The 72,089-nt window shown below is 37.5% G+C and overlaps 3 protein-coding genes across 9 annotated transcripts; 1 reads left to right on the top strand and 2 right to left on the bottom strand.

Annotated features, from left to right (window-relative positions):
• Nucleotides 1-29,665: 29,665 nt before the first annotated feature.
• Nucleotides 29,666-34,393, top strand: LOC113330569 (bifunctional riboflavin biosynthesis protein RIBA 1, chloroplastic-like). 2 transcript variants are annotated; one of them, XR_003350335.1, is made up of 8 exons: nt 29,666-29,961; nt 30,566-30,872; nt 31,014-31,235; nt 31,580-31,902; nt 32,054-32,183; nt 32,898-33,194; nt 33,624-33,976; nt 34,229-34,393. XR_003350335.1 is itself a non-coding variant. In XM_026577368.1 (7 exons), exons 1-7 carry the CDS (start codon nt 29,909-29,911, stop codon nt 33,852-33,854), a joined length of 1,563 nt encoding a protein of 520 aa, XP_026433153.1. In that variant the 5' UTR covers nt 29,666-29,908; the 3' UTR covers nt 33,855-34,172. The 2 variants fall into 2 exon arrangements, 1 of the variants encoding a protein (XP_026433153.1); XM_026577368.1 differs by lacking the exon at nt 34,229-34,393 and having other exon boundaries at nt 33,624-34,172.
• An 839-nt stretch (nt 34,394-35,232) lies between these two features.
• Nucleotides 35,233-42,892, bottom strand: LOC113330574 (queuine tRNA-ribosyltransferase catalytic subunit 1-like). Of its 6 annotated transcripts, none has more exons than XM_026577382.1 (16): nt 42,590-42,892; nt 41,771-41,822; nt 41,353-41,446; nt 40,647-40,852; nt 40,214-40,264; nt 39,621-39,677; nt 39,114-39,234; nt 38,688-38,754; nt 38,510-38,551; nt 37,763-37,868; nt 37,517-37,627; nt 36,495-36,566; nt 36,311-36,412; nt 36,175-36,221; nt 36,052-36,079; nt 35,233-35,726 (listed from the first exon to the last, which is right to left on the bottom strand). In XM_026577382.1, the coding sequence occupies exons 2-16, from the start codon at nt 41,813-41,815 to the stop codon at nt 35,634-35,636; spliced, it is 1,242 nt and encodes a 413-aa protein (XP_026433167.1). In that variant the 5' UTR covers nt 41,816-41,822; nt 42,590-42,892; the 3' UTR covers nt 35,233-35,633. The 6 variants fall into 6 exon arrangements, with proteins under 6 accessions (XP_026433167.1, XP_026433165.1, XP_026433169.1 ...); XM_026577380.1 differs by lacking the exon at nt 42,590-42,892 and adding an exon at nt 42,174-42,555; XM_026577384.1 differs by lacking the exon at nt 42,590-42,892 and adding an exon at nt 42,174-42,555 and having other exon boundaries at nt 40,647-40,729.
• Nucleotides 42,893-43,150: 258 nt separating this feature from the next.
• LOC113330514 lies at nt 43,151-43,819 on the bottom strand. The gene is made up of 2 exons (XM_026577316.1): nt 43,378-43,819; nt 43,151-43,281 (listed from the first exon to the last, which is right to left on the bottom strand). Exons 1-2 carry the CDS (start codon nt 43,817-43,819, stop codon nt 43,151-43,153), a joined length of 573 nt encoding a protein of 190 aa, XP_026433101.1.
• Nucleotides 43,820-72,089: the final 28,270 nt, after the last annotated feature.

The following is a 72,089-nucleotide window of genomic DNA, read 5'->3' as shown; positions in this document are numbered from 1 at the left end:
CGGACAGAGAATTACCGGCCAACAGCTGTAATTGAGACCAAAGCATCCATTGGGGTTGAAGCCGTCAGTTGCTATACCAAGAGTAACATTCCGTGCTTCCTTAGAAAACTCTGGAAAAAAACTATCCGCACAACGCCAAGCTGAAGAATCAACGGGATGACGCATTACATTGATATCTTTCTGTGCTCTAAAATGCCAAAGCATCGCCTCTGCTATCCATGGTATACTATAAAATCTTTTCAACCTTGCAATTATTGGAAAGTGTCTCAACGTCTTCTGCGCAACTTGAGTAAGTTTTCTCTCATCATTGAAAACTCTTACATACCGCGGTTCTTGACATACAGGGCACTTCAGCAATGAACTCTTATCCTTCCAATAGAGTATACAATCATTCACGCAAGCATCGTAGGTTACATAATCCATCCCCAACTCTTGAATTATCTTCTTGACATCTGGAAACTTACTTGGCAGGGTGTTTTCTTCGGGAAGCAACTCTTTTATCAATTCTAACATTGCAGTCATACCATTATCTGAAATCGCATACTGAGTCTTTATGTTGTTCACCATTATCGCTACATACAACGCCGACTTTCCTTTAGGACACGAAGGATACAATGGTACTCTTTCTCGCTCGGCCGCTGATAACTTTTTCTTACAACACCCCTTGGTCCCAACATTCTCATCCACATCCACATTTGTTGTAACATTCTCATCCACATCCACACCTTCTGTAACATTCTCATCCACATCAACTCCTCCTGTGACATTCACATCCATATCCATAGCAGATGTAACATTCCCATCCACATCCACACCTACTGTAACATTCCCATCCATAACTGCTGTAGTGTTATCACTATGTGAATTATGCTAGAATCAGGGTGCCTAAATATCTAGACTAAGACTCCTAATAATTACATATTTGCACAAGAGTCAACATTTCAAGGTAAATGAGCTCCATTTTTATGATTTTTTAATTTTTTAATTTTTTATTTTGATTTTTCAAATTTTTTTTTTTTGGAATTTTTTTAATTTTTTCAAAAAGATGGAGTTTTGTTTTCAATTATAGCATATTATCATGGTATCTACTCTATACCCCCAAACCTAAACTAAACATTGTCCTCAATGTTTCAAAATATGGAAAGAATTATAAAACAATATATGAAGAGGAACATGCTGAGTAGAGTAAAAGGAGAGAGAATACCCGATTGTACGGCGAAAGCTCCGTTATTTCAAGGCAAAAATCCATCATATTAGGAGTCACAATGGATGAGCACAAAATATATACAAAAGGAAATTTAACTAACACATTATCTACAAGAAAATTTTGGTTTTTAATGGGATTGGACTTTTTGGGAAAAATTTGGTTTTGTTGGGAGACATTTGGTTTTGATGGGAAAATGACAAATTTTGGTTTTTAGGGAAACATTTGGAAAACTTTTTGGTTATTTAGGGAAAGAGTGGACCAGTTTAGTCCACGTAGACCGGGTCCTCCAGGTTGGTTGTTTCAATGTCGGGTGGGAATGGCTCAAGGAATGGTTTTAATCTCTGCCCGTTGACTTTGAAAACGTTCTTGTTGGAAACATCCTCCAGCTCTACAGCTCCATGAGGAAAAACTGTGCGTACTAGGTACGGACCCTTCCATCTGGAACGCAGTTTTCCTGGAAAAAGATGTAATCGGGAGTCATACAGCAAGACTTTCTGACCAGGAGTGAAAGACTTTCTTAGGATACGCTTGTCGTGAAACATCTTCATCTTCTGCTTATATAACTTGGCACTATCATAAGCCTCATTCCTTAATTCTTCTAACTCGTTGAGTTGAAGTTTCCTTTGAATTCCAGCTTCGTCCAGAGAAAAGTTCAGCTCTTTGATTGCCCAGTAGGCACGATGTTCTAATTCCACAGGTAGATGGCACGGCTTTCCATACACTAGACGATAGGGGGACATGCCAATTGGTGTCTTATAAGCTGTTCTATAGGCCCACAAATCATCATTCAATCTCAATGACCAATCTTTCCTGGACGGGTTAACCGTCTTTTCTAGAATGTGCTTGATTTCCCTATTAGACACTTCCACTTGTCCACTGGTCTGAGGGTGGTACGGAGTAGCAACCTTGTGAGTTATTCCATACTTGCATACTAAAAACTCGAAGTGCCTATTGCAGAAATGTGAGCCACCGTCACTGATGATAGCTCTCGGGGTACCAAAACGTGAAAATATGTTTTCCTTTAAAAAGGAAAGTACCACCTTGTGGTCATTTGTTCTGGTTGCGATGGCTTCTACCCACTTGGAGACGTAGTCAACGGCGACTAAGATGTACATGGACCCATGAAGTCTATCCCCCAAACATCAAAAATCTCCACAATCAAAATGGGGTTCAATGGCATCATGTTTCTCCTAGAAATGCTTCCTAGCTTTTGACAGCGTTCACAAGCAACACAATAATCATGGCAATCCTTGAACAATGATGGCCAATAGAATCCACACTGCAAGATCTTTGCAGCGGTTTTCTTGGCACTGAAATGGCCTCCACATGCTTGGTCATGACAGAAAGATATCACATCTTTCTGTTCGGTGTTGGGGACACATTTCCTAATGATTTGGTCTGGGCAGTACTTAAACAAATATGGGTCATCCCAAAGGAAATGTTTAACTTCAACCAGGAATTTAGAGCGGTCTTGTCTCGACCAACGTGAGGGCATTCTACCTGTAGCGAGGTAGTTAACAATATCAGCAAACCAAGGAAGGTCTGAGATAGACATCAGCTGTTCATCTGGGAATGATTCTCTAATCAGCTCAAATTCATCAATAGACTCTAAAGTTAATCTAGACAAATGATCAGCAACCACATTCTCACAACCTTTTTTATCACGGATTTCGAGATCGAATTCCTGTAATAATAGTATCCATCGAATAAGGCGAGCTTTAGCATCCTTCTTGGAAAGAAGATACTTCAAAGCCGCATGGTCTGTGTATATGATGATCTTAGACCCTATCAGATAAGATCTAAACTTGTCTAATGCGAAAACGACGGCAAGCAATTCCTTCTCGGTAGTTGAATAATTGAGTTGGGCATCATTAAGGGTTTTGCTAGCATAGTATATCACATATGGTAGTCTATCAACTCGCTGTCCTAAAACAGCACCAACAGCATAATCAGAGGCATCACACATAAGTTCGAACGGAAGCTTCCAATCGGGTGGTCGGACTATAGGAGCGGTGGTGAGAAGGGTTTTTAATTCCTCCCATGCCTTCACACAAGCAGCATCGAAATTGAAGGCAACATCTTTGGAGAGAAGACTGCACAGAGGTCTGGAGATTTTGCTGAAATCTTTGATGAATCGCCGGTAAAAACCAGCATGACCTAGAAATGATCTGATCTCCTTCACAGAGCAAGGTTGTGGTAGATGTTGAATGAGGTCAACTTTAGCTTTATCCACTTCAATTCCTTTTCTGAGATGATGTGTCCTAGAACTATTCCTGAATTCACCATAAAATGGCATTTTTCCCAATTTAGAACAAGGTTCTTTTCTTTACATCTGGATATCACGAGGGCAAGATGCTTCAAACATTCGTCAAACGAGGAACCAAAAACAGAGAAATCATCCATAAAGATCTCGAGAAAACTATCTATCATGTCAGAAAAAATGCTCATCATGCAACGCTGAAAAGTAGCAGGTGCATTACACAACCCGAAGGGCATACGTCTATAAGCAAACGTCCCAAATGGACACGTGAATGTAGTTTTTTCCTGATCTTCCGGAGCAATGTGAATTTGGTTATAACCGGAAAAGCCATCTAGAAAACAGTAGTGACTGTGTCCAGACACACGTTCTAGCATTTGGTCAATGAAAGGGAGCGGGAAGTGATCCTTCCTTGTTACTGTGTTCAACTTCCTGTAGTCGATGCATACTCGCCATCCTGTGGTTGTACGAGTAGGGACTAATTCATTCTTGTCGTTCTGAACTACAGTAATGCCTGACTTCTTAGGCACAACTTGAATGGGACTAACCCATTTGCTATCGGGAATTGGGTATATGATACCCGCATCAAGTAGTTTCAGGATCTCTCCTTTGACTACATCTCTCATGTTAGGATTAAGTCTCCTTTGCATTTCCCTAGATGGTTTGGCATTCTCTTCAAGGTTAATGTGGTGCATGCAAATGGTGGGACTAATTCCTTTGAGATCTGAGATGGTCCATCCTAAGGCCTCTTTGTGTTCCTTAAGTACTTCTAAAAGCTTACTTTCCTGTTCCGTGTCTAAACATGATGAAATAATGACAGGTAAAGTATCAGAAGAACCTAGGAATGCGTACTTCAACGTACTAGGCAATGTTTTCAATTCAAGCTTGGGTGGCTCAACAATGGATGGAATAGCTTGGAATCAGAGAGTAAGGGTGGTTCCACTTCATATTTCCTTTCAGTGATGTCCATTTGAGGTACAGATTCGAGCAGAGATAGGACGTCACTACAGTATGCATCATCATAGGAATCTGGGTTAAAGTTCTCCATACATGCTTGAAAGGGGTCGACGGATAGAATGTTAGTCAACGAATCTTGCATTAATCCTTCAATCATATTAACTTCATGCACATCATCATCATCAAGATTCACAGGTTGTTGACTAATATCGAACACATTCAATTCTACCGTCATGTTACCAAAAGACAGTTTCAACACTCCATTACGACAATTAATGATCGCGTTGGACGTAGCCAAGAAAGGACGTCCTAAGATGACAGGAATGTGACAGTCTGGGTTTTGTACAGGTTGAGTGTCTAAGACAATGAAGTCTACGGGAAAATAGAATTTGTCAACCTTGATCAAAACGTCTTCGACCACTCCACGAGGAATCTTGACAGATCGGTCTGCCAGTTGTAGAGTGATAGATGTTGGTTTCAACTCCCCAAGACCTAACTGCTCATAAACAGAATATGGCAGTAGGTTAACACTTGCACCTAGGTCTAATAACGCTTTATTGACCGTGTGTTCTCCTATAGTGCAAGAAATTGTTGGACATCCTGGATCCCTAAACTTGGGTGGAGTTTTGTTCAGAATGATGGAACTCACCTGCTCAGCTAAGAAAGCACGTTTTTGCACATTGAGCTTGCGCTTTTGAGTACACAAGTCTTTGAGGAATTTGGCATAAGCAGGGATTTGCTTGATTGCTTCAAGAAAAGGAATGTTGATGTTGACTCTCTTGAACAGATCTAACATCTCATTGTAATGGGTACTTTTCTGTTGATAGATCAATCTTTGAGGAAATGGGGCAACAGGAGAATGAGTTGGCAAAGGGACATTCACAGCAGTAGAATTGTCAGATTTTCCAACTTGCTCAGATTCTTTGGTTTTCTGGGGTTGTGGAGACAGCGTGGAATTTGTATCAGATTCATTAGGTTCGCCCACGTTGTTCTCGATGACTTTACCACTTCGGAGGGTGGTAATGGCATGGATTGATCGGTGAGGTTTCAGTGCAGGATGTTGTGCCTGTTTGAAATATCCTCTTTGGATTTTTTGGGGTTGGCTCGGAAGTTTACCCTTTTCTCTCTCACACATTTGATCCATCTTTTGATCTAGATTTTTCTGACTTTGCATCAAACTCTGGAACATTTCCTCTAGGGTGGATAATCTCTTGTCGGTATTGTGTTGAGGATATGATTGTTGTTGAGAGTTTGATTGTTGTTGAGGGTTTCTCGGGTGTTGATAACCTTGATTGTTCTGATATCCCTGATTGTTTTGATAGCTCTGATTGGGTTGAGATGGTCCTCCCTGAGTGGGTCCTTTGACCATGAAAAGTTAGGGTGGTTTCTCCATCCTGGATTGTAGGTCTGTGAATAAGGGTTATGCTCTGGTTTTTGAAACATGGCATGTGCCTGTTCAAGCCTAGATTCCTGGACTGCAAGCAAATCGGGACAATTTTGGAATAGATGGTTGGGATCGTTACAAGCGGCACATACAGACGAAGCGACATGTTCTCGGAGAGTAGTGGTGGAAGGTTTTGAATTTTTATGTAGTTCTAACTCTTCTAATCTCCTAACTATTGATGCCATGTTTGCTCTTCCCTCGAAATCGCTTCAATCCTAAAAGCCTTGCTTCGGATGTAGTCTTTCTGGGTTCACGGATGGATTCCCACTGTTGCGTCTTTTCAGCTACTTCAATCAAGAAGTCCCAAGACGCATCAGCAGTTTTGTCTACGAATAGACCATTACACATCGACTCAACCGTTGTTCGGGTGGACACATCTAGACCTTCATACAAAATTTGCACAAGTCTCCATTTTTCAAAACCATGATGGGGACATTGGAGCAATAATTCATTGAATCTCTCCAGTATCTAGCTAAGGTCTCACCTTCTAATTGCACAAAGCTATTCAGACTTTGACGAATTGTCGCAGTCTTGTGGTTCGGGAAAAACTTTTTGAAAAACTCCTTTATGAGGTCATCCCATGTCATGATGGATTGAGGCTGTAAAGCAAAGCCAGGCCTTTGCTTATCTTTCAGGGAGAAAGGAAAAAGCCTTAACTTTAGGGTTTCGTCGGACATTTGAGTGAAACGCAGAGTTCCACAAATTTCCTCGAATTCTCTCACGTGGTGGTACGGGTTTTCATTCTCAACACCTCTAAAAATAGGAAGCATCTGTATTGTGCTTGATTTCAGCTCATAATGGCCATTAGCCTCGGGTAGCACAATACAAGAAGGTTGACTGGCTCTAGTTGGGTACATATAATCCTTGAGGGTACGGGGTTCTCCCATTGTTTCTGGTTGATCTGGACTGTCTCCCTCAGAACTTAGAATTTCGATAGGTTCGTCTGGGTTAATTCTAACAAGTCTGTTTGTTTGGTCTCTGTAGGTCACAATCATGTCCTAGTAGGTACCTTAACTAACATGTTGGTCAGACAGAGCAATCGGAAACAATTTGGCCCACAAGGGTTATGAAGATTTGGTTTTGAATGGGTGTTGGACTAACAAGGGATTTTGGTTTTTGGTTTAAAGTTGGGCTTTGGAAAATTTTTGAACTAAACCTAGCATAAATTAGCACAACCATAAAAGAAAATAAAAACAATAATAATAATTACAAGCCCATAAAAGAAAATAAAAAAAAATAAAAGAAAAAATAAAAATAATTATTACAAGCCCAAATTAAAAATAAATTAATTATTACATACCCAAATTGAATATTTAATGGGGCCCAAGTGGGTTACTCATGGTTTAGGCTTACTTGGTTAAGGAGGGAAGCCCAGTTAGGCTTTTGTTCCCTTTAGTTGCACAGCCCAGTTGGGCTTTAGGATCGTCCTAAGCAGCTCACGCTCAAGCCCAGCAACAGCAGTTGGGTTTAGCAGCCCAGCAGAAGCAACAGCAACGAAGCCCACCTCAGTTGGACGAGCCCAGTAACACTTGGCAAGCCCAGTTCAGTTGAAGTTGGTGAAGCCCAGTTCAGAGAAGTACAAGCCCACCAGTAGAAGGCAGAGCCCAGCAGCAGCAGGTAGCAGCCCAGTTGCTTTGGCTTGGCAGCAGGCTTGGCAGCAGCACAGCAGCAGCAACTCAGTGGCACCTGCAAGTGAACAAGAGTGCAATGATATCAGGAGACAGCTTCAAGCACAGCAAGGTAAGATGCAATTTTCAGCAGAGTATGCAGTAGTAGATGAAAGACAGCAAAGGAAAAGAATCAACACACAGCACCACTCCCCGGCAGCGGCGCCAAAAACTTGGTGTGGAAATGGCACACAAACTTGCAAGTATACAAGGCCAAGTTTATAATATAGGGATAAGAAAGGTTAGTCCACAGGGAGAGCAAAAGAATTTTCCTAAGCTATCAATGGGTGCAAAGCACTATGGCAGTGAGCAGTGATGGATGAAGGCAGATACAAAGAACTAAAACAGTTAACACAAGATGGCAGCACAGCAAGGATTAGATGGCAGATGATATAAAATCAACACAGGAATGGCAGATGATATAAAATAACAACAGCAAGGAACCAAGGCTGTAAGCCAAGGGCAGGGGTGAGATTGTGCACTGACTTCAGTGCACACAGCTTCAAAATGCAAGAACTAAGCAAAACAGTAAAGGAAAGTAACTAAGCAGTGAATAAAAGCAGAGCTGGAATTGTAAGTGACTGAAGAAAGGAATTGTGGCTAAGCTAATGGCTTAGAATCCACCTTGGTGTCCTAGCCAAACAATGTAGTTCTAGGTTGAAATTAAGACCCTAAGCATACAATTGGAATGGAAAGAAAATCAGCTTGCTCAACTAATGTGCTCCTAGCATTGACTGTCTTTTGACAGTACAATCAATCACAAGCACACAGATGAGCACTAATCTCTCCCATTGCTCAAGAAAAACAAGCATTAAGGCTCTAACCTAGCAATTCATCATCCAACAATGCACTAAGGCTTCATCTGAGCCTTAGCTGCAGTAACTTAGTTCATGAAAAACATGTTAACAGCATCAACATTCATCACATATGCTAATTGAAACAACATTCTCAACATTGAAGATAAAAATCAAAACATCATATAACATTCACTATCAACTGTCATGCAATAACTGAAATTGAAATTGTGAAATAAAACAGAACAAAATGTTTTTCTGGCTAGTCCAGAGATCATCCCCCTCTACCCTCTACATCACCCCCTATTTATATCACCAAATACCCAATTTTTCCGAAACCCTAGAATTGAAATTAGGGTTTTCAATTTCCGAAATTTACTCACCAAAACTTTGAATTGACGTCGCCCCATGTCTTCTCTGCCTCTCTCGGTTCTTCTCCTGCTCCCAATCGCTACAATTGCTCCCTAATTTGAGGTGTTTTATCAACCCTCACCTAGGTCAGTTGGTGAGAGAGGTTAAAGCGCTTCGAATTAGGGGGATGGGTCGTGTCGGGTAATGATGGAGATGGTGGAGTTGGTGGTAGTTGGTGTAGGTAGTGGAATAGGTGGTGGTACGGCAGGGTATGGTGGTTCTGTTGCAGAGAGGGGGAGAGGAAGAAGAAGGTGGAGGTCGATATGGGTTAGGGTAGGGAGCTGTTTGGCTAGGTCATAGGGTTCGAGTATTAGTGTGTTAGGCGGGTGTATCAAGATGTGTGTACCACGAGCTTAAGCCGCTGGATATGGAGATGGTAGGTGGATCGGACGGCTAAGAAAGAAGCAGCTTGTAGCGACCGTAGGATGTAAAATACAACGAAGTCTACGGTGCGAGATTAGGTTAGGTGTTGTAGTGTTTAGCGGAATCATCGGGATTTGATGCACAGGCATAGGAGCGACCGTAGGATGCTGAAATGCTTCGATCTGACGGCTGAAATCCGAGACGGGCTTGGATATAGAAAATGGGTTTGGGTGAGGGTTTTGGGCCTTGGGTATGCCAGGCCCATGTCTTCTTTAAGAACAATTCTTCCTCTTCAAGCCCACTTCTAGCCTTTTGGTCTTGTGCACGACATTCTTCGCGGCTTCCTTGTGTAATTCCTCCCGTCTTTTCACTACTTTTCTTCTCTTTTCGCTCCGCAATTCATCCAAACTTTATTTATTACCTAAAAATGCAAAATTAAGTAAGAAAAATATTTATTCTTGAAAACAATGAAAATACAGAATATGGGATAAAATGTAGAATTACTACGCAAAAGATGAGTTAAATGCCAACAAAAAGGGATAAAATTATAAAATATTTGGCACTCATCAACGCCATGTTGTATACGTCAAACAAATACCATATTTGAGAAAATGCAATGATATCTCACTAAATGAAACTAAACCTTTACCATTCATACAATTTCGACAAAGACATGAAAATAAAACCCTCCCACCACCATTATTCTTGGCAAACTGTATAAATGACCTCACACCTTGTATGTATTCACCAGACTTACGGTCACACTTCATCCATTTCTTGTTCTCATCAGATGACATATTACCCTTCAAAATAGACTTTATAGGATCAAACCAAGTACTTAGTCCTAGTGGTGGGTTTGTCAAATCCCTCATGAAAACGACAGAAACATCCTCTCAACGAGGAGAGGATGGTCCACAAGTAGTTCATAGAAAACAGATTACAAAGAAAACAGAGTTCATACATATGGTCTACAAGTAGTTCATAGAAAACAGATTACAAAGAAAACAGGTTGTCGAAGCCGTGGCCAAATAACTTCACATGCTAGTTTACATAAAACACCATAATCTTAACATGATATAAAGAAAAAATTAATTCATACTAATTGAAACCCTAAAAATGAAATTAAACAAATCAATTCATACTAATTGAAAACCTAAAAATAAAATTAAAAAAAATCAATTCATACTAATTGAAATTAAACAAATCAATTCTTATACCTTCAACTTCAGCTCTTTGGAGTTTTTCAAAGTTCTTCAGTCTTTCAAACCCTAACATGAAATCAGAATATCAGTTAGTATATATCCGTCAAATCCTAAAACTTGATTTAACAGATGATAAAACAAATACCTTCAAAGTTCTTCAGCTCTTCCACAGATAAAACCCTGAAATAAGAGAAAGAAATCGTATCAGATTTATATCAGATAAAAATAAACCTAAAACGAAATCAGAAATAGAAATCATAATAGATTTATCAGATGGAAAAACCCTAAAATTAAAAACCCCAATGAAAAAAACAGACGATGATTGAATGAATAAAAAAAAAAAAACTTACGATTGAAATAACAGATCGAGAAATTTGAATACTAACTGATTTGAAACTTACGATTGAAATAACAGATCGAAAAATGTCTTTGATAAATTTCTGGTATCTTCTGCAGAGGCAACCCTTATCTCTTCACGATGATAAATTTCTGGTATCTTCTGATGAGAAACGAAGAGAGAAAGAGAGTGAAAAAAAATGAAATGAGTGTACTCGATGAAACCCTCATCTCTTCACGAGCTTATCTCTTCAGGGGAGGAATAATACTCTAGCTTAGTGAACTTGGGTGGAAAAAGGGGGCACACGGCTGAATGGCACACGCGCAATAATATCTGTTACCGGCTCTAGTGTCACCAAGCGTGTGACTGACACACGTAAAAAATTAGCATGCTACTATTCATAACAGTTTCCCCCTGTTACGAATCTGGAAAAAATTTCGTAACGGCTCCTCCCTGTTACGTCTAGGTTGTAAAGGCTATTTGTAACATAAAAGTTTGTAACGGCTGCTGGGTCGTTACAAAATTTAGTTGCAATTCGGGGAAAATGGTGTAGTGCCTCCCATTTACTCATCTGTTTTCCATTTCTTACGAGATGAGAGTACGTTTCACTTCGACTTGTATAAATAGGTCTTACCTATTTCCACCAAAAAACAAGTCTTGGTAAGGAGCATACAACACTCAGAAATCACCTGTTAGCTTTCCCATCTGTTAGATTACGCTTTCTGATACATTTTAAACCAACCACTCTTCCAGAATCAACTATTCTGGTCTCAACACTCTCTTCTCTTCCCTCCCAGAAACCAACCCTTCTCCTTCACTTTGTAACCGAAGCAAGTCTGGAACGGCCATTTCTTGGTTTAGGCCATATTTGTACAGATTAATCTCTCGAATCTAAAATACTCCCTTGCAGTACATTGTTTAGGGTTTAGACTCATTTCTCGCCCACAACACACGAAATTACCGAAACCAACAGAAATTGTTTTCACCCTCAAACAATGGCATGCCTTGGCGCAGAGATGTAGTTCCTAAAACAATGACACATGTGGAAATCCGTCAGCAGATGGAAGGTTCAAGCATGCCGACCATGCCATATGTGCCAATGGCATGCCGTGCCAGCCACCTTGCCGCGCCTAAACCATGCCATGCCGGCCTTTCCTTTAAGGCTGCCAAAATGAAGGTTTGCAACAATCAATGACCACCCTTCCATCTGAGACACAGATCTTAGCCTTCCAAGGTCACCAACCAATCATGGTACCTTTGGCCCAACGCCAAAACCCTAGTTTTGGGCGCGCCTAAACCATGCCAAGGCATGCCACATGTGCCAATAGTATGCCGCGCCAGCCACACCTCCACGCCAAGGCATGCCAACCATGCCAGCCGCATCGCTATGCCAAAGTCCTGGTTTGGCAGCGCCTAATCATATGAAATCCATGCCGGACATGCTTTCATACTGCTGTCTCCCAAGCGAAGGGTTGCAACAATCAACGGCTACTCTTCCTCTCAAGATGCAAAATCTCGACCGTCGAAGGTCACCACCGAGCCGGAAAGTCTCCCAAGCTCAACTAGCCAAACAGCAGAAACATGCTACATGTTTTCCCCAAAAACACTCAAGACATCAACACATATCACAAACTAGGGGATGCTCATTGGGTATTGGTTTGGCAGTTTACAGCGTGCGGCGTACACTACGCCCGTTACAAGACAGTGTCATAAGGATGAGGCGGTTAGTAAATACAGGGAGTAATTGTGAAAAGCTTTCCTTCATTATGGAACATCAATTCCAGGCGTTACCGGTTACCACCTCCTCCCACTTACTCATCTGTTTTCCATTTCTTTAGAGACCAGAATACGTTTCACTTCGAATTGTATAAATAGGTCTTACCTATTTCCACAAAAAAAACAAGTTTTGGTCAGGAGCATACAACACTCAGAATTCACCTGTTAGCTTTCCCATCTGTTAGATTACGCTTTCTGATACAAGTCAAAACAACTACTCTTCCAGAATCAACTATTCTGGTCTCAACAATCTCTTCTCTTCCCTCCCCAAAATCAACCCTTCTCCTTTACTTTGTGACCGAAGCAAGTCTGGAACGGCCATTTCTTGGTTTAGGCCGGATTTGTAAAGATTGATCTCTCGAATCTAAAGTACTCCCTTGCAGTACATTGTTTAGGGTTTAGACTCGTTTCTCGCCCACAACACACGAAATTACTGAAACCAGCAGAAAGTGTTTTCACCCCCAAACAATGGCATTCCTTGGCGCAGAGATGTGGTTCCTAAAACAATGGCACATGTGGAAATCCGTCAGCATATGGAAGGTTTAAGCATGCCGACCATGCCACATGTGCCAATGGCATGCCTTGTCAGCCACCTTGCCGCGCCTAAACCATGCCATGTCTGCCTTTCCTTTACGGCTGCCAAAACGAAGGGTTGCAACAATCAACGACCACCCTTCCATCTGAGACACAGATCTTAGCTGTCCAAGGTCACCAACCAACTCATGGTAATATTTAGCCCAACTCCCAAAACCTAGTTTTGGCCGCGCCTAAACCATGCTAAGGCATGCCACATGTGCCAATGGTATGCCGCGCCAGCCACACCTCCACGCCAAGGCATGCCAACCATGCCAGCCGCACCGCTATGCCAAAGTCCTGGCTTGGCCGCGCCAAATCATATAAAGCCATGTTGGCCATGTTTTCACACCGTTGGATACCAAGCGAAGGGTTGCAATAATCAACGACTACCTTTCCCCTGAAGATGCAAAATCTCGACCGTCGAAGGTCATCACCGAACCGACAAGTCTCCCAAGCTCAACTTTCCAAACAACACCAACATGCTACATGTTTTCCACAAAAACACTCGAGACATCAACACATATCACAAACTGGGGGATGCTCATTGGGTATGGGTTTGGCGGTTTACAGCGTGCGGCGTACACTACGCCCATTTCAAGACAGTGTCATAAGGATGAGGCGGTTAGTAAATACTGGGAGTAATGGTGAAACACTTTCCTTCATTATGGAACATCAATTCCAGGCGTTACCGGTTACCACCTCCTCCCATTTACTCATCTGTTTTCCATTTCTTATGAGACCAGAGTACGTTTCACTTCGACTTGTATAAATAGGTCTTACCTATTTCCACCAAAAAACAAGTTTTGGTAAGGAGCATACAACAATCAGAAATCACATGTTAGCTTTCCCATCTGTTAGCTTATGCTTTCTGATACAAGTCAAAACAACTACTCTTCCAGAATCAACTATTTTGGTCTCAATACTCTCTTCGCTTCCCTCCCAAAAACCAACCCTTATCCTTCACATTGTGACCAAAGCAAGTCTGGAACGACCATTTCTTGGTTTAGGCCGGATTTGTACAGATTGATCTTTCGAATCTAAAGTACTCCCTTGCAGTACATTGTTTAGGGTTTAGACTCGTTTCTCACCCACACACACGAAATTACCGAAACCAGCAGAAACTGTTTTCACATACCTTGTTACCAATGAAGGAAAGCATGGTTGGCATGCCTTGGCGCGGAGACGTGGCTGGCATGGTTTCGCATTGGCATGGTGGTGCGGCTGGCATGGTTGGCATGCCTTTGCGCGGAGATGTGGTTCTTCATTTGTTATCTTTCTCCAAATTGATGCTTTGATGGATTTTCCGGTGAATGATGCACACGACTAATATTGTTTTTTTCCCTCTTGCGTTTTTTTGCAAACATCGTTTTCATAATAAATTTTTAGACCTGTTGCTTCTACTATTTATATAAATGACCGATGATTAGGCTTGATGCTAATTACATCAGTGTTGTTCTGCTATTTACATTTTTTTCTTCCTGTTTTTCTTTTTGATTTCGACACAATCAAATTGATTAGATCGTTATCCAATTCGATCATTATTTTTATATTTATTGAAATCCAAATCATTGATGATTATATTCTATATTGTATGTCTATTCTTTGGTGGTATTCGTATGTTCGTCATCTTCCGGGGAAGAGATAATCCGTATGTCCTTGTCTTCCTGAAAAGAGGTGAAGGAAAAGACAACCCGGTTCGGTCCAGTCCCACCCACCCCGGGTCGGTCCGGCAGCAACATATCTGGTTCAATCGAACAGAAAAACTCGAACCGAACCAGTCCATCCCTGTTCCTGGCCAGTATTGTTTCGTGTCCTGTTTTTGCCCTCTGTACGATTAATGTTGTTCCGGTTTTGGACATATATAGTGGGAACCAAGGTTTAAGGTTTGTAACCATAACTCGTACTTTTACATTGAATACTTGCAAGGCTAATTTATTTGTTTTTAGAATATGCCTAGTTTTGTTTATTATTGTCTTAAAATAAGACAACTGCATATAAACGGTCAATTTAAATTATTTTTATTTATCTCAATCATTAAGAATTTTGGTCTTAATATTATTTGTTCTCTTGAATATGATATTGTCTATAGTTGAATGGTGTATTTTGTTTAATTGGTTGTACCAACTCAATTCCAATGTATTTACTTGGGTTTAGAAGTACTTGAACACCATTATTGTGTACTTGATATTTTCTTCCCAAATTTTGAAATGCTTTGTGGTTAGCAATCCACTGGCTCGACTATTAAGAGTCGGTATTCTCAAAAGATATGTTGCAAATAAAATCACATGTATTCCAAATTTTGTGGAAGAACTCACAAAAGATGATATGAATCAGAAAATTTCCATTTCTCTACTTCATCCATGATACTAACGAACCAGTATATGTTGAAATATGACAACAAGAGAACTATATTTAGTAATCTACTCAACCTAAAGTAATTGGTTGACATGTGTAGTGAGATTCTCTCGGCCTATTGAGATAAAGAAATTTCTCAAATTAAGCTAAATGTAGCAAAATTTAAAATGGAAAGAACCCCGAAGTAATAAGGATTAGACGTACTGACTCATATAAAGCATGTTAAAAGGGACATATATATCATGAGACAAAGATGTATTTATTTCCTCGGTAGTGATGACACAAAAATACAGGTATCAACTGAATATGGGACGAAGCTAAAATGTAACTCTAGCTCCCATCATAAATGAAAGAATTGGAAATGTACCTGGTCACAGATGTTGGTATATACAATGTATTGTATGTATCATAATAGCAACCAATTTTCACATCAACTTGGGAACAAGAATTTTGCCTGGCAAATTGACTATCTTATCGAGCGCAGCACTGCTCATTTTTTTCAAGATAGAACAAAGACGTCGCAAAATCTATAGATGTACCAAGAGATAATCACACCTTGTTAAATTCCCAAGTAATCCGTGCAAATGGATATCATGTGGAACATCAAAAAGATGAGAATTTAATTGATTGCATCTTTTATAGTCTCTAATATATTTGGAAAGAAATATATTTTAGAGAAACGAATGAGTCAATCTAGTGCAATGTAATTCACTATAATATTTGGATTATTGAATCCATATTGACCCCCGACGACGAAATGTTGGAAACTGACTCATACAGGCTTTGGGTATAACCATAAAGAAACTTTGGTTGTGACATGATGATTGTTTTGAAAGAATTCATACAAATATCACTTAATTTGAGTGAATGAAAATGGGAAAAAGATTGACAGAATGCAAAGTGACGGCATATCTCTCAATAAGTGTTTTCGAAATTACTAGATGCACAACCCCCCTTCCCATTATGCTTTTACGTAAGAAAGCATATCACTCATTTTTACAAAGTATTCAGTAAAACAGGATCGAGACCATCCTAAGATACAAATGGTAAAAATTCCATATTACAAAGAAAACAAGGTGAAATTAGGAAAATATTCATGCAGAATGCGGACCATTAAAGTGACTGATGGATCTGGTGAATGTTTTGACATTTTGGACTAGTTGTAGTTCCCAAGAAATTTGCGTTTTGAAAACACCTAGCACATATTACGTACACAATGCAAAGTCCAAAGGATAACCACCTTATTTAATGCTAGATAATTTACATCAAAAGGACTTGATGAATATTGCATGTTTAATAGGATCAATATAGAGCATCTTATACCCAATGGTCTCGCATAGGCTACCATCAAAGGTTACATATGGTGCCTAAGGAATAGGTTATGCGTACCAACCTATCTTTTATTTCTTTGGGGATATGCAATATTACACGAATCTTACTTAATTCGTTTTTAGAACCCAATATTAGTCGGCCTTTTGTGCATACCAGTTGGTAACTGGATTTAAGCCTGACATTCGTGTTATTACGCATTTTTGGTTGCACTATATATATGTCGTTACAACTCCACATCGTACTATGATGGGTCTTCAAAACTGTTAAGTAGTTATGTTGGAAATGATTTCCCAACAATTATCCGCATTTGAAAACTTTTGGAAGGATATCTCTTACAGCTAGATTTGCGGGCTATCACTTTAATGAGACAGTCTTCCCGTCGTTAGGGGGAAAAAAATATTTTCTAAGGGAACGACATGAATTGTCGTGGTTTGTTCTCACTGTGTATCATATTAATTCTTGTACTCCATAAATGTAAATGTGAAGCGATAAAGAATATTCGATTTTCAGAATGTACACTGATGTTGCTAAATTGATGAGATCACACATACCAGCTGCAAACCTACCTGCAAAGTTATAAATCCTCAATACGGGATATACACTATTGTTGCAACTACACTCAGTGGAAGTGTGGTTGAGGCCGTGGCTCCATAAGGGAAGCTGGAGAGACCACTTGGTTCGATCAGTCCTCACCTAGAAAGGAAGTAGGTGAGTAAGGAACAACTTATTTATATCATCAGAAATCATCTCATAAGATTGTCTCTGAATATGTCCATGAATCAAACTGGAGGATGCTCCGAAGTTTTAAATGATTCAAGAGAACAATGAAATCCTGACGGATTATAAGAATGCACATGAGTCAATGGAAGGATCATGCGTGCACAGTGATGATATAATTCATAAACAGTTTCTCCAAAGTAGAGCACAATAAGATCGAACCATGCTTTATTTTGATTAATTTCAAATAAATAGCATATTTGGCCTACACAATCCAGGTAGAACTTAGTTCTTTGGCAAATATACAGGTATTTGGTGTGGTAGTGCTAACCAACCAAGTGTAAAGCCTATTGGACATGCATAATTAATTTTTCATAAAGCATAATGAGAAGAAAGTAGTCTTAAAGTACAAAGACTCGCCTTGTGACGCGAGGTTTCTCACAAAGCCTTGGAATTGTTCTCTTGTAATGAACGTTATAGAGTTCCGCTACTTAATTAGCTTGGTAATTTCAAAAGGACTTGAAATGCAACATATGTATGTTGTTACGTATCTCTGAAAGAATCAAGAGATAAGAGATATTTACAGAAGTACTTGTTAGACTTTTGTTGCTCAAATCAAGTAACTCTAAACCACAGAGTGCGTTTACAATTATATGGAGTGTTCACTTATAGATTGAAGCAATCAGGCGGAAGTGGTATACCGGTCTAAGTGGATATTTGATTTGGAGGGGATAGACAAGTAAGTTATTTTTCCTTGTGTATTCATGAGAAAGTTCTTGATTTGGAATTTTAGTTGTCTATGTCGATGGTACATATATGATGGGTACTCTTGATGTAATAAGAGACCTTAAAAGTTATTTCAAATCCGAATTTGAGATGAAAAATCTGGGGAAAGCTCAACCGAATACTGAGCTTGTGGTATATTATTCCACCAGTTTTCATATGTATAAAGTTGTCAGGAAATTTAACAAAGACATGCATCCTGATAGCACTCCCATGATTAGTCGAGGTTCAAATGTAAGTGTGTGACCATTTTGTCTAAAGGAAGATGACGAATATGTGTTGGGAGATGAAATTCCCATTTCTAAGTACAATAGATGCATTATTGTACTTAGTATAATAATTTACTCGATTGAATTTTACATCCTCAGGGAATTTGTTAGCTAGATATAGCTCAGCGCCAACGCAACGTCATTGGAATGGTATAGTCAATGTAATCATGTACTTAAAAGTAATCATTGACATAAATTTGTTTTATCCCTGCAAAGACATAAAAAGGAATGCTAACGAAAGTGCAATCCAAAAGTTGTTGATTATGAAAGAACAATAATATCTTATCCAACGAAAGTAATCAGGGGGAGATATGGTAGACTATTTTCTAAGTCATTACCGATATTCAGTTTCGAAAAGTACATGACTAAAGAAACTGTGTGGAACAACTCTGAAAGTAATCAGGGGGAGATGCCGATATCAGGGGGAGGATCCAAGGATATGATGTCGACATATTTTGCTTCGAAATTGAAGCTGTGTTGTACTCCTTTTTCCCTTCGATCGAGAATAGTTTTTCCCAAAGGGTTTTGTTACTCGACAAGGTTTTTAGTGAGACAACACTAAAAACATCAAGTATGTTGAATGTTGAAGACATAAAGATCGTTGTTGATATTACTGAAAATATCAGAATCAAAGAAATGAAACGCGATAGTCTGTTAAGCAATGTAACTTCCAAAATCAACAACATGGTCTTATAAACATTCAAATCACCAAAGTAATGTGTGATAAACTCCTTTTTGACTGCATTAGACTAATGAAAATTGTCTGACATCAGGGGGAGTATCTAATGGCGTGTTGAACTCTTTTCCTTCACCGGGGTTACTTTTTCCCACAGGGTTTTGTTGCTCGGCAAGGTTTTTAATGAGATAACAACAAAAATCGTGAATTAATTTCCCAACTAAGGATACTATCTTTCCCACGAGGAATTTCTGTCTTAGGAGTTGTGAAGCAACAAAGCAAAGTGATCATATGAAATAGATCACCTTTACTTGCATTTGTCACGTTGTACTCTTTCCCCTTCATCAAGGTTATGTCCCACTGGGTTTTCCTTGTCAAGGTTTTAATGAAGCAACGTATACACATCCAACTATGTTCTAAGTTTACTTAATATTGTACTCTTTTTCTTTAGTTAAGGTTTTGTCCCTCTGGGTTTTTCCTGAAGAAGTTTTAACGAGGCAATTAACTTAGACTCATCGATCTTTAAAGATCGTATTGCATGTGATGAACTACATGTAAAGTACTAGACAACATGTGAGGTACTCCATGTGAAACGTTGTACCAAGGTTTTATCCCACTGGGTTTTTCCTTGTCAAAGTTTTAGTTAGGAAATTGATTTCGGCACAAGTCATGAAGGAGAGAACGACATTTTAAGAACTACATTCAAAGCACTATATGTGAAGCACTATGTATAAAGTTTTGTCATTGAACTGCACAAGGGGGAGTGTTGTAGGGCTTGTAGCCCATGTATGTGGAGCCCAATGTAGTATCTAGGGTTCTCTTCCTACTTGTATATAAAGCATACTATGCTATGTAATATGGTTGTTGTTGCTATCAGTAAGAACCCTTTTTCCATTTCTCATATTCTTCATCTTCTCCTAGATTCCTCTTGAACACGATGTATATTTTGAAAGATATTAAGTTTTTAAAAAATTTGATCTATTTTTAAAATAATGATATTTATGTAAATATATAAAAAAATAGGGACAACTAAGTAATTTATGGAATCACCTACCAAAAATAGCATTTTTCTTTATATTAGTAAGATTTCCTATTTACTATATTCTAACGCATGCAAGATTGCCTTACCACAACTCACATCTCATAAATGAGCTAATAAGTGTAACCAACATCCCCACGGACATCACGCGGGTTACATACTTACATACCCACACCACAGTGGACATTACCTACGAGTCAAATTTTAAATTCTAATCTATATATGAAGAACATAATGATTCAACAGTCACACGACATGTTATTTGGTAATGTGTTTTTATGAAGTTTGTTAAATGAACGCTACCGCAGTTTTGTGTTACACTTACGTCTGACTCAATGTAGTGTTTGGAGTGATTGAGTCCTTCTTAACTAGTGCCTGACATCATGCATGACACATACATATGTTATCTGGGTATATAGCAAGATGGTGGATTCGTTCAGCCCTACAGGGAAGTGGGATTCTTTTTCGTTCCAAGCAAAAAACAAAAAAAAAAGTACTTATTTTTTCTATTTTCGTATACCATTAGATGACCGCAGTTTCACAACAAGCAGCCTAATTATTAGGTGGGCCCATGTCTGTTTAGTTCTTTGGTCAAACGGTTTTATTGTTTGGTCCATAATTATTTGAAAATATTAAACTGACAAAAATACCCTTCCGTGTTAATTTTTATTTATTTTCTTGTAGCAGTTCATTCCAAAAATGAAGTCCATACAAAAACCTAAAAAGAACAGACTTCATTTCAGAAATGAAGTCCATCTAACAACCTAAATAAACAAACTTCATTCCAGAAATGAACTCCATATAAAAACATAAATAAACAGACTTCATTCTAGAAATGAACTCCATACAAAAACCTAAAAAAACAGAGTTCATTCCAGAAATGAAGTCCATACAAAAACCTAAAAATACAGAGTTCATTCCAGAAATGAAGTCCATATAACAACCTAAACAAACAGACTTCATTCCAGAAATGAACTCCATATAAAAACCTAAAAAGACAGAGTTCATTCCAGAAATGAACTCCATATAAAAACAGAGTTCATTTCTGGAATGAACTCCATATAAAAGCAGAGCTCATTTCTGAAATGAACTGCAGCATCATCATCTTCAACAACAACAACAACAACATCTTCGTCTTCAAAAACACCACCGTCTTCATCATCAACGGCAGTAGCAGTAGCAGATCTTTATCTTCTTCATCTTCTTCATCATCATCATCAAAATCAAGATTAACACCATCGTCTTCATCGTCAACAGCAGCAGCAACAACATAACTTCATCTTCTTCATCATCTTCATCGTCAACAGCAGCAGAAAAAAGAAAATCAAGATTAACACCATCGTCTTCATCTTCTTCAGCATCATCATAAAAATCAAGATTAACACCATCGTCTTCATCGTCAACAGCAACAATAACAACATATCTTCATCTTCTTCATCATCTTCATCGTCAACAGCAGCAGAAAAAAGAAAAAACACCCTAAAAAATCCGTATTCAATAGTACCAACATCATCGTATTCATCGTCTACAACTACCGATCTAAATATCTAAATCGATTTTCACCTTCATCACCATCGTTTACAGCAGCAGGAAGAAAAATAGAAGGAAAAAAATGGGAACGCCATTAACAGGAGGAAAAAGAAGAAGAAAGAAAAAGAGAGAGAGATTAGATTTGGAAAGATGAGAGAGAAAGTAAATCTGAGAATGATTTATTCTCTCTTACTTTTTGACTATATATATGGTCTTTATTCAAAAGGGCATTTCTGCCACTACAAGGTGACATTTACATATCCATGACATCACTCTAGGAAACCATAATTTTTAGGACCAAATTATAATTTATATTACCAAATAGGACCAAACAAATAATTGTCTAGGTCCACTGGACTAGACTGTCTCTAATATATTATTTTTAGGACCAATTGGTATTTCCTTGTAATTTATTTTGTTAGCAATATAGTACCACCACTTTTCTAAGTTTGAACTAGCATCCTTAATTTATTTGGTTTTTATTTTAAAAAACCTTGTATCTAAAATTTGTTTTTTCCAATCTCTTTGCTTGTTGCCACTGAACTGTTTCAGGTGCATTTTATTGGCTTGACTACCTGTTTCAACTCGACTACCTGTTTCAACATTATGGGGATATTGGCGGAACTTTCTCAAAACTTGCACGTTTTTCCATGCACGGTAATAGCAAGCCCGATATTATTGAAATAGAAATGATTGTAGGAGTCATTCTCTTGTTCGGTTATGTAGACCATCTGCCATGATAGCCAAGAGCATGCTTAGGAAGAAGCATTACGCATGTTAATTACGCTGGAATCTGGATTAGCCTTTGAGGGTTCGCATAATGGCATCCTTTTTCTGCACATTTCTCTCCGAAAATCTAACAAAAAATTGTAACAGTAACGATGATCGAAATCTGTCGAACAAATCGGGTCGACATAGTGTAGAACAGGGGCGGACCTGTCATTGGGCTAGAGGGGGTTTTAGCCCGGGTAGCCGTCCCAATTCACAAGCCAAAAACCAAAAAAAAATTTGCTCGACCAAAGCTTCTAGTCCGGGCCTTAAAAGAAAATTTATCCTTCTTGAATCCGTCTCGGTGTAGATCATATATGCATAGTTTTAAGGCTCCTTTGCTTGGTATGGTATGCACGATGCATACCCGGCATCTCTAAATGTAAAACAGCAAATACCCCACGAATACAACCTTTTAACAAACACTATTTAGTGTCAAGTGTAATTCAAACTGGTCCAGTAATTCATTTATAAATTGACCGTGAGGTTATATTAGAGTGTGTACAACGATGGAAGAATTTCATCTTAGCCGCCTCAGCACTCCGAATCCGGAAGTTTGAATTCAGTGGTGGAAGAACTGAAAGAGGAATAACATTGTTTCAATTAACATTATCGTAATTGTTTGGTTTTTTAATATAAGAGTATCTCCAGTAGTTGAGAGAGTATTTATTTTACCTCGCGTTTTTAGGGGCCACTCAAAAGGATTTAGGGGCCAATAATAAAACAAAAAAGGTCACCCAAAGGGAAAATATAGCCAGCCCTTATCTCGCGTAATTCGTAATGGCGAAATTACCCTTATATATTCGGAGGATATGATAACATTGTTACCCTTCAAATGCAATCGGAAGCCAAAATATTTCCCATACTTCTGATTGTAATCGGTGCAGTATTTCTTGGTTCGTGTTTTGGATTCAGCGTTAATCGGGAGTTAAATATATTACAAAACCTACCGATTATAAGTTGCCGCAAATTCAAATTTTGAAAGCTACCATAATCGGTAGATATGCTAAATCCAATACCTACCGATTATTGGTTTCTCCACATTCAACTTTCGTCAAATTAGCCGTTGGAGTTTGACAAAGAAGAAGATTGTGCTATTTATAGAGCGTGGGTTGTGGTAACTACTCATGATCGTGTTCACAAGCTCCACAAATCGGAATCCGAAGAGCAGATATGGAACCGTATCTTAATGGTATTTGAGGCCTTAGATGGTAATCAAATTCTAAGATCATCCAATGACATTAAGATGAGAAAGAATGCGCTCGATAAGGAGATTGACAAACTTGAAGATGAGGAACGGTTTGTTAGGAACGCTTTTCCTTGGTGGACGTATGAAAAACGAGTAAGTATCTCTGTAACTCCAACTCACATTAACAAAAGTTAGTACTAACTTGTTACTCATTCGTAATTTCAGAGAAATCTTGCGGATCGCCGGTATGTGGACCTCTACGGGAAACGATTTGAACATGAAAGATGCTACAAAATCAAGAGGGACAATTTCTATGGTCACTGGAAGTTATGATCTGTTTTAATACTTTTATGGTCAATTAGGAGTATGGATTTAGGTGCTTTTGACGAAATTGTAAGGTTAAGGCCGTTTGAATTTTATGTAATGGATGTAATCGGAGTATTATTAATATAAAAACTAGCCGATTATACGAAATCGGTAGATTATTTTGTTAAACAAACTACCGATTGTAATATTCGGTTATGTTATGAGTCAACTTTCTTTCTGATTATGGTGTTGTTTGGTTCCGATTGTAATATTCGGTTAGAATAATCGAAAGGGTAATAAAAACTAAACTTCCGATTATGGTTTGTTTTGAACTTGTAATATTCGGAGGATAGGTTTTTTGTAAAGTTCCGAATGTACGATGGCCCAAAAATCAGAATTTGGGAAAAACTGATACTTTTCAAATTTTGAAATTGAAATAATCGGAAGTTAAACAGTTACCCAAACTTCCGAATATGGGCTGTCTAACCTTCTATATTGGCCCTTGGAACCACCTAGAGCCATGGCGTGGTTTGTTTTGAACTTGTAATATTCGGAGGATAAATTTTTTTGTAAAGTTCCGAATGTACGATGGCCCAAAAATCAGAATTTGGGAAAAACTGATACTTTTCAAATTTTGAAATTGAATTAATCGGAAGTTAAACAGTTACCCAAACTTCCGAATATGGGCTGTCTAACCTTCTATATTGGCCCTTGGAACCACCTAGAGCCATGGCGTGGTTTGTTTTGAACTTGTAATATTCGAAGGATAAAAAAATTTTGTAAAGTTCTGAATGTACGATGGCCCAAAAATCAGAATTTGGGAAAAACTGATACTTTTCAAATTTTGAAATTGAAATAATCGGAAGTTAAACAGTTACCCAAACTTCCGAATATGGGCTGTCTAACCTTCTATATTGGCCCTTGGAACCACCTAGAGCCATGGCGTGGTTTGTTTTGAACTTGTAATATTCGGAGGATAAATGTTTTTGTAAAGTTCCGATTGTACGATAGCCCAAAAATCACCTCGGTTGGTTCAAAGCATAGGTGGAGAAATTTCATCACCTCGGTTGGTTCGTCTACCAGTGTCGATAATGAAGTCATTCCTCTTATCCCAGTTATCAAGAACAGTAGGTGGGCCTGTGTGAACAATTGTAAGATTATCACCACTAGAAGAGCACAACTCCAACTCCAATTTGTAGTAATCCCCCATTTTCTCCAGAGGTTGTTGTTGTATATACCCGTGTTGTCGCATCACCCTAGAGGGGTTATACATCACATATCCTGTGGGGTGCCACAATGGTCCAAAATAAATGGACAAGTCCGACCGAAAATTTATATGCCCACTGGCTCGATCTTCCTTGTATGGATCAAAGCATACGTCTGAGGCCTTCAATTGGTCCAAAATCTCCCTCATGCGAATCAACTGCTGCTCTTTTGTCCTAGAACTGTTGTCTTCAAATATATACTTTGTTCCTCTAGGAGTACCTTTGCACCACCCCGGGTTCTCTCCGGCCAACTTCAGGATAGGGAAGTGGTCATAGATCCATGCCTATATACATAAGAAATCAAGTTTTAGTAAATAGATTGTGTATATTCGGTAGTAATTTCCAAACATAATTTCCGATTATATATAATCGGAAACAAAACTGAGTACCTATCTACCGAATACCCAACATTCGGAAATAGATATGGATCATTTCCTACCGAATATGCGTCATTTGGAGTTCAGTAACCTATAGTTTTTCTGGCCCGTATATTCGGTAGTAATATCAAAAAAATATTTCCGATTATATATAATCGGAAACAAAACCGAGTACCTATCTACCGAATACCCAACATTCGGAAATAGATATGGATCATTTCCTACCGAATACGCGTCATTTGGAGTTCAGTAACCTATAGTTTTTCTGGCCTGTATATTCGGTAGTAATATCAAAAACATATTTCCGATTATATATAATCGGAAATAAAACTAAGTACCTAGCCACCGAATAACAAACATTCGGAAAATAAGATGGATCAATTCCTACCGAATATGCGTCCTTTGGAGTTCAGTAACCTCAAGTTTTTCTGGCCTGTATATTCGGTAGTAATATCAAAAACATATTTCCGATTATATATAATCGGAAATAAAACTGAGTACCTAGGCACCGAATAACAAACATTCGGAAATAGATATGAATCATTTCCTACCGAATATGCGTCATTTGGAGTTCAGTAACCTCTAGTTTCTGGCATGTATATTCGGTGGTAATATCAAAAACATATTTCCGATTATATATAATCGGAAATAAAACTAAGTACCTAGCCACCGAATAACAAATATTCGGAAAATAAGATGTATCAATTCCTACCGAATATGCGTCCTTTGGAGTTATGAATATGCATCCTTTGGAGTTATGAATATGCGTCATATGTATTGTCTACCGAATAACTATAGAGTGAGTTATAGAGTTAAAGAAAAAACCTGCAATAGAGCCACGGTCCCGGCAACTTGGCAGGTTCCTAGCCTCGACGCCTTTCTCAACTCTTCCATCAAGAATGCTAGGCATGCCGTGCCCCAAGAATAGTCACCGACTTCATGGAGAGGATCCAAAAGTTGTATAAGGTTGGCGTCGATCCGGTTGCCAGAAGTATTGGGGAATATGACACATCCCAATACACAGACGAGATATGCAGTGGCAGCGTGGTTCACTTGCTCATCAGTTAACGTTCAATTCTTTTCCTTCTCCAAGGTGCCTCGGAACATATTCATCAAAGCTGTAATGTTGATCTGTCTTGTTCTATAACTGGCATGCCTCCTAAACTCTGCTTTTGTTGTCTCTTCATCCCAACCTAAGCACTTGTTAGTTAGAGAATAAAGTTGTGCCCAACTTAACTTCTTTGTGTAGTTAAACTTCACAGATGTGCCTTGGTCGGGAAGGTTAAGAATCTTCACAACATCATCCGGGGTGATCGTCATCTCCCCAAACGGCATATGGAAAGTATCGGTCTCAGGATACATTCTCTCCACGAACGCCGATATGGCCACACGATCATGTTCCAACAATGAATTCTCGGAGGCATTAGCTAACCCCAAGTTGGCAACAATTGTCTTGAACCTTTCACATTCACCAGATAAAGGCCACGCAAGCATTTTTGTTGGTGCGGCGGTAGGTTTGAGTAGACGGACCGCATCTTGATGATCCTATTAAAGTACATAAAAAAATCCTTAATACAAGTATTACGATATAACACATAGACAATACATTAATAAAAATAGTAATTTTATTACCTCGGTTTCATATATTTCTCTGGCCCATGAGTCTTTGTATCCAAATAGCAATTTTCCTCCATCCGCTGGTAGTCCAAGGATTGTTCCTGCTGGAATACCCTTCTTCTTCAAGTGCTGAGGGACAAGATGTGATGCTTTCTTAGCAATATCCTTCCTTACAACATCTTTTCCTTTTTTGGCTTTTTGGGTACCACTTGGTTGTCCTTCTTCTTCTACTCTTGCCACTGGATCAACTGGTTCAACACTTGGTCCTGCACTTTGTTGAGCGGCTTGTTCAACACTTGGTCGCACCCCTTGTTCACTGCCTTGTTGTTCAACAGTTGGTTGCACTCCTTGTTGACTGCTTTTTTCTTGTTCGCTTTGTTGAGCACCTGAATTATCTTTGGCACTCCTTTCCCTCCTAGCACTAGCTGTCACTTTCTTCCTCCCTTCTCGACTTTGTCTAAACAACAAAGAAAGGAACAATATTTACAAACTATACAATCGGAAGACAAGGTATGGAAATATAACCCGAATGTACACATTCGGACGTAAGAAGACACATATTGTTCCCGAATACAAAACAATCGGAAGCTAACTAAACATATTTGCAACCGAATATACATCAATTGGAGTTCAGAAGCTGTAAATTTTTCATCCTACACAATCGGAAGACAAAGTGCACATCTATAACCCGAATGTACAAATTCGGAAGTAAGAAGACACATATTTCTTCCGAATGAAAAACAATCGGAATATAACTAAACATGTTTACAACCGAATATTCATCAACTGGAGTTCAGAAACTCTAAAATTTTATCCTACACAATCGGAGGTATAAAACATTATATTGTCTTCCGAATAAATACTGGCCCCAAAATGGGATTTTTCCTATATCAGAAATTTTGAGATTTTTTCAATATATACATTCGGTAGTGAGTGTTCTTCCGAATACTTTGTGTCTACTTAAATATATTCGGTAGCCAAAAAATTCATTAAACTACCGATTATTAGCAGTTTGTATCCACGAAGATATGGCCACCAATATTCGGCAGATAATCATCAAATCTTTCTCCCGAATACTGTCGATGTTCTTGAAAAATGAAGAACACGACTACATTCGGAAGTAAATGAGCATGCATATCGTCCGAATCTGGATAAATAACCGAAAACCCTAGAAATTTTTTTTCTCGATTCGACGAATTAAAGCGAAATAAACCCCAAAAATGATAGATTCTTACCTAATTGGGGCCATTTGAAGTTGACGAAGTGTTTGAGTCTCGGAATCGCCACCACCGACTACATTGCCGGGTACTTCTTCTTCGCGTTCTTCGCGTTCTTCTTCATTTGCAGCAAGAATTTCTTTATTTCTTGCTAAAATTCCAATGTTTGGATCGATACCCCGAGCAACATTTTTGGTTCTAGGTCTGTGGGTTTCATTTCTCTTATCCATTGTTTTATAATCGAATCGACGATGTTTTGATTTTACGATTCGCGACGATGTTTCGGTTGAACGAGGAAAAAAAAAATTCTTCCACAATCGGAAGACAATATGAAACTGGAAGAAGAAGAATTGAAATGAGTAGAATTGTTTTTGATTTGGTTTTTATACAGTTTTACCAGAAGGGCATTTATATAACTTCAATATCATATAGGGTACCCCTTAACTAGAGTCTTTGGCTGGGTATAAATTGATGGCCCCTAAATCCTTTGGGGTGGCCCCTAAAAATGCCAGGTTATTTTAATTGCCAAATAAAATGAAAAAGGTCTAATTTTCTCACAGTTTCATTTTCAGCAGGGGTTCCCAATCTAGGAGTAATGGCCATAAAGGGTTGTTTACTACAGAATGGTGAGGGGTTAAATGACGAGGAGAGACCTTATTTTTTAACTTCTCTTATAAATAAAGGTCTCATGAAGACTTCCACCTAGGAATTTTTTGGCCCGTCGTTGAGACGTTCTAACATAATGAAAAACACTAACATTTCAAATGTCATGGCTCATGCTTTTAACAGTTTAATCATAAAACAGTACTCCTAAACGACAATTAATATCTGGTTTCTTGCGTATTTTCTTGACGCGTATCCGGTTCACAATTACCGTGAATTCAAGTGTTCACTATCCGAGCGATAATCAAATTGCTCTCTCGTTTAAATTCCAAACGCTCTTCGGTGAAACCTCAGAAAATGCGTCGGAAAAAGTGTGGACGACTCCAACTCCGAAGTAACTAAACGTTACAATCCACACTTTTACCTCACTTAAAATAAAAATAGCTAGGACTCCCTTCTAGCATAAGACTCAGAGTGAGCTTAAAATATATATATGGACTGGCCGTGAGATGTTAGCGTTAAATACCGTTAGATCAGATTTAGTGGGACCCAGTGATCTGTCTAGAAACGTACACAATTTTCTGAAAATTAATAAGGGATATTGTAATATTATTTCTTTCAGCAAAAATCTCTGTAATTTATTGGTGGGTGGTGGTGGTGGACGATTAAAAAGTTTCAAGCTCTTTGAATGTATCCATTCAGCCATCCAATATAAATACCAAACCAGTAGTCACAATAACCCCCTCTCTCGTCTTCATTCACCTTTCCTCGTTTTCTCTCTTCTATTTCTCAGCTTCATAAGTAGGAAAATTCTCCCAATTAACAAAGAATAGATTATTTCCAATTTAGATTAGATAGCTTTTTTTGATTGAAGATGGCGTCTATCAACCCTTCTTGCTCTATGGTTACTACTCCCTCCCATTCACGGTATTCTCCCTCTCTGTCTCTGGATCTGAATTATTGATTTTTTTCTGAGATTTTATAGGATTTACTTGTTCTTCATTAATCTATCTGGGTCTCTCTAATTTAATTCAGTGTCTTTATCTATAGGTTTGATTAAATTTGGGTGAGGATATGTAAAATTCTGTTAGGTTCCTTTTTGAATCACCCATATTTAGTATTAGAGTTTGTATATTGTGGTTGCTGGTAAAATTGTAAGTTTCATTTTAATCTTAGATGAATAGAGATAATATGTAGTTCCATAAGAGTTTGCAACTAGCTTACGTAAGTGCCTTTTCATTGTGAAATTGATGGAGCCTCCTGTATCTAATCTAGCGCGAAGACCTTCCTTAAGTAAATCGAAGATGCTTACTTTTGGGTGCTCTATGTTTACGTAACAATTTGAAATTGTGGTTGCAACTGTTTTGTTTTTCTATATGTGAGTAACACTGGTTCTAATTTCCCACATGTTTTGGTGTGTTTACTTATGAAGAGCATTCTGCTGGCAGCAACATATTTGTAGATTTTTATGGATGTTTTAATTGATAACGTGCGGACTGATCTGACTACCTTTTTTTTTTGTGTTATGAAGAAGGAAGAAATATTTTAACTGGTTCAATGGGCTAAGATGCGATAACTCGTTTGGAGCAAATGCAAACACGTCAAGTTTTTCCATGATTAGATTGAGTAATTCACGCGAAGGTGGCAGTAGACTTAGAGCTGCAGTTGTTTCGGGGGATGAACAGGCTAAATTATCAGGTGCATTTGAGACACTGGCAGCAGATATGATTCCTACAACTGATGATTTCTTTATGGACAAGGATGAGCCTGATTGGGATACACCAACGGGTGGATTCGCTTCCGTTGATGAGGCCATTGAAGATATTCGTCAAGGCAAGGTTTGTTCTCTCCTTGGCTCTCTCTCTCACTCTTATCCAAAATTAGTGAAAGTTGTATCCACAGCTCGGAACTGGGTATGATGTGGCATGATCAAGCTGTCTGTTGTTTAATTCAATTCTTCCTTTGGGTCTATATTGCAGATGGTCATTGTTGTGGATGACGAAGACAGAGAAAATGAAGGAGATCTAATAATGGCAGCAGAATTAGCAACTCCTGAAGCCATGGCGTTTATTGTAAAGCATGGAACTGGAATTGTGTGTGTCAGCATGCAAGGAGAATACTTGGATAGGTTACAGCTACCTTTAATGGTCCAGACAAAGGAGAATGAGGAGAAACTTTGTACGGCATTCACAGTAACAGTGGTATGTTATTTTCCTTCTTAATTCAACTAAAAGTAATTTGTTAATGTTAATTCCTCTACAATCCATATACAAGCTACGTACTATCTTCTCCTTGCAAAAAGTGGTGCAAGGTAAGGAGAAACCCTTAAACCCTTAATTGTCATCTATATTCCAAGCCATTGCAATCTCTGCAAACATGATCCTAGATTTAATCCTCGATTTGGGTGAATCACCCAAAATTTGTGTTGCATTTATATATTGTTTTGCTGTGACTTTTCTTGCTTCAATTGTTTATGTGTTTAATCTTCTATTCTTCTAAAATTATTATCTTTCAATCTCATATTGATTATAATGGGGGGTTTTAGGATGCAAAACATGGTACAACCACGGGGGTGTCCGCTCAAGATAGAGCAAAGACAATCTTGACTCTTGCATCAAGAGATTCTAAACCCGAGGATTTGAACCGTCCAGGGCATATTTTCCCTTTGAGGTATAGGGATGGAGGTGTTCTCAAAAGAGCAGGGCATACTGAAGCATCTGTTGATCTTGCAGTCTTGGCCGGGTTTGACCCTGTTGCGGTTCTCTGTGAGATCGTTGATGACGATGGTTCCATGGCAAGATTGCCAAAGCTTCGTGAATTTGCCCAGCGAGAGACCTTGAAAATTATTTCGATTGCTGATTTAATCAGGTAAAGAGTCTCATGTGTTTAATTGATCACTCTTGGAATATCAGTGGTATTTGTGGTCATTCTCGTAGGCATTTGGCAAGTGTCTTTAATCTTCAAATTTGACTCCTAAACCAGTTTTGCTGAGATTTATAATTCTTGTGAAATTTTATAGATATAGAAGGAAATCAGATAAACTGGTCGAGCGGTCCTCTGTGGCACGTATACCCACCATGTGGGGACCTTTTGAGGCCTACTGTTACAAGTCAATGCTAGATGGAATTGAGCATATAGCCATGGTGAAAGTAAGCGAAATCTTGAATTTGAGAACTCTGCTTTTATTTATTTGTATTTTCTGTTTGTTTGATTTTTTTCATCACAATGAAGCCTAAAGATAATGGTAGGAGGAGTCACATATCCTTATTATTAGGTGTTCTTGTCTGTGAAGGGTCTATTGTTTATCCACTTGAAGTAGAACTTTTTTTCCCTCCGAAAGAAACAAATATATCAGGATAGTTGAAAAATTATAAGCAAGTAAGTTGGCCCAAGATGAGCTTTAATCCACGTGTTTGTAATGAAATTGTGGTTGTGACATTCATTAAGAAAGGTAAAAAGTGTGTCCTCCTGGTAAAGTCAATGTGTTGATGAGTAACAACAATCTGATCTTCTCTCTAGTTAATGGGAGATCCTACATCTAGACCGGGACACTTCATTCATTCTGAGAGTTCACATGAGCTACATTGAGCGTAATGATACAAACTGAAATTGTTACATTCTAGCTACCAAGACCAGTATAATTTTGTGACCCCCATCCTGACGTGTCACGTTAGACAACAAAACTGTACTCCATAGATCCTAAAACAGAACATTCTATCAAAATTATTGAACCATGTTGTTCAAACTTCTAGAAATGCATGTCGTGTCAATATGTCAATTAAGTTGTCAGTTGTCATCTAGCATGACTTGGAAATTTAGATGAAGCTGTTACAAAATGTTGAATGTATCTGTGTTGTAAACAGGGTGATATTGGGGATGGTGAAAACATTCTTGTGAGGGTACACTCCGAGTGCCTTACAGGAGACATATTTGGGTCGGCAAGATGTGACTGTGGGGATCAGCTTGCACTTGCCATGAAGCAAATTGAGGCAGCTGGAAAGGGTGTGTTGGTGTATCTCCGTGGACACGAAGGAAGGGGAATTGGTCTTGGCCACAAGCTTCGTGCGTACAACTTGCAGGATGATGGGCGGGACACAGTAGAGGCAAATGAGGAGCTTGGATTACCTGTTGATTCACGAGAATACGGCATTGGCGCGCAGGTACTTGTTTTGTTCAAACTTTGATTAAGCTAGCTAAGTTCGCGAGAAATTATATATGACAATATCAGAGCCAGAATATAGAAAAAGCGAAGCGAAAAAAGGGAAACTTGGGATAGGCATTATTATCTTGAAACAAATTTGGAGAAGCCACAAAATCTGACATCTAGAAAGTGATCTACTTAAATATGAAATATCATACTTCACAGCAAGGCCTAAATGATATTCCCAACTCAGTTAATGGAGTATTGTTTCGCAAAAGCATCTACTTAAAATTTATTCCCAACACGTTAATGAAGTAACCGTTACATGAAAGCGCCAGTCTTTCTTCCTTCTTTTTGCAATAGAGATAGAAATATCTTCCAACAATTCATTTGCTTTGCAAGATTAATAAGTTAAGGCATTTGCATTTATACCTTTAATTATTTGCAGATATTACGAGATGTTGGTGTACACTCAATGAAGTTGATGACGAATAATCCAACGAAGTATGTTGGGCTTAAAGGTTATGGTTTGTCAGTTGTGGGCAGAGTTCCGTTGTTGACCCCAATTACAAAGGATAACCAGAGATATTTGGAGACAAAACGGAAAAAAATGGGCCATGTATACAACTTTGAATTTAACGGTCGGCTTAACAATCTCATTAGTGGTACTGAGCAGTAACCTCTTCTGATAAATCTGACAAGGATAATGTGCTTCAACTCGTGATCTAAGGAAGCCCCAGCTGCGTATTTTTCCAGTGAGATGAATCATGAACGATACAAACTATAGTACTTATACGGCAGGTAAGCGGTATCAGACAAATATTTGTGCTCAAATAAGTTGCCGTCGTTTCATTTAATTATGAAAATCTGAGATTACTAATCCACTGCATTGATTCTTTTTCCTTCTAAAAGAAGTCTTTTCACTGATGATATTGTAAATTATTGAGGAAATGTTTGCCATTAATGGAAGCTTGCTTATTTCTTTGCAATTGCTCAATCTCTGATCTGTTACAATTATTGGAAATCTCTCTAATTTTAAAGCTGAATATGCAGGTGTTTAATGGATCACTCCAATCTCTTTATGTAGTAGTGTGTGAATAAATAGTTTACATCCTCACTTCTTGATGATTAAAAGGAAAGATGTTGCAATTTGCTGATTCTGTGAATTCTGTAACTAGGTGGTGCTTGACATTTTATTGGATATTTGCAGTTTCTCAATTGGTTGATTTTACTTGAATCAACAAATAATTAACTTTTCTCTTGAAAACCACAATGGTGCACCTCTCTAGAAGTGTTTTTTTCTTCTGGTCTGGACACTTTGCCACAATGGTGCACCTACTTTAGATTTCCTGCTCAGAGCTGGGAAGCACAGAATAGTACGAGTCTTTTCTGTAAATGCAGAACAGGAAACTCAGAGCTACTTATTTTTACACTGCACTGAAATCAGGATCTTTGGCATCATTTTCTAGATAGCGTTGGTTTTCAATGGGTTTTTGCAAACACTGACAAGCACAATATATGGGCCTATCTTGCATTTCTATAACTGAGACGCTGTTGTTGGCATTTCTATCTCTTCGATGACCTTCAGCTAATTATATTCCGTGTGTTCTCTCTTTTCATCTCTTTGATGACCTTTAGCGTGTTTGGTTGGGGAATGGAATCAGTTTTCTGGAAATACTCCTATGTTTGGAGCGGATTAGGATTCTCAAAAAGTACGAGAATTCAAAACCCATGGGGAGGTGGCAGATTTGGGATTCCCTCTCTATATTCTTTAGTAGTAGGATTCTGGGATAGAATCCCTTTCTCACTTTTCAGACGCGCCATTAAGCCTAAATATAATTTGCCTTTCGTCAGCAACAAAATAAAAGTGGCATCCGTATAATGATTTTGACTTAAACCAGGATATAATTTGTAACACGACAAAAGTGGTGGTAAGAATGACAAAAGCGGGTGATAGAAATGATCACGAATATGATCCCAAAACTTTGAGCTAGCCGTCTCAACGGTCTTCTCAAGTAAAGATCACGAATCATAGCACTCAAGAATAGGAGTTGTGGTACAAGAAATGAGATGATTCCATTATTTCATTTCTTTTGTCCATTCCTCTTTAGTGGGAATTTTAAATTGTCCTATCCTCTTTGTGGGAACACTAAGTGTGCGTTAGTATGTTCTCACAAATTCAGAAATATAAGACATGCCCTAACTAAGCCTATCCTGGTTTAAACAACATACTAGGTACAAAATTAGAGAGCCCTCATGTATTCATAAAATTTCTAATAGGAGTGTATAGTTGTGCTATTCTAGCAGCAGCTGTGGAACAAAATTGATGCTGCCCTGTAGCTAATTCTAATTGATGACTATTTTCTTCTTTCTGTCGACCAAATGAACGTCAGTTGTGAGGCCAAATTGTTGTACATTCTGTTTGTATACTGGTAGTATTACTTGTATTTGTGTAGACTTAATCCTTGGACGGAAAACAGCAAGTAGAGATGTCGATACAGGCAACCTCCATAGCATCGCAGACCCATTCTGGAATATCACCTTTGGGGAACTGCAAGAGTTAGAAAATAATTGGGTCAGATAATACATCAAAGGGGAAGGAAACTTACAGTTCGCTTTGTTTGAAGCAAAAAATGGTGGCGCGAAAACTTGAGTTGAAACCAACTTCAGCTGGGACTTGAAACTAGAATGATGTTATTCTAGGAAGAAAGGATGAATGGTGATCATGTGTGTATCCACGTGTTAAAAGAAACTACCCTGACTAGTTATGACACATCTAGTCATCAATTTGAACGGTAATAAAAAAAAAAGACGAGAAAAAGTAAAAGTAAAACGAAACCAGATGCAGCTAAAACACATTTGAGTAAGAGGAATACCATCTTCTTCAGAAAGCCACAAACAAACCTGCATGAATTGCAAAACCAAAATAAGGAAGACTATCAGTCACGGGAAAGATATAAAACTCTAATCAAATAAAATCAGATGGTTTGAGTACACACTCTGGGAAGCATCCTTTAATTATGGACATGTGTAGGTCCCTGCTAAGCTGTCACCCAAAGCATTCAACGAGTTAGAATTTAGAATAAAATACCAAAGATCATGGCACCAGTAGTAATTAAGCTAAGTGATTTTTACCCTCATCATGTAAGACAAATTGTGATATGATACAAGCTGAGATCCCATAGCATCTTTTGTAACAAGAGAATGAATATAAGCTCTTGTATACTTCTTGCAGACCTACAATGATAACACAGTAGAGCTGAAATATGCAAACATTAAGTTATTAACACTTCAGTTGTCAAAGAAGATGGAACCATACCATACAGGTGCATTCTGGATCGATGGGACGCATATCACTGGCCATTACTTTGTGCTTTAATTTAAGCAACCCCTGTGACAAGAAGTTTAATTGAGAAAAAAATGTCACTTGGAAGTACAAGTTGATGGACATGGAGTTACATTTTAACGACTTTTGTTCAATCTCATTCTCAATAGTTGATAACCTATCATGTATATAACATTTACTATTGATAATATCTCCTCATGGTTTAAGTCAAGAAAGTAGGACAAAATAAAATATCAACAGAAATCAGATTGCAGCAGAAAATCACCAACTATACTCAACCCATCATCTTTGCTTATTAACTACACCAGTATTCACATCTCCATCTTTTCGAAAAACACACAGAAATGCCTTAAAAGACTTGGTTGAGCTTAGTTGAAAAACAAAGAAGACAATCATGGAACCCACACCGTTACATAGTGATGGCAGATCCTCTTCTTCTTCTGGTCTCAACAAGAACAATTACTATACTAAAACTAGTCACCAAAAACTGATGGCGGATCCTCTAGTCGTTCATATTAAATGGAGTTATAAACTGAAGCAGCTTGGAAGGAGTTCTGTTGATGTAAGGAATGAATCAAACCAGAACTGCGTAGGTAAGCAAGCTTGAAGTAAGATGGTGTTGACAACCTCTGTAATATGCCTAATATTCCTCTCTCCCATGCCATTTTGTTGAGGTGTATGAGGACATGAAGATGCAACAGATTTAAAGGAGCAGGTGATTCTTTCAGCAAAGAAGAGGTGTCTCGATTATTTTGGTGTAAATATCCCAAACCTACATCATATACTAAATTTTGGGTAGATCAAGGGAAAGATGGAGTATTTATGTTCATTTCGACAACATCTAGTATCTTGATCAGAATCTATCACCATTTCGGCATCAGCCTAGCATGTGCAACTCTTTCATCATACTTGTATACAATTGACATACGCATGCACATACTTACAAAGGGAGAATTCGTAGTTTTATTCCTCAACATGAACGTTAAAATACCTACCTCGGGTACAAGAGCTGTTCCAAAACGAGCCGTACGCGTTGGATATACACAGTCAAACATGTCGGCACCTAATGCGCTGCACACAACAATATCAAGAGGATATCCAACACCCTGAAAATAATATGCATATAGAATAGATTAAGAAGTCTCAACATAGCTGGGTAACAAAGGTAGAAAGTTATGAATCACTCGAACAATCCTATTGGTGCATGTCCTTCACATATGGAACATAGACTCATTTTTTACCATAACATATCGGGGTTTATCATCGGGCAAAGCTGCAGTGCACTGAGCCACAACACGCCAAAATGAATCTTTTTCTTCGCCACCTGAAAGACCACCAATAGCATAGCTATCACAAAAGTAAACTAAGTTAATTAACTTGCTCGAGTCTTTTAATTGATGGGACATTTGCAAATTGAAGTTTCAAGGGAAGCACTGCACAGCCAATCAATTTTGGGTAGTTGTGTACACATATGTTTCAAAAGTAACTTGAAGCAACAGAATCCCACATAACAGACAATTGACTAGTATGCGGCCTAGATCCTGCCATACTACGCAATATCATTGGTTTAAACTATATGGTTAAACAGAGAAAAAACTAAGTTGCCAACAGAATGAAGTCCCTTGATAGATGGGGTTGTTGATTACAAACTTGGTCTGCATTTTTCATGAATAATTCACATATGGAATAGAATTCTGAAGCGCCAATTGAAAGAATAGCAGCATTGGGGACAGGGCAGGTGCGAGGTATGAGAATAAAACTGAGCGAATTGTGCCCTTATCAGGTGAGGTGTACAAGAACTGAGTATCATGGTGTCTGTGTTTCCGAGGTACGTCAGGCAGATTGAATGGGTACAAATTATATTAACCACCAAGCCTTTAATACATCTTTGAGAAATCTCATTGTTATGTCGATTGCTCACACAGGTGGAAATAGGTTTGTACATCCATTGGTAACCATTGCAAGAGTAGTAATGTAGTATGACATACCCAGGTAAATTGCGCTTGACCAGTTCTTTAACGCATATATCCCTAGAAAACAACAGCAATTTGAAGTTACAGAACTAGCTAGCTATTGAACAAAAGAATTCTCCATGTGTGCTTGTGTACAACAGAGAGACATTCACAAGAAATTCTAGAAAAAGCAAAGAACTATTGTCTATGTCACCTGAGATCTGGATCCAAACCTCCTTGTACTATACCAAACAAATTTTGCTCATCTGGTCTCTTGTGAGCTGTTATTAATAAATGAATTAAAATTGGTATGCGTCTTGCCAACACAAGTATCAATATTCAATATTGATTGTTGATGAACGGGGAATAAGAAAAATAAATGAAGAAACTTTCACTAGAGGAGGTGAACAAGGGATCTAATTAGCTGCAGTATCTCTAAATGAGTACATAGCTGTTACGTTAATAATAAGCAATTGCTGCAGGAGAGAAATGACTTAAGAAATACAGCAGGAACAAAGGCAATAAGAGACAAAAAAAAAAACCTGGAATATAAAGACTTGGTATGAAATAAAATAATTAAATTCTCCACCTCAACATGGCATCAAACAGAGGTAAAAAAGATTCCTATTTGACTGCTTACCAGCTATACATCTGTCTATCCAACGTATGGTGCGATACATAGCTTCTTCAACTCGTGGACCAGTAATAGTGGTTTTGACAACATCGTCAAGGGCCATAATGATATCTGCTCCAATTCTATTCTGTAGAAATTGTTGGAATAAGAGATAAAAGTTATACATTTGGAGGAAGCAGCTAAGAACATAACAGATCACGGAAGAAGCTTAATTGCATTGCTAAGTCAATATATTTCTTTATGTCAGAGATCAGCTACTCAATAAGAATTAATTATCCTAAAAGTAGGAACCAAGGCAGCTATTCCCACTAATAGAGAGAGTCCCAGATCCAACATTCACTAGTTTACCATCCACGAGTTATAATGTGTTCCCCCAAAACCTATGATAAGGCTCCGATAATGAAGGGCCTAGTATAACATGCATCTTTGAATTCTAAGTGAAACAGTGCAGCTACAGAATAACAATAACAAAGATAGGGAGATGATTCAAAGTTAGAGCACAAGAAAACCCACTTGGATTTGTATTGATTCTTCAGGTGTTAAGAGCATTGGCTTTCCATCGACAGGTGACTGAAGATAAGAGAAATGAACCAGGAGTTACAAATATGAACAGAACAGTGGTAGCTACTATTATATCCGTGCTACTACTAAAATTAAGCAAGATAGGCCTCTTTTGACCCATAAATAAGAAAATCAAAATTCGACCCATAAATAAGAAAATCAAAACTGAAGGGCTCATTTTACATCAACATATCAGAGATGTAAACTCAGCAACCACTTGAGAAGGTGGATGACTAAAGCATTTAAGAGCACGTTCCCTAATTCCACGCACATGCCACATGTGTAGCAGTGAGTAGGAATATTTTGTGTTACATGTTCATTTCTTTCTAGAATCCTGTTGCTGACGATCATTTCTTTCTAGAATCCTGTTGCTGATGATTCGTGTCTATGGCGGTACACAAAATAGTGAAATACCTTCTGTACTTGGGTAAAGTTTTACAGCATTCAATGGTTAAAACTTAAAACTATGTGTGGGAATTATAAACCAACTGACTGATATAAATTGAATCAAATCAAAAATTAAAACAGAACTGAGCTAAACAAACCTGAAACGTCACACCCTTCTCAGTGATGTCAGCTAAATGCAACAGAGAGACCTGGATGGGCAAAAGAGACTAAAAATAAATTTTGATAATCTAAAAATAAATTCTGCTTTCGTACCAAAGAATTCTAGAAGGGTCATCCATAGTCAAAAGAGACTCTGTTTGTGATTACCTCATTGGGATCAATAAGAACTTACGGGCTCAGGCTTTTTTCTGTGTATAGGTGATCGAGAAAATGAACTATAATATATTTAGGAGAACCATACGAGGAGGGAAACAATGGTTTTATTGAAGAAGAAAAAAAATACTACAGTAACTACTTCTAGTAGACTGCTAACGAGATGACGACTAAAGATTACTAAGAAGAAAAGAAGAAATGGATGATAATTCATGAAAGTCAAGGAGCACAGAAAGTAAACAAACAATGCTAACTAACCATTTGAAAGCCACCGGAGTCCGTAAGTAGTGCTCTTGGCCAGTTCATAAAATTGTGCAGGCCCCCAAGTTCATCAATCAACTCTGAACCAGGACGAAGTTCCAAATGGTAGGTATTTCCAAGTATTATATGACAGCCGATATCTTCGAGTTGGCTAGTCGTTAAACCCTTTATTGTGCCTTTTAACAAGTAACTTTGTTGAATAACTATACATTGACAACCAGGTGTTTCCACTAAGAAACTAAAATGACCAACCAACTATCTCAACTAAATCATATAGCAGCTAATCTTATACTCCAAATTTATCTGACCATTGAATTCATGTGAAAGATTACAAATTTATATGATGACCTGCCATTTCATTAATCATAGCCTCCACACATTTCCAAATATAAATAAGGAGATGCGGAGCAGAGAAAAAATAACCAAATTTTCTAGTGAACTATTTTACTAAACTGAAGTACAGATCCTGAAAGGGACTAAGAGTAAGATATTTGTAAAAGGATACTAATCCTACTGCCAGTAGCTATGAGTCATGGTGCTGCTTTTGATTTGTTGATAAACTGATTAGGCATGACAAATTCTATTACCTGTCTTACTTAGTTGTTGATGGTTACTAGTGCTGCTCCGTTCCAAGCAACCATATGTTTGCATATCAGAAAATACCAGAATTTAATAATTGCAACCCAATAATTCAAAAACTAACCTTGTGTTCCAACAGGCATAAATAGAGGCGTCTGACACTCAAAGTGTGGAAGCGTAAGTTTGGATGCACGAGCACGATTACACCGACCCAAAACCTTCATGTAAGAAATTCATATGTCATGCACAGATAAACAATCAAATGAGCAATAAAAACAAACTTGATGCACCCATTACTCATCAATATGTAGCTCATAGGTGAAAACTAACAATCAATTTCCATCGAGTGCCCCAAAATACAATGTTTCAGTTACATCACGTGCACAAACACAATCAAATAATTCGCTTCATACAATGTAATTTAAAAACATTCTCATAATCTAGTGCATGAGACCAATTACTAAATTCTCTTAACATTAAACCTAAGATATATGCATCAATGTATTAACATTCTCTATTTAATTTCTTAACAGAGATTATACCTCGAATTTAAGCGCCATTGTTCGAACAGTTGGAGAAACTGGCATCAAACAGCTGAGAAGAAATAAGAAAATCAGTGTAATCGACCAAAAGTTCCTATAAGAGTAATGTGATTGTTATTGTTTGAATAATATCAATCAAGGTAGTATATTCAGATCCATCATTGGTACTAATCAAGAAACACAAAAAACAGACAGAAACAAACCAAATCATGTGCACAAACATGATAAGCTTAATCTAAGAAGAAAAAAACGAATCAACATTTTGTTATCTATTAACAAAAAAAAAAAGTGCCGGAACTTTAACATTTTGTTAATGAACTAAGCAAATTATACCTCAAATGTAAAATTTTTATGTCGGTCATAATCATAAAGTTCCAAAATTTAAAGAAAATAAGCTTCTTACTATCTTGAACGTCTTGAATTCCACCTTTTTACTCTTGCAGTTTTGTGCTTTATCTTCATAATCTTATGATCCTAGATTATGTTTGCGATAATAAAACCCAACTCCCAATTTATACGAATCATTTCTGCCACATTCCAAATGAATTCCCCCTAAATTTATTCTTGGAAGAGATACCCTTCCCTTTTGTATCCTTTCAGAAATTTCAATTCGATTTAATGGTAAGAAGATCTAAATCATTTGTTAGGAGCAAAATTCCATCCAATCGATGGGATAACAATCTCTGAGAATTTAAAAGAAAAATCGCTAAATTTTTCAAAAACAAACTGGATCTCATCAAATTAATATTTTCATTGAGAGATTAAATACCAATCGAACAAAATCAGTATAAATTAAAAATCAACCAAAATCAATCATACCAGAACTAATTGAAGGTCGTAAAATTGGCGGCGGTGATGGTGGAGGTAGTTTAGAAGTGAGATTTGATTGTATTGGAGTTGGAGAAGGTGTAAGTGGCGCTGGTGAGGAAGGAGGACGAAGAGGAGGCGCATCTGGCGTTGATGGAGGATCAGAAATTGATAACGGGTACGACGGTCTGAGAGAAGGAGGAGGAGGTGCTAAAGGACGAGGCGACGATGATCATGGCAGATCTTGAAGTGACAGTGGATTGGTGGTGGTACTGCGGTCGGAGGAGCAGCTGGTGGTGGTGGGGAGAAGAAAGAAGAAATTAAATATTAAACGAGTGGAGAAGATGGATCGATAAGGATATATACAGTAAAGGGTAGGATAGGGATTATAAAAATTAATAAAAACTAAATTTAAATCATTTTACTTTGAAATGGAGTTTTTGTATCAATTTTACATGATATGGTTTTTGCGTGTCCCAAATAATATGGCTAGTGTTTTTATAGCTCAACTAGTATCACCTTGGTTTTTTATAGCTTATTATGTTTTTTTTTATCATAAAAGCAAATTCATTACTAGAAAAGAAAGTTACACGGATTTATCCAACTCAATAATTGAGTGAATGCATCTTGGTGGGTTCTCATCTCAAACTTGATTACATTGATATTTCTTGGCATATTTGCTAAGCCATCAGCCGCTTCATTACCTGCCATAGGAAAGAAAACACACCTAATAATACTGATAGATTTTACTATCCTAGTAATATCCAAAATGAGATTATGATCCTGCCAATTTAAGTTACCAAAATTTGAAGTCACAGCTTCAATGACAGTTTTACAATCACCTTCAATGATAACTTTACTCCAACTTCTACTCTTTATCCACTCCACTGCTTCTAGAAGTGCTAGTCCTTCCCCTTGTTCAGCATCTCTAGCATTTATCACTTTCACCATGGCCTCCAGAAATTGTCCTGCACAGTCTCTTAGAATTAGACCAATACCACAAGTTTTAGAATGCTTGTCAAAAGTTGCATCAAAGTTTAACTTCAACCAGTTTTGGGGAGGTTTTTCCCATTTTTTCTTAGTTATTTTGGCCTGATGTCTGCTAGTATTATCATTCTCTCTACCTAGAATGTTATGCTTAGTGCAGAAATTTCTAATGCTTATGATAATGTTGTTGGTATGAGAATTCCCCCCCTCAAAAACAGTTAGACATCTAAACTTCCATATTTCCCACATAATCATTTAGCTAAAAGGATACCTTTCTCTTTTTTAAAAGAGATGCTACTTTGTTTTTGGCTCCAGCTTTTGATCCAATCTTGCAGGGACTTGAAGTGATGAAAAGAGTGCATTGCTTCTGGGAGGATGGTAAACCAAATAACTTGGACCATGTCACAATGTAGGAAGAGATGAACATCAGTTTCTGGAACTTGTTTGCAGAATGGACAAGAATAATCTTTCATTGGGATGTATCAGCCCACTTTGGTTCTTGTTTGCAATATGTCTTTTAAGGATCTCCACGGAAAAAAAAATTGAGCTTATAGGGAAGCTTTAGGTGCCATATCTTCAGCCAGAGTTTTTGTGCTTCACTGTTTATGTTGTCTCCATTGACTTCTTGCACCAAAGCTTTATAAGTGGATTTGACAGTGAAAGTACCATTTCTTGTTAAGCTCTAGTTTATGATGTCTCTTGCATTTTTTGGGATTCTTATTTCTTGAATTTTTATGCTCTCAGTATGACTGGATTTCTGGTTTATACTTTAGATATCCCACTGTTTGGATTCTGGCTGGATTAAACTCTGAACATGATCATTCTCTCCATAGTGTTGAGCAGCATTAGTGAGTTGTGTATGATTGATGTTTGGAATCCAGTTATGTTTCCAATTTTTATTTTGGCTCCATCTCCAACAGACCGCACATAATACTTCTTAACAATCTACAGTCCTTTGTAAATACTCTTCCATATCCATGAGCCTTGTGTTGTAATTTCATCACACAAAGGGTGTTTGTTGTGGAAGTACTTAGCCTTCAGAATTCTAGCACAAAGAGAGTTTTCATCTGTAATCATCCTCCAAGCCAGCTTTGTAATTATAACATCATTATATTTTGTGGTATTTTTGAATCCCATACCACCCAATCTTTTTGGTTTGCACACATAACTCCATGAGATTTGACTCATTCCTTTCTTGTTGTCAGCTCTCCACCAGTATCTTCTTTGAATTATATCAATGGACTCAGTTACATGTTTTGGCATTTTAAAGAAACCCACTTGGTAGTTAGCCATGGTACCTAGCACAGACTGCACTTGAGTTGATCTTCCAGCTTGGTCAATGATTTTACCTTGCCAAGTACTTAACCTGCTTTGCACTTTTTCTTCTATTGGCTTGAAGCTCTCCCTTTTGTTTTTACCTAGGAAGAGGGGTAATCCAAGATATTTTTCATTCAACCCCGTTGTCTTCATTTGAAGTAAATTTGTAAGATGGTGAGCTCTTTGAGGTTGCATGTGCTTGTTGAAGAATACACTTGATTTGTTGAAATTTATAACTTGTACAGATGCAACACTGAATTTGTTGATGATGTACAACAGGTTCCTTATCTCTTGATCTTTGCCTTTGCAAAATAGAAGGCAATCATTTGCAAATAGCAGATGATTAATGCTTGTGTTGTATTTGCTTGGTTTAATTCCTTGAATTTTCTTTGTGCTTTCAGCTTTGCATAACATTCTGGAGAATCCTTCCATGCACAGAATAAATAAGTATGGAGATATTAGATCACCCTAGCGTAATCCTCTTGTTGGAGTGAAAGGTTGACAAGAAGATCCATTGAAAAGAACATACACTGAAGTTGTTCCAACACACTGGTTGATTATTTGGCACCATTTGTTGCAGAAACCCAGTTGCTTCATTATATCCATTAAGAATTTTCATTCAATTCTGTCGAAGCCTTTCGACATATCCAACTTGATACCAACTTCTCCAAATTTATTTCTACTCTTCTTCATGTGATCCATAATTTCATGCGTAATTATTGTGTTATCTGTGATGTATCTATTTGGGACATAGGCTGCTTGAAATGGGGATACAATTTTTTCTAGAATAGGTTTGAGTCTGTTGGCAAGGATTTTGAGATTATTTTGCAATTTATGTTGCACATGCTAATGGGTCTGTAATTTGATGGGGTTTGAGGCATTCAACTTTTGGTATGAGTATTTGAAAGGTATAATTGAGCTCTTTTAGGAGGTAGCCATTTCTGAAAAAACTTTGTGTCATAAGGAAAATGTCATTACCTACTATGTTCCAGCATTGTTGGTAAAATCCAACTTGAAATCCATCTGGTCTTGGTGCAGCCCAAGGTTTGATTTGAAAGACAGTACTTTTGATTTCCTCTATGTCTGGTACTTTTGTTAATCTTGCATTGTCTTCTTCATTTATACATGGGCTGATGAGGCATAGTATTTCTTCATCTCTTTGTGGATTTGATGAAGTAGTAATTGAACTGAAATGGTTGTTGAGGAGTTGCTCTATTTCTTGTCTATTTGAATGCCACAGACCCATGTCATCTTTGAGAGAATCAATATGTTTTATTCTTCTACTATAGTTAGCTCTTGAGTGAAAGTACTTGGTATTTCTGCTTTCTTTTTTCAACAAATTCTCCCTTGAATTTTGGTACTTCATGTCAGATTCCATTTTATACCAATGTCTGAGTTTTTGTTTTAGATTCTCTATAGTGTTGTTGTTGTTGAGACCTTGAGTAGCTTGAGCTTCTTGAATTTTGTTCTCCACCTCCTTGATGTGCTGATGAACATTGCCAAAGACTTAAAAATTCCATTTCTTGACTTCTTTCTTAGTGACTTTCAGCTTTGTGACAGTTTGGTAAGCAGCAGATCCTTGTTGTGTTTGGTTCCAAGCTTTTTCAATGACTTCTTTACATGAATCTTGTTGAATCCATTTTTCATAGACCCTGAATGGTTTTTTGAAGTTTTTTTCTGCTGGGTTTGTGTTCATTAGTATGGGAGTATAATCTGAGCCAAAAGCAGTGAGATTGTAGGTTTTTGCTGCAGGAAAGGTATCATGCCATCTTGTATTTGCCATTGCTCTGTCTAACTTTGCCTCCACCAAATTGTCATTCTGTCTATGATTGCTCCAAGTATATGGATACCCTGAGAATTTTACTTCCAATAAGTCAGTCTGAAGAAGCCAGTCTTGGATTTGTTTGTTGATGCTTGATTGCCCATTATTTGCCTTTGAGTTCATCTCTTGAGGATTTATTGTGATGTTTAGATCCCTTATTAACATCCACGGAATCTGCATGTTCTGGCTTCTTTCTGTTATTGACTCCCATAACTCATTTTTTTCTTGATATCTTGGACTTCCATACAGGAAGTTAGAAACCATTGAGAATTGAGGACCAGCAGTTACCATAACTTCTATATAATTTCTCTGTTCATATATTAACTGAACTCCCATGCCATCTTTCCAGAGAAGAGCAATGCCACCAGAAAAACCAATAGATGACTGTGACCAATAGTAAGGAATACCAAAATATCTTATGAAAGAGTTAGCTTTTTTACTATTTGTTTTGGTTTCTGAAATAAAAACAATATATGGGTCATTATTTTGAATGCAATGTCTTAGATGGTCTCTAGTATCTTTCTAGCCAATGCCTTGGCAATTCCAAGCTAGAATTTTCATTTGAGCAAAATTTTTATCTAGGTAGTTAACTGGGAGAAGATAAAAACTATGAATGTAAAAGATTTGCAGAAATTGATTTAAATGGAAAGCTTGAGCTTGCAGAGTAAAATGAGAGAAAAAGAGAATGGTTACCTGATCTTCTTGCCCTGCTTGATGATGGTACTCAGTAATGGCATTGCATTGATGGTCCATGTCCCCTCCAATTCCATGGTTCAGCTCTTGAAAATCTTGAACATTCTGGTACACACTATTCTCAGCTTGACTGTCAGCATCCATATAAATTGGATTATCAAAATTGATAGCCCTTGAAACATTTTCTATAACTCTTTTACCTCTTCTCTGATTAGAACCTTCACCCTTCTCAGAATGACTTCCAACCTCCTCAGTGAACACAACAGTGACATGATATCCATATGAAGGTCTTTGGAATGACTTTGTTTCTTGCAACAACTTTCTTCTTGGATATCTTCCTGTTGATGGTGATTGGCGAATGGTAGGTTGGGAAACCTACAATAATATACTGCAAGTGCACAGTGTCTAACTAGTAGAACAACGGCAAGTACAGGTCGTTCCCACGAGGAGTGTGAAAATACTCTACCAACTAATACCAAAACTGAATAATCAACAAGATGATTTTTTAAGGATTTTTCAGAAATTCAAACAAGATGAAATAAAAATAACAAAGACGTAACCAAGAAAATGAAAGGGTTATTAGGGTCTTCGATTTCCACCAATTCAATCATATAAAATTCTACTAATCTCTATTTATTACTCAAGACAAATATCGAACCCAATCTCATGTCTCGAAAGATGGTATATTAAATTATAATATATAGTTTTTCCGCTGTAATCTCCTTCGCTTCATGGGTAGTGATTCTAAAGCATTACCTATCAATCCTAAAGCATATCACGTCAATGATTTTATCAAAGCACGAAATATCAATTGAAAAGCATAAATAATCAAGAAAATCACATGAGCAATTAAACGCCAAGCTATATGAAGAGAAAATCACTATTCAATCAAATCATTATTAGAAATATCATCATAGAGTTCATATAAATAAATTGGCTTCTATCTAAACCCTACATGGCTCTAGTTAGCCATGGCTTTCTCAAAAGCCAAAAACAAAATGGAAAAATGAAAACAAAACTCCAAACTCTTTTTTTTTTTGTTGCGGCACTATGGCCTGGTGCCCCTCTCAAATAGTCGACACCCCTTCTTATAACCTTCCCTTTCTTTTATTTCATTAATCAAAGAATCAAAATAAATTATTCTATGAAAATATCTTGCATGCAAGTTGATGTCATTATCAGTATCTTTCCCCAAATAGTATTGCCACCTCGTTCTTCCAATGAAATAATAAACTCTCCTTATTTCCAAAATCTCCCAAATGAAGAAAGAATTATTTTATTTCCAAAATAATTTCACGTGTAAATATTCTTCAATTAATTCTTCACATGACAAATAAATTATCTTTCTCGATGGAATATATTTGTGATAAAGTAAGAAAGATAAAATACTTCTCATTTTCAGTTTGCATGTGCCAACCCCATTTTGATTTCAATTCCTTTGTTGCGTTTGTGCCTCGCCTATGAAACAATTTCATGTTGCTGATATATATGGAGATACCAGGCCAGCTACATTTTTTCATTGTGGTTGCTGATATATGGAAATACCAGGCCAACCTCATTTCATCATTGTGGTTGTTGATATATGGAAATACCAGGCCAACTCCATTTCATAATTGTGGTTGCTGATACATGGAAATACCAGGCCAACCCGGCTGCTGATACATGGAAATACCAGGCCAGCATAATAAGTGTTGCTGATATATAGAAATACCAAGCCAGCATAATTGATCATTGTGGTTGCTGATACATGGAAATACCATGCCAACCACATTTCATCATTGTGGTTGCTGATATATGGAAGTACCAGGCCAACCACATTTTTCCATTTTCGTCGCAAACACCATTAAGTCTCACATTTTGCTGTTTATTCGTTGGATGATCGAATTCACTTGTACTTTCTACAAAAGCACTAAAATAGTATTAGTAACTAAAATATTATATCATAGTTAATATAAATATGGATATAAAATGTAGCATATACATGCTTATCAACACCCCCACACTTATATTTTCCTAGTCCTCGAGCAAAACAGAGATATTATGCAATTGATTTATTTTTTTTATTTTATTTTTTTTATTTCTAAGAAAAGTGAAAACCTGCAAAAATATGGATAATTAACCACTCCCCGCACTTAAACATTACATTGTCCTCAATGTAATTGAGTCATCCAACGTAGAAATTAAAATGGGAAATACAAAAATAAACAATAAAAATAAGAGATAGAATATAAGGAACAAATCTGATGGGTTGACTCCCATGAACCGAAATGTATTTGTTTCCCAACTTGCCAATAACATGTACTCTAAAACAAGGTGAGGTTGGTACCCCAAAGTAGACATCCAATCATATATATAGAGTCTAAAAAGTTGAGGATCATCCCAAATAATCCAGTCAGCTGAAAATATGCACCTGCAAATACTATAAACCTCCAGAAAGATGTTTAAATTCATTCCCACTAGAAAAATGTAAGTGCAAATTACATCACTCCCATAAGCAACAGGTTCAGATTGTTTGAAAATTTCTATTCGCAGAGCACTCTCTAAATCAGGTTCTAAATCAGCTGAAATGATTTCCGCAGCTAATATTGGTTCAAATTCATCCGCGGAACAATAGCTCAACGGAGCAATAATATCACGACTCACAGACCCATTATGATTTAAAGCGGTTTCATTATCAATATCATCAAGACAAAAAAATTCAGAACTTAATGACTTAAGGGTCAAGGTCGGAGCTTTCTCGTCCAATAGAACTAGTCGAGACTCTGCCAAAACTAGAGGTTCTAGTTTGGGTTTCCATTTATTAGTGTCTAGCAGTGGTGTGGAGTCTAATAAGGCATTGACTTCACATATAACATTATCATCATCAAAATCATACCCAAAATGAGCTGAGCAAACCTCTAGTGGATCTTCCAAGTGCCTCTTACAAAATCTTTGCGAGTGCATCTTTTCACTGGTAGCACTTCAAACTAAGGTACCTGGAAAATTCCAAGCAAACTGCGTAAAAAGAACTAAAAGAAAACTAAAAGAAAAAAAGGAAAAAATTATGTACATAAAAAAATAATAAAAAAAAAAAACAACTATGTACAAGATATCAATCAGAAAGTATTATGCAACCACTCCCCGGCAGCGGCGCCAAAAACTTGGTAGGTTGGGAAACCTACAATAATATACTGCAAGTGCACAGTGTCTAACTAGTAGAACAACGACAAGTACAGGTCGTTCCCACGAGGAGTGTGAAAATACTCTACCAACTAATACCAAAACTGAATAATCAACAAGATGATTTCTTAAGGATTTTTCAGAAATTCAAACAAGATGAAATAAAAATAACAAAGACGTAACCAAGAAAATGAAAGGGTTCTTAGGGTCTTCGATTTCCACCAATTCAATCATATAAAACTCTACTAGTCTCTATTTATTACTCAAGACAAATATCGAACCCAATCTCATGTCTCAGAAGATGGTATATTAAATTATAATATATAGTTTTTCCGCTGTAATCTCCTTCGCTTCATGGGTAGTGATTCTAAAGCATTACCTATCAATCCTAAAGCATATCACGTCAATGATTTTATCAAAGCACGAAATATCAATTGAAAAGCATAAATAATCAAGAAAATCACATGAACAATTAAACGCCAAGCTATATGAAGATAAAATCACTATTCAATCAAATCATTATTAGAAATATCATCATAGAGTTCATATAAATAAATTGGCTTCTATCTAAACCCTACATGGCTCTAGTTAGCCATGGCTTTATCAAAAGCCAAAAACAAAATGGAAAAATGAAAACAAAACTCCAAACTCCTTTTTTTTGTTGCGGCACTGTGGCCGGGTGCCTCTCTCAAATAGTCCACACCCCTTCTTATAACCTTCCCTTTCTTTTATTTCATTAATCAAAGAATCAAATAAATTATTCTATGAAAATATCTTGCATGCAAGTTGATGTCATTATCAGTATCTTTCCCAAAATAGCATTGCCACCTCGTTCTTCCAATGAAATAATAAACTCTCCTTATTTCCAAAATCTCCCAAATGAAGAAAGAATTATTTTATTTCCAAAATAATCTCACGTGTAAATATTCTTCAATTAATTCTTCACATGGCAAATAAATTATCTTTCCCGGTGGAATATATTTGTGATAAAGTAAGAAAGATAAAATACTTCTCATTTTCAGTGTGCATGTGCCAACCCCATTTTGATTTCAATTCCTTTGTTGCGTTTGTGCCTCGCCTATGAAACAATTTCATGCTGCTGATGTATATGGAGATACCAGGCTAGCTATATTTTGTCATTTTTTTCATTGTGGTTGCTGATATATGGAAATACCAGGCCAACCTCATTTCATCATTGTGGTTGCTGATATATGGAAATACCAGGACAACCCCATTTCATAATTGTGGTTGCTGATACATGGAAATACCAGGCCAACCCGGCTGCTGATACATGGAAATACCAGGCCAGCATAATAAGTGCTGCTGATATATAGAAATACCAAGCCAGCATAATTGATCATTGTGGTTGTTGATACATGGAAATACCAGGCCAACCACATTTCATCATTGTGGTTGCTGATAGGGCTGTCAATGGATACCCGTTACCCGGAACCGGAACCGGACCCGAGCTAATAGGGTCCGGTTTCGGGTCCCAAAATTGGACCCATTAACAAGTTAGGACCCGACGGGTAATTACCCGATTGGACCCGAATCTAAACGGGTCCGAACGGGTAATACCCGGTGGGTACCCGGTTATTCATTCTTTTATCCCTCTTTTTAGCAAAATTACAAGTATTTTGCTAGTTTGGTTTTGAATTTTTTTTCTCATTTTTCATTTCTTCTTACATTTAATCTTTATTTAGTACATTAATAAAGAAATAATACCAAATCTTTATAGAAATAAGTTTGATTCAAGCAAAAAAAAAGGGAAAGACATCAAAATTTTGAACTTTTATGTGTGTTTTCTTAATACCCAACGGGTACCCGGAACCGATGGGTACCCGGGGTTTTAAACGGGTCCGGTTCTGGGTCCACTAATTTAGGAACCGGACCCGGAACTGCTAGTAACCGGACCCGACTTTTATAAATAGGGTCTGGGTCCGGATCCATTGATACCCGGGAGGACCCGGACCCGTTGACAGCCCTAGTTGCTGATATATGGAAGTACCAGACCAACCATATTTTTCCATTTTCGTCGCAAACACCATTAAGTCTCACATTTTGCTGTTTATTCGTTGGATGATCGAATTCACTTGTACTTTCTACAAAAGCACTAAAATAGTATTAGTAACTAAATATTGTATCATAGTTAATATAAATATGGGTATAAAATGTAGCATATACATGCTTATCAGCGAGCCATCTCCATACTTTGGATTCATTGTCATAACATCTTGAATGGACAAATTGGTTTGTCCAAATTTGAAGAGAGCTTTGTTGGCTAGAGCTCTGACAAAGTTTGCTTTCCTTTCACACTCATTTTCATCATGGTGTAGAACAAAACAAGCTGGACAAAGGTTTCCTGGATGTTTTTGGTAATAAAAAGGAATCCATTGAGTATAGCCAGCACCATTCTCAGTTAGAAACCCTCTGATTAAAGGAGTTTTAACATTGATCTTTATATTAGCACTTATAGCATTTGAGTCCACTGGATTTCCATCTTCAGGGTCGAGAGCTATGACTTCACCCCAAGATTTTTGCAAATTTGTACATTGTTTCTTCTTCAAAGAGCTCTGGAGGTAAATCTTTGAAATCTACCCAGAATTCTTGAGTGTTGAAGTCCATATTTTGTATTTGAACAAAAGATTTGTATAGCCTAACCATAAAAAATACATCCATTCACATACCATGGAGGATTTTCAAGAACCCAGTTTACTTGATCCCAATTAGAAAATCTGACAATGAAATGATTTGGTGCATGGTTTCTTATCTGGATTTTCTTGATTTTTTTGGCCCAAAGGTTTTTGAGATGGAATTCCAAGTTATCTGGTTTCAGGGGTTCCTCAGCAAGAAGTTATCTGGTTTAAGGATCCCATTCAAACCTGAGTTCTTGTGTTCCCCGCTTTTCCTGTTTAGCTAATTTCCCTATTTGTAGCGAAATCTAACCATTACTAGATTTTGTGCCCGTGCTATATCTGGGCGGCTCCACAAACTTGGTTCGCCAATTCAATTTACAACTGCAAATAGAATGGCATAATTAATTATATTTTTGATTTGGTAAAGCTAGGCTTCGGCTACGCCTCGCCTCACCTCTTCCTGTCCCCATCGTGAACAGAAATACCTACACATCCATCAATCAGTAGATTGTTTTATACTTGTTCCGCACATGATGATGATGAATTTTGTTTTGGCTCATTAATCTTTTTTCGCCAAAACCTGAGAAACGATATGTTAATCAAAAAATTAGAACAAATACATAAGAGTCAAAAGATTTCCTACTTAGAAAATACCTTCAAAATCTCTATTAGAGATTCATAAACCTAATTAGCTATACAAACCTCATGTACGGAATAAGGTCTACCCGTTTGTAACTGTTTGAAATCAAAACAATGATTTAACAGTCATTATGATATACAAAGACATAGATGGACGTGTATAAAGTGGGTCAATCACTTCATTAGTTTATGCTTATGAGCTATAAGATCATTTCATGGATTTTGACATACACAAACAACTGAATTTGGCTTAAGCAACTTTAAATTGTATTTGGACTTGGAGCCTTCAAAATTCAAAACAAACAACAGTAAAACTTCGATAAATTAATAGCCTTGGGACAAAAAAAAATATTATTTTACTGAAGTTATTAATTTATCGAGTTAAAATTTAGTTTATATAAACTCAGTTGGGACCAAGAATTTTATTATTTTAGCAAAGTAATTAATTTATCGAAGTTCTACTGAATTTAGAATTTGGCCCTAATTTTATTAGTCGGTGTGCAATATTTTATGCCCATGTTATGCACCGAGCGGACCCGAAAACCATCCACCGTCATTTTTTTTTCTTTTAACCATATTTTTGGTTTGGTGTGATATACCTTCGCCTCGCCCCGCCGTGCATTTTTTATTTGGTATGGCTCGGCTTCTTATTTGGTGTGTCCCTTGTCCGGATGCATGCTTAGGATCTTTCCGACATCTCAATAAAAAAGGAATCATGTGTAAGCATTAGAAACATATGGGATCAAGTTGTTTTCTGGTATGGAGATGATGATGTTACTGCTGGTATAGATTAATTGTTTCATCAAGTAGAAAGAAGAGGGACATGATGCAAACCATGAAAATGGATGACTAAGAGTGCTTTATTTCTTGCTGGACAAAAACGGTGCAGATACCAGCTAGCATATATGGGCTGGAGCAGTATATATTATAATTCTTCCTCAGCTATCTATAAAACCATTCAAGTTCAAAATACCAGATCGTACAGGGTAGGATGGTGGATGGTGATATCTGCAATCATCCTCAAACTACATTACAATAATAACCCTAAATTAAGAAATGTTTCTACAGATAAAATTCCATCTAATATAGATAGCAAACACCTGGTTGCACATTAGCAAATTGCAATAACAATGAAATGTTAAAGTTGCGTAAAGAAGAAAAATGTTTAGCTTGTGCAAGAAAAGCTTCGCTAAGCTTATACGGGTGTAACCAATGAAAGAAGTCTGATGCATATGAATAAAAACAGTAGAAACATCGTCTGTATCACCTAGAAGAACCACCCAACAGATTAAGAAAATGCCTTGCGCTCGAATCTTCTAGACTGGTTGTCTTACAGGAGATAACACCATGATCCTCAGTATAGCAGCCTGTGTTGCACATATTGCATTAAAATTTGAGTATTCATCATAATTCATGAGCTGGTAGCTCTGTACGATAAAACCCATTTAACTGTTAAAGCAGATGACCAAATAGTTTAACAGGGGCCTTCAACTGCAAAACTGTAAGCTCCTGCATAAAAGCATGTTCAGCAGAGCAACAAAGCTCGCCAACTTCATAGGAATCCAGGTAAAATCTTACAATAACAGGTGCTTTCCAGTTCTAAGGCCTCGGCAATAAAAAAAATTTGCAATCAACACACATAAGTAACGATAAATCTGCATTACTATCAAAAACTACAATATCCTCAAAATCAACACATACAATTAGCAGTATCAAAAATGCCAAATTCACACTGCAACGTGGATGCATCAGAAAATAAAAAATCCACCAAACTGGTGCCACTACTCATACAATTGGACTACTAGGGAACATTTGCGCTTTTGGTACAAAACTTATGCTATGCTTACTTTAAAATTTCTGGACATAAGAAAGCTTAATTCTTACTTGAGAACACATTAGTTGGGAGCACGTTACTTACAACCCCAAAAGCATGCCAGGCCTCTCGGTCGTTGCAGATTGCAAAAAAAAAAAAAAAGGAAAGTTGTCCATGAAAGCTGAATGCTTTAATAACTAATCGATAAGCTAGGACCCATGCTAGCTAACACTCTTAATATTGGTAATAAACTTGTTCAGGGCAAAGTGATGAGTATCATGACCGAAAAAGGTGGCTGGTGAGTTTCATGACATGAAGGATGCTAACTACATAAACCATGTCTAATATATATCGACTCTTACCAAGAGAGATCTCAAGCAAACTTACCGATAGTAACATATTGCAACGCCAACTCCTTGTGAATTTTTCTAGGTATGCAGAGCTAAGTACTGTAAAAACAAAAAAACTTAAATAGACAAACCCGTTATTTCCCTTAAACAAAAGCTCCATTATGGCTAAATGTTCAAGCAACTGGAAATTTTGTGATCCAATACACAGTCAACTTGTTTTGAACCTTTTTCTGTTAGTTCAGGGTAATGATAGCTAATAGTTTGATGCACAATCAACTCTTTTAATGGAAATGTATAACAAAAAAGAAAAAAGAATTACCTTCTGCTTCAATAGTAAAATGAAAAAGATTGAAGAATACTAACACAATTCAGTTAGGACTGGTCATACGAATGATGGTAGCATCAGGTACTGTGTAGAACTGAGAACCTGGTACCCTGTCCATGTACAGTAATACTAATATCCCTATCGGCACGGACAACAACCACCAACTTCAACCAAAAAGTAAATACTACACATCCGTGCATAAGGAAAAACAGTCCTTACTACTAATAATCGGCAATGGAGAAAAGAAGACCGTGATATTTGTTTTACTTTGCTTTGCTTTCTAGCGTTGATATGTATGCATAAACCTCATCCCGCTAGTTTGATTAACTGTAAGGAATCCAATGAAGATATACTATATTCTGCCAAGGACTTCAAAGTATTAACTAAAATAACATACTCTCAAACAAAGATCACTTACTCGTCTCTATCATTGTAGAAATTGTATAAGCTAAGTGACCATATATGAAATGGTAGACCAAACCACATACATGAACTAAAAGAATTAAGTCTAAATAGAATTACCTGATTCATAATTAAGTAGGAAATACCATTTAGTCCTAATAATAATATATTAGAGTTAGTTTGGTCCAGTTGACCCAGTCAACTGTCTGTTTGATGCTTTTTTTAAATATATTATTTGGTCCTATGGTGGACAATACATACACGAGATGATGTCATCAATGATGTAATAATCTTTTAATAGTGGCAGAAATACCTTTTTTTCTCTCTTTTTCTCTTTCTTCATAAAAATAAATAAAAAAAAAATTAAAACTGTTGTAGGGCTTGTAGCCCACGGATGTGCGGCTCAATATAGTATCTAGGGTTTTATTCCTACATGTATATATATGATATTGTTCCATGTAACATGATGATGCTGATGAATAAAAATCTCTCCTTTTGCCTCTTTACTTTCTCCATATTCCCCACTACAACACGTTATCATACACGAAGCTATACCGTAGAGCTAAATTGGATTGGGTGATTATTTATTTTTCCTAGATGAATGATAAACACAAGTTGTTCAAGGAAAAAGAAAGGGGTTTGGATTTACATCAAGCCAGTTAGTCAATCATCGTCAAGCTAAGTTTATTTTCTCCTATTTTTTCTTTTATCGGTTAATTTAATTGAATTTATATTGTATTTTTTTACCATCACAGCTATTACATCTATAATTATGATTATGATGATTGATTGGATTGGATTGTAAGATGTTGTATAAACACTAACCTGTCTATCTTCCTTAACTTGTGAAGAAAAATCCTATGGTGAAGTGAAGGAAAATATTATTGTGAAAGATCTCGTCTGTTCGCTCTCCCAAATCTCGTCTGTTCGTTCTCCCAGAAGAAAGGGAATTCGTGACAAAAAAAACTTATGTCTGGTCCATCCAACCCGGTCCGGCCAAACCGGTACAATCCGGTCCAGTCTGATCTATCCCCGGTCCGATCCATTCCAACCCGGTCTGGTCCAGTACATAATGTTCTTGTTCCTGTTTTGGGGCGTGCGCGACAAATGCTGTTTTGATTCTGTGTATATACAGCGGGAACCAAAGTTTGAGGTATGTAACTAATATGGGGGTTTTTTACATCGAAGATTTGTTGGGCTTATTTACTTGTTTTTAGAAAACATGTGTAGTTCTGTTTTTTTGTCTTAAGATAAGTGCATATCATATAAACGGTCAACTTAAACTATGATTGTTGATCTCGACTATTAAGAATTTTGGTTTTATTGTTATTTTGTTCTCTTGAATATGATATTGGCTATAGTTGAATGATGTTTATTTTTGTTCAATTGGTTGTACCAACTCAATTTGGGGCTTAGAAGTACTTGAGCACCATTATTGGATACTTGGTATTTTCCCAAAATTTGAATGTTCCGTGGGATGTAATCCACTTACTGGCATTGCGAAATATGTGCAGAGGGACATATGTATCATGAGACAAAAATGTACTTTTGTCTTTGGTAGTAATAACACCAATGCACAAGTATCAACCGAACATGGGATCAGCTAAAATGTAACTCTAGCTCCCATCATAAATAAAATAGGTGGAAATACACCTGGTCATAGGTGTTGATATATACAATTTAATGTGTTTATCATGGTAGCAACCAATTTTCACATCAACTTTAATGGAGACAAGAACTTTCCCTGGCCAATTGATTATCTTATTCAGTTGAATTAGATCCAATGTCTGCACTTATGGAATGAAACCACGAGACATAAATTCTCTAAAGCACTTGAGATATATCTGGATGAAACGTAACATATATTCACTCTAAAGTAATTGAGTTGAATCCGAATTTTGTTACGTAATAAGGCCACACCACTTATTAAATCTCTCAAGACTCAATGTCTAAGCTCTGTATGTACTAAGGTCTAATCACACCAAAGGGTTGTCATGCATGAACTATTACCTACCTTTCGTTCAGGAAGAATTGTCTCATTCCTCACCCATTTGTAGAGGTGATGAGAACATCTTGTAGAAGTCTTTGGCTTGTTCCCACCAGTCATACAAGCTTTGGGGAGACTTTCATGTGAACATATTCTAATGTCTACATATCTTGATAAGAATCATTAATGCTTGGAGAAGTCCGCTTCATCGAGCGGTGCTTCATAGAATGGTTAGTTGATGAAGCCCTGTCATGAGGATGTTGCTCCTGAGACCGTTGCTGATGTTGAGATCACGATTGAATTTTCTCCAGACATTCTTGTTGATCCTGAGACCATACACAGAGTTCCTCCAAATATCCTTGTTGATGCCGGTTCGAGGTTTCTCCAGAAAACGAAAAGGCTAGAACCATGATTTTATGTGATCAGTGAAGAGAAGAAGTTCCTCAGTCGTGCATGGGCTTGTGATATAGAGAGGTCCATTTGATGAAGTTTCACGGAATCACCTCAGGTTTCTCAGTGTATATTGAAGGAGTTAGTGTCATTCATGTATGAATGATGTTGCATCTTCAGAAGTCTTATCGTGGGATAGTGAAAACATATCGATTGTAGTTCAGTTACGCTTCGATCGTACTGGTGTTGAATCAGTGCGTCATCGTCAAGATATTTGTGCTCAAGTTAGATGCGCTATTATCAAAGGTGTACTCTTCGATTGGGATCACAATTTGAAGGCTTCTTATATGCTTGAGCGTTGAAGCGTCATATGCCTTAAGCATCGAATGTCTTAGGTTTAATCGTCTCGGCCATGAGTATCTTCTGCTGATTCGGCATTCCTTTCGTTGCGGTAGTGGGATTCAACACTTGTGAAGACATCAGAGCTTTCTGATTTTGTGGGACACATGGACACTCCTGCAAGTCTATGGAGAAACGCCCAAAGTGTTCTTTGCCATGTTTGGACATCATCTCAGTAATGAATGTCTCAATGCTCGATTCGGAGAAATGTCAGATTCAACCACTTGGTAAAATACTAATGCAATGAAGCTGACATTTATAACGTCTTGCAGAGTTGCTAACAGAATTGAGTCCCCATGCTAGGATAGCATGTGAGGAAATCCATGACACAAACATGAAAGGAATGAGACTTTCCTGAGTGTGGAATCTCTTGATGAATGTCTATGCATCTTTTGCAGGTTCTTGCTTCAACCTCGCCAAAGTTCGAAATTCCTCTAATGATGGAATGTCCGCCAAATCTTCTGGATCATAACTTTCTTCGTTGTATAGATGTACAACCGAAGGCACTTTGTCAGTAGCCATCTTTTCATCATGGATCCACGCTTGTCTGAAGAACATGTCATATCTTGGATCTTCCTGATTATGTGAAACTTGATTTCTGTCGAGGTTGAACTTATGTTCACTTTGAGAGTGATGTAGCCATAAGTATTTTCGAGCGTTCCTTCAAGGTCCCTGATTGAGATGGGATCACGAGTAGATTCTTGTCGAGTGATGCCTGCGTCTCAGAGGGTTTTCAGTGGAATGATGTTGATAGAGATGTCAGCATCGATCAACATTCTTCCAATTTCATTTCCTCTGAGATGGACTGTGGTAAGCAGTCACCAGTCGTGCATATACTTGTCTGTGGATGAAGGTTCGAGGAGTATTTCCGGGATGGACAGACTATAACACAATGTAATTCGGTGATGTGCCTTAGACAGATGGAGCAATTTCACAGATATGCTCGATCAACGATTGAACTGCTTCTTTGACTGGTTGTTCAGAGAGTGTAAAGGTTCTGATTAGGAGAGGATTCGTGTGTACTCCTTCAGTCCCCAGTTGAAGCTATTGTGGATCAACCTTCTCTTTGAAGACGTGCTTCAAAATTTTGCAGTTACTTGTTGGATGATTGATGAATCTATGAAGGTGACAGTACCTGGGATTCTCCATTTTTCTTCAATTGGCTCTCTCTGATGAACGACAATTTGATTGCAACATATTGAACCTAAACTTCCAGTAACTCGATTACTCCTTCATGAGAAGAGAGAAGTTTGAGTCCCCGTTTGATCATTTCCTCGTTTGTTAATGCCGATTCGAGGATTGTGCAAGATTGGTTATCCTTTCTTTGCACTTTCGGAGGAGCTTGGAATGTTGGAGAAGCGTTCTTATGTGGCTGCACATCGGCTTTTCTCTTGCTCCCTTCAGCAACATTCATGGAAGGTTGGAGATTGTACTTCTTGTTGACTAGGCGTCGGCTGCTTCGAGGTTCCTCGACCTTGCAGACTATGCTCTTTCCAGTAAAGCAGGTGCAGTAGTCGCTGATCGTCTGGCTGCTTCATGAAGCTATGAGAAAGTCTGGAACCAGAGATTTTCTAGCAAGTATACCAGGATCATTCGGTTGATGCACAAGTCCACCGGTTGTTATTCAGTGACATTTGAGTCATAACAATCCAAAGCTTGGATTCTGAATCTCTTCACATAAACGTTCGGATATTCATTGCTCTTCTGAGACTTTCTTCATAAGTCAGAGAGAGTAATCTGCTCTGAGACGAAGAAGTATTTCTGGTATAAAGCATTAACTATTTCTCCCCAGCCAGTGATGCTCTCAGGTGCAATGTTGTTGTACCATGTGTATGCTCGGCCTGTCAGGGATTTCGAGAATTCCTTCAGACGAACGACATGGTTGTGCTCATGTTCGCCTAGTGCTTACAGGAATCGAGATACATGTTCTCAAGCGTTCCCCGTCCCGTTGTATAGTGTGAATGCTGGAGAGGTGTAGCCCTTCGGGAGAGGAAATATTTGCATTGCAGCGGGATATATAGGTTGATGACGGTGAACATATGGTGTTTTGTCTTTTCCTCGATCCTCCATGAAGCGTTCCAGGTCCTCACGAGTGATGAAGCCTGTAGGTTCCTTTGTTGGTGGGTTATCTACATCCATGTGGACTTCATCATCGTCTACTACATGGATTAGAGTGACTTCAGGATCAGAAGTCGAAGACGTTTCTTTGGATTTTCCTTTCTCCTGAGCTTTCTCTGACATCTTGTCGTTGAGAATTTTGAGATAATTGCATAGCTCTTTCTGTGTTGCAGCCATGTCAATCTGATTTTTGGTGAGAGTCTCTTGCACCTTCATAAGATCAACTATGGTAGGCGGATTTTCTCTAATTTCCTTGGGAGACCGGCCGAAGAGAGGATGGTTGCCGATGCTGGTTTGAGGAGGAGTGGTATCAACATCACCGGTGTTGGAAGCATGAGTAGTTTATGGATTACCACCATTATTGCTAGTGCTAGAGTTGTTTGGGTTAGGATTTGTAACTGAACCTGACCTAAGATCAACCATTTTTTGAAAGTTGAACTTTGCTCGTTTGATCTTTGATTGAAATTCTTGATTTTGCTCGAATGAGAAAGTAGAACTTTGCTCGTTTGATCAGTATTTTGAAAATATTAAAATAAAAATAATATTTTCGTGAATAGCCTAGTCGGTCATGTGACCTTTTGACTTTTCGGCTTTTTCATGGTTTGAGCAATATTTGATAAAATATGAAGAAACCATGATTTTTGCTCAATCGGAGGAGTTTCATAAGATGAGGTAAATAATAATTATGAAATACTAGGGATTGAAAGGTGTGGGACCGGCCACGGCTAGGGCATGGCCGGCCAGCTAGGTTGCCCGATCCCGCAACACCTTTCCGTATTTTTATTATTATTTCTCATGAAACCGTGAAATCATGGAGAAACCATGATTTTTGCTCAAATGGAGGAGTTTCATGAGATTAGGTTAATAATAACTATGAAAGACAAGGGATTGCAAGGTGCGAGACCGGCCACGGCTAGGGCATGGCCGGCCGGCTAGGTTTCCCGGTCCCGCGACACCTTTCCCTATTTTTATTATTATTTCTCATGAAACCGTGAAAATATGGAGAAACCGTGAGTTTTTCTCACACAAGGAAAGTTGCTAGAATGAAGGAGTTTTCATGAGTTCGTGAAAATAATAAAATAAGGAAAATAATGGAAGAGGCATGGGGACCGGCCACGGCTAGGGCATGGACGGCCGGCCGTTGGGCCCGGTCCCTGGGCGCCTATTTATTATTTTAATATTATTATTTTCTCTCTCCTATTTTGTGTAGGATTCCTCGTTTGTCCCTATTTTCGAGTGCTCGTTCGTGCATTTGGGTGCTCGTTCGTGCATCATTGTTGAGTACACTTGCACTATTTTATGGGGCTTACTCAGTGATGGTCCAGATGCCCGGTTGTTGAGTATTTATTACTAATTTATGAAATTCAGTGGAGAATGATTCATGAAACTGAGTAATAAAGGTGAGTAGTTATTTATTATCAATCCATAGGATCAGCCGTGGATTCGACCATGAATTCGGAATAATAAAATGAGTATTACCATTCCATGGGATCGTGGATTCGACCATAAAATCGGAGTAATAAAATGAGTGGTTATATTACCATCCCATGGGATCGTGGATTCGACCATATAATCGGAGTAATAAAATTATCTATTACCATTCTATGAGATCTGTCGTGGATCGATCATGAAGTCAGAGTAATGAGATAAAATAATTATCTATTACAATTCCACGGGATCGGCTGTGGATTCGACCATGGAATCGAAGTAATGAGATAAAATAGATTATCTTATAGGAATTCAGTGGTGAATGTCACGGTAGAATTAATCTATTGTAGAAGGGGATATTATCCAGTAAAGCGTCATACCCGTCCTGAAAGGTGCATAGTCAGGGAACAACGAGTGTTGCCGACGTCCTGAAGGAGTTTTCCCCTCTCAACAATTATGTATGGAGAACCGCCTGAATCTATACACGGTCTCTCTACATAGTCAGGGAACAGTGAGTGTCACTGATGTCCTGAAGGCGTTTTTCCCTCACAACAAACAATTACGTAGGAGGACCGCCCAATCGTTCTTCTATGTAGAGGTGGGTATCTCTATGTAGTCAGGGAACAACGAGTATCACCGACGTCCTGAGAGCGTTGAGCTCTCAATCATACGGAGAACCGCCCAATTATGTTATTCTACATAGAGGTCATGATGAAATGAGCAGCATCGAACGCTCCGGGGAGGCCTTTCGAGTGACATATGCATCATGACTCGTAAAATATGAATCGTTACATGCGTTCCTGAAGTTGTGTCAGAAACATGTAGTATCATGATTTTACGATTTTGACCTTTGTTGAAAATCCACCATCAACATGGGGATATGCAATATTACACGCATCTTTACTTAATTAGTTTTAGAACCCAATATTAGTCAACATTTTCTGCGTACCAGTTGGTAACTGAATTTAAGCCCGACATTCGTGTTCTTACGCATTTTTGGTTGCACTACAAATGTGCCATTACGACTCCACATCGTACTATGATGAGTCTTCAAAACTGTTAAGTATTTATATTGTAAATGAGTTCCCAACAATTATCCGCATTTTAAAACCTTTGGCAGGAGATCTCTTACCGCTAGATTTTCGGGTTGTCATTTTAATGAGACAGTCTTCCCGTTGTTAGGGGGAGATAAGAAAAGGTATTTCTATGGGAACGATAGGAATTCTCGTGGTGTGTTCCCACTGTGTCTCATATTGATTGTTGTACTCCACAAATGTTAATGTGAAGTGACAAAGAACAATCGATTTCAGAAAGTGCACTGATATTGGCAACATGACAAGATCACACATACCAGCTGCAAATATTCCTGCAAGGTTAGATATCCTCAGTATGAGGTACACCATAGACTAAGGTGTTACAACTACATAAAGGAAGATGGATATACCACCAGGTTCGATGAATGCTCACCTATAAAGAAAGTACATGTGTAAGGCACAACCTAATTTGTATCATTAATGAAATCATCTCATTTAATTATCTCTGACTATGTCCATGAATCAATACTGGAGGACGCTCCGAAGATCTAAATGATTCTAGAGAACAATGAAATCCTGACGGATTATGAGAATGCACATGAGTCAATGGATGGATCATGCGTGCAAGTGATGATATAATCCATAAATAGTTGCTCAAGAAGTAGGGGACAATGAGATCGAACCATGCTTTATTTTGATTAATTTCGAATAAATAGCGTATTTGGCCCAAGCAATCCAGGTAGAACTTAGTTCTTTGGCAAAGTATTTGGTATAGTAGTGCTAACTAACCAAGTGTAAAGCCTATGGGACATACATGATTATTCGTCATAGAGCACAGTGGGAAGAATAAGTCTCAAAGTATCGAGACTCGCTTTGTGGTGCGACGTTTCTCACAAATCCCTGGAATTGTCATCTTGTGATGAACGTTATAGCGTTCCGCTACTTAGTTAGCTCGGTAATTTCAAAATGACTTGAAATGCAGCATATGTGGTTGTTACATATCTCTGAAAGAATCAATAGATAACAGATATTTACAAAAGTACTTGATATCCTTTTGTTTTTCAAATCAAGTGACTCTAAACCACATAGTGCGTTTACAGTTTGATATAACACTCACTTATAGATTGAAGCAATCAGGTGGATGTGGTATACCCCGTTTAAGTGACTATTTGATTTGGAGGGTATAGACAAGTAAGTTATTTTTCCTTGCGTATTTCACAAGAAAGTTCCTGATTTGAAATTGTAACTATCTATGTCGATGGTACAGACATGATGGGTACTCTTGATGTAATAAGAGACCTTAAAAGCTATTTGAAATTCGAATTTGAGATGAAAAATCTGGGGAAATCTCGACCGAATACTGAGCTTGTGGTATATTATTACACCAGTTTGCATATGTCTAAAGTTGTCAGGAAATTTAAGAAAGACATGCATCCTAATAGCACTCCCATGATTTGTCGAGGTTCAAATGTAAGTAAGTGACCATTTCATTTAAAGGAAGATAACGAAGATGTGTTGGGAAATGAAATTCCCATATCTAAGTACAATAGATGCATTGTTGTACTTAGTATAATAATGTAATCGATAAAATTTTGCATTCTCAGGGAACCTTTTAGCTAGATACAGCTCAGCGCCAACGCAACGTCATTGGAATGGTATAATGAATGTAATCATGTACTTAAAAGTAACCATTGACATAAATTTATTTTATCCCTGCAAAGACATAAAAAGGAATGCTAATGAAAGTGCAATCCAAAAGTTGTTGATTATGAAGGAAAAATAATCTCTTCTCCAAAGAAAGTAATCGGGGGGGGGGGGGTATGGAAGACTATTTTCTAAGTCATTACCGATATTCAGTTTCGAAAATACATGACTAAAGGAACTGTCTGGAACAACTCTGAAAGTAATCAGGGGGAGGATCCAAGGATATGATGTCGACATATTTCTCTTCGAACTTGAAGTTGTGTCGTATGTTGAATGTTACTCGACAAGGTTTTCAGCGAGACAACGCTAAAAGCATCAAGTATGTTGAATGTTGTAGACATAAAGATCGCGTTGATATTACTGAAAATATCTGAATCAAAGAAATGAAATGCGATAGTATATTAAGCAACGTAACTTCCAGAATCAACAACAAGGTCTTATAAACATTCAAGTCGCCAAAGTAAAGTGTGATAAACTTCTTCTGATTGCATTAGACTAATGAAAATTGTCTGACATCAGGTGGAGCATCTAATAGTGTGTTGAACTATTTTTCTTCACCGAGGTTGCTTTTTCCCACATGGTTTTTGTTACTCGGCAAGGTTTTTAATGAGACAACAAAAAACACCGGGAATGTAATTTTCCAGCTAAGGCTATTGTTTTTCCCACGAGGATTTTCTGCCTTAGGAGTTGTGAAGCAACTAGTCAACTTCAACGGGGCAAAGTGAACATCTGCAACGGGTCACCTTTACTTGCATCTGTCACGTTGTACTATTTTTCCTTCGTCAAGGTTTTATCCCATTGGGTTTTCCTTGTCAAGGTTTTAATGAGGCAACGTATACGCATCCAACTATGTTCTAAGTTTATCTAATATTGTACTATTTTTCTTTAGTTCAGGTTTTACCCTTACGGGTTAGCCTGGTGAAGTTTTAAGGAGACAATTAACTTAGACTCGGCGATCTTTAAAGATCTTACTACATATGATGAACTATATGTAAAATACGAGACAACATGTGAAAGAGTTGTACCAAGGTTTTGTCCCACTGGGTTTTTCCTTGCAAAGTTTTAATGAGGCAATTGATTTTCCACACAAGTCATCAAGCAGAGGACGACATTTGAAGAACTATATTCGAAGCACTAAATGTGAAGCACTGCATATGAAGCTCTACTGGACCGTACAAGGGGGAGTGTTGTAGGGCTTGTAGCCCATGGATGTGCGGCCCAATATAGTATATAGGATTTTATTCCTACATGTATATATAGGATATTGTTCCATGTAACCTGATGATGCTGATGAATAGAAACCTCTCTTTCTGCCTCTTTACTTTCTCCATATTCTCCACTACAACAAAAACTGAAATATCTTTTGAATCACATGTCCAAAAATGATAAATTTTATATATCCGGAAAGCCCTTGACGAGAGCTTTCCAACGAGCACCAGTGTTGCTATGTTTTAGAGCTTTTAATTTTTACCATTTCCTTAGGCTATAAAATAACTATGTACAAGTTCATTATACAAAATGAACTACCATACTAGCTAGTTCATTCTACAGAATGAACTGTCATGATTAAGTAAAATACGAGTTCATTATCCAAAATGAACTGGTATAATGAACTATTATTATGAGTTCATTCTACCATATGAAATACCATTAGGAGTTCATTCTACAATATGAACACCTATCACGAGTTCATTCTACAATACGGACTATTATTTACGAGTTCATTTTATAATATGAACTACCATAATGAACACCTATTACGAATTCATTGTACAATATGAACTACCATACTTGATTATCATTACGAGTTCATTTTACAATATGAATTATCAATCCTACAATATGAACAACCATTATGAGTTCATTCGACAATAAAAACATCTATCACGAGTTCACTCTACAATGTGAACTATAATAATGAACTATTATTGTGACTTCTTTCTTAATATTGAAGTACTTTTATGAGTTCGTTCTACAAAACAAATTGCTAGCATATACGAGTTCATTCTACGAAATAAACTGCTAGAAGTAGAATGAACTACCGTGTTCTAAAATAGTGTTTTGGACATGAACTACTATTATACCGAAAATATTAAAATTTCGAAACATAGTATAATGGGTACTTGTTGTGTAGATCTCGACGAGACCTTTCCGAATATATAGAATTTATTAATTTTCGTCTTATGTTTTGAAAGATATTTCATTTTTAAGTTTTTTTTATTTATTAATGTTAAAAAGAGAGGGAACATTAAGAATTTTTTCTTACCGTGTTGTTTGATGATTTTATTTGGTTGTTCCTTTATATACCCTAAAAAACACTAGCGCTACCCCTAATTATTAGTTATGTTAGTTGTAATTTGGTTATTCTAAACTTTTTGAAATCCATCTCAAAATCAAACGATTAATAATTATAATCGAGTGATTTTACGCAATTAACTGTAGTCCTAATTTCCCTAAATTGATGTATCCATGACATTTTTCTTCTCATTAAATTCCTCTTTTTTTTTCCATCTAACCCTAATCCGAATTTCTTCACGTATCAACTCTTGTTCGTGAATTTTGTCAGATGAATCTCCGTAAACTTTATTAAAAAGCCCAGAATCTTCCAAAAGGTGGCCATCTTTTCCATCTTTTTTTAATGTAAACTTTATTTTGTTCGTATTAACAGCGATTTTTCCTTCTTTTATCCTCCTGTATACAAACATTGTTAGGGTTTTATTTGAAATTCATTAAGTTTTTATACAAACTCAATTTTCATCGTCCTGCTAAGCTATACAGTGTAGTTTTTGATTTAGAAAGCCTAATCGTTTTTCATCAACCTCCATTGGTCCCACTAAATCTTTGATCTCACTCTAACTCAATTGGAAAGTGTTAGGCGTAAAAACAATCTTTAGTGCTGCTATACCTTTTCATTAACGATGAATCCATTAATCCATATTCTTTTAAGCACAACAAAGTTATGTATATACACCATTAAAGGTCCGATTATCCAGTTTTCTCTGTGTCCATATTCATTGTCAGGTTAAAGTTTACGAAGGAGAAGATACGGGTTTCTGTATGATTTTAGGGTTTTCTTTCTCCCTTTCCTTATCTTTTAACTGTAAAAAAAAAAAAAAAAAAAAAAAAAAAAAGTAGATATAGCTAAAAGTTGGGTTAAGATGTAAAACAGAGGGGTATGAATGGTTTTAGATTTTGCAGGAGATAGATTAGGACGAGAGTAACGTGCAGGTGGCGGAAAAGAGAGGTGGAGGCGGACCTAGCTAGCTTGAATAGTTGAAGAGGATTAGGCAAACCAAACGAATACAAAAATCACTGCGTAGTTTAATCACTCAATAGAGGGTGATGGCTGTAAAACAAAACAATAATCAAAACTAATGGTAAAATAAACTCAGTTTTATCAAAACACATACTAATAAAGATCAAAATACTAACCATGTTAGTATGTCTAATGGATTATCATCATCCTGGACTGCGCCAGCACCTTAAACATTCCGAAAGAAAAGATTAGAGCAGGTTATGAGATTAAAAAACCAATATAAAATCAGAAACAGACCTTCACATGAGTCAGATTAAAGACGCGGGATTTTGAGATAGAATAATAAGAGATCAATGGCTTGGTTCTAGGGATTTAGCTTTTCTGTATTGTATTTTCTCTTTCCTGTTTTTTTTTCTTTTTCTCAACGGGGACTGTTTTGTAGTTTTTTTTTTGTCGTTTTTTTCAATAAAAACCGTTATTCATTACTGTTTTAGAATCTGAGGAAAAGTGGAATAGAGCAATTTCAAGTAGGCGGTGACGCTCACCCAAGGGTGGGTATTCTCACTGCGCAACGTGGAGGCTTATATGACTTAGCCTTTTAAAGGTTTTGATGGTATTCCGTGTGGTTTAAATGTATCGAAATCTGTAGCTATACTTAAAGTGTATCGCATCTGATGCGGGTTGTAAAGAAGGAAAATCACACAGTGAGTTTCCGTATAAATTTCTACTTTACGAAAACTGGGTATCTGTTTGACAGGATATTAGGTATCCATGATATTTTACACGGAAACTAAGTGAAAAAGTGGAGGTACAACAACCTCACCCAATATTTCGCTTAGCAATATGTATGGACTAACTCCAATATACTTTCAAGAGAATCAATTAGACAGTTAGACTCAATCTTAAGAAAAGTATATCAAAGAGTTATATCTCAATTTATCGATTCATTACTTACTCAAGCAAATAGAAATCTGCAAGTCTAATTGAATACATGAGAAATTAACTTGAACGGTACCAAAGACCAATGTTCAAGAATCAATCAATTTCAATCAACAACCAAAGGTTGGATTTACCAATTGATTGATTCAACACACAACCTGTGATATTTCAATTACATAACAAAATATAATGCGGAAAATAAATAACACGGACACCAGAAGTTTTGTTACCGAGGAAACGCAAATGCAGAAAAACCCCGGGACCTAGTCCAGATTGAATACACACTGTATTAAGCTGCTGTAGACACTAGCCTACTACAAACTAACTTCGGTCTGGACTGTAGTTGAACCCCAATCAATCTCACACTGATCCAAAGTACAGTTGTGCTCCTTGCATCTATGATCCCAGCAGGATACTACGCACTTGATTCCCTTAGCTGATCTCACCCACAATTAAGAATTGCTACGACCCAAAGTCGAAGACTTTAATAAACAAATCTGTATCACACAGAAAAGTCTACAAGAATAGATAAATTTGTGTCCCACAGAAATACCTACGATTTTTGTTCCGTCTTTTGATAAATCAAGGTGAACATGAACCAATTGATATACCGGACTTATATTCCCGAAGAACAACCTAGAAATATCAATCACCTTACAATAATCTTAATCGACTAGGAAAACAAGATATTTTTGAATCACAAACGATGAGACGAAGATGTTTGTGACTACTTTTCTATCTTGCCTATCAGAGAAATTAATCTCAAGCCAATCTTACGATTGGACTCAATCACGATAGAAATAGCAAGATCATATCACGCAACTACATAGAAATAGTTGGGTCTGACTTCACAATCCCAATGAAGTCTTCAAGTCGTTAACCTATAGGGTATCGATATAAACCTAAGGTTAAAAGAGAATCGACTCTAGCTTATACAACTAGTATCACACAGGAGGTGTGGGGATTAGGTTTCCCAGTTGCTAGAGTTCTCCTTCATATAGTCTCCAAATCAGGGTTTGCAATCTAAGTTACCTTGGTAACAAAGCATTCAATATTCATCGTTAGATGAAAACCTGATTAGATTCAAATTAATATCTTTCAACCGTTAGATCGAACTTAGCTTGTTATACACAAATGAGATGCACGTTCATTTAGGTTTGTGTAACCGTACCTAAACGTGTACACCTAGTTGGTTCAACAGTAGTTAACCAATGGTTAGCCATATGAGCACTTTCATATCAACCTTATTCATCTTCACCATAACTAGTTCAAATGACTCGAAAGAACTAGTTAGAGAGTTGTTTAATTGCTTAGATCTCATAGAAGTATATAAGACACAATCGAAGCAAAAACGATTTTGATTCACTCGAATCGATTCATGAACATTATATCCAAGGTTTGCAAATATGCATTCGTTAGTTTATATATGTCTTAGTTCACGAATAAACCGTTTTTAGAAAATAACCCACTCAAGTATGCATACTGGTATGCATACTTAAGTATACGGTTCGAGTTTGTTTTCAGTTCACAAACTCCAGCAGAAATTCACGGGATGTGAACTTCCGGCAGTACTCGTACGGGTACGCGGACTTAGCTTCCGGACATCCTGAACTAGTAAAGTACGCATACTTTAGTTCAAGGATTTTGGACTTACACAAGTATGAGTTCACATACAATGTTTATATCCATTCAAGGTTATATATTCTAAACTCTCATTTCAATCATTGAAACATTCTTAGAGGATGTTAAATAGAGGTTATTCACACAGTACTTTACATCAAAGCGATTTTCAAGATATGAAATAATCAACATGACTTTCGTCACTTGTAAAGATGAACTTAGCCAAAGCGAAAGCTTACCAACACATATTTCGAGAAATAGATAAGCGTGATGAACTCGGCTCGAAATAGCAAATGTGTATAATCGAAGTCCATATAGCATTATGATTTTTGTCTTAAGATAGGAGATAGAGTAGATAGACTTTTGAGTGATAGACAAGTTCAAGTCTCCACATACTTTTTAGTCGATGAAATTCCACCAGTTCCTTGAGTAGTTCTTCGTCTTTGCATGATGAATGCCGTGGAGTCTAGAGCTCAACCACACTTTCTATCCTA

Source organism: Papaver somniferum, unplaced genomic scaffold (assembly GCF_003573695.1).
Source record: "Papaver somniferum cultivar HN1 unplaced genomic scaffold, ASM357369v1 unplaced-scaffold_118, whole genome shotgun sequence".
In the NCBI taxonomy this organism is placed as follows: Eukaryota; Viridiplantae; Streptophyta; class Magnoliopsida; order Ranunculales; family Papaveraceae; genus Papaver; species Papaver somniferum.
This window is presented reverse-complemented; position numbering and strand designations above follow the sequence as displayed.

Bases quoted from the DNA above. Each gene is read 5' to 3' on its own strand.
- LOC113330514 (XM_026577316.1), bottom strand. From the start codon at position 43,819: ATGATTATGTGGGAAATATGGAAGTTTAGATGTCTAACTGTTTTTGAG. The intron at 43,282-43,377 runs GTAACTTAAATT...TTCCTATGGCAG, and splicing joins AGCTGTGACTTCAAATTTTG to GTAATGAAGCGGCTGATGGC.
- LOC113330574 (XM_026577380.1), bottom strand. From the start codon at position 42,232: ATGAAGATAAAGCACAAAACTGCAAGAGTAAAAAGGTGGAATTCAAGA. The intron at 38,755-39,113 runs GTAAGCAGTCAA...TATTAATAACAG, and splicing joins GATAGACAGATGTATAGCTG to CTCACAAGAGACCAGATGAG. The intron at 37,869-38,509 runs GTATGTCATACT...CTTTTGTGATAG, and splicing joins GTCAAGCGCAATTTACCTGG to CTATGCTATTGGTGGTCTTT.
- LOC113330569 (XM_026577368.1), top strand. From the start codon at position 29,909: ATGGCGTCTATCAACCCTTCTTGCTCTATGGTTACTACTCCCTCCCAT. The intron at 29,962-30,565 runs GTATTCTCCCTC...TGTGTTATGAAG, and splicing joins ACTACTCCCTCCCATTCACG to AAGGAAGAAATATTTTAACT. The intron at 33,195-33,623 runs GTACTTGTTTTG...AATTATTTGCAG, and splicing joins AATACGGCATTGGCGCGCAG to ATATTACGAGATGTTGGTGT.